General features: G+C 35.1%; 5 protein-coding genes and 2 pseudogenes across 7 annotated transcripts in view; 3 read left to right on the top strand and 4 right to left on the bottom strand.

Annotated features, from left to right (window-relative positions):
* Nucleotides 1–127, top strand: part of LOC120165789 — a 919-nt gene extending 792 nt beyond the window's left edge. The window contains exon 1 of the mRNA XM_039175232.1: nt 1–127. This exon is cut by the window's left edge and continues 792 nt beyond it. Coding sequence (XP_039031163.1) covers nt 1–127 — 127 coding nt within the window.
* Nucleotides 128–265: 138 nt separating this feature from the next.
* On the bottom strand, nt 266–938 carry LOC120165783 (stress-response A/B barrel domain-containing protein At5g22580-like). Its single transcript, XM_039175229.1, has 2 exons — nt 653–938; nt 266–570 (listed from the first exon to the last, which is right to left on the bottom strand). Exons 1-2 carry the CDS (start codon nt 769–771, stop codon nt 372–374), a joined length of 318 nt encoding a protein of 105 aa, XP_039031160.1. The 5' UTR covers nt 772–938; the 3' UTR covers nt 266–371.
* Nucleotides 939–36,304: 35,366 nt separating this feature from the next.
* LOC120165836 (protein HIRA-like) lies at nt 36,305–41,319 on the bottom strand. The gene is made up of 10 exons (XM_039175275.1): nt 40,876–41,319; nt 40,400–40,675; nt 39,906–40,157; nt 39,427–39,824; nt 38,343–39,348; nt 37,986–38,190; nt 37,607–37,847; nt 37,261–37,383; nt 36,949–37,054; nt 36,305–36,835 (listed from the first exon to the last, which is right to left on the bottom strand). Exons 1-10 carry the CDS (start codon nt 40,981–40,983, stop codon nt 36,470–36,472), a joined length of 3,081 nt encoding a protein of 1,026 aa, XP_039031206.1. The 5' UTR covers nt 40,984–41,319; the 3' UTR covers nt 36,305–36,469.
* A 1,386-nt stretch (nt 41,320–42,705) lies between these two features.
* Nucleotides 42,706–49,958, top strand: LOC120165825. 2 transcript variants are annotated; one of them, XM_039175264.1, is made up of 16 exons: nt 42,706–42,767; nt 43,145–43,460; nt 43,891–44,131; nt 44,469–44,740; nt 45,074–45,160; nt 45,391–46,146; nt 46,237–46,331; nt 46,771–46,833; nt 46,946–47,034; nt 47,129–47,203; nt 47,376–47,978; nt 48,066–48,137; nt 48,357–48,427; nt 48,511–48,568; nt 48,660–48,927; nt 49,163–49,958. In XM_039175264.1, exons 2-16 carry the CDS (start codon nt 43,183–43,185, stop codon nt 49,810–49,812), a joined length of 3,678 nt encoding a protein of 1,225 aa, XP_039031195.1. In that variant the 5' UTR covers nt 42,706–42,767; nt 43,145–43,182; the 3' UTR covers nt 49,813–49,958. The 2 variants fall into 2 exon arrangements, with proteins under 2 accessions (XP_039031195.1, XP_039031194.1); XM_039175263.1 differs by having other exon boundaries at nt 45,074–45,241.
* A 241-nt stretch (nt 49,959–50,199) lies between these two features.
* LOC120165788 lies at nt 50,200–52,224 on the top strand (annotated as a pseudogene).
* Nucleotides 52,225–52,515: 291 nt separating this feature from the next.
* On the bottom strand, nt 52,516–54,166 carry LOC120165828 (probable calcium-binding protein CML48). 2 transcript variants are annotated; one of them, XM_039175266.1, is made up of 6 exons: nt 54,025–54,166; nt 53,724–53,985; nt 53,410–53,456; nt 53,043–53,215; nt 52,915–52,933; nt 52,516–52,740 (listed from the first exon to the last, which is right to left on the bottom strand). In XM_039175266.1, exons 1-6 carry the CDS (start codon nt 54,112–54,114, stop codon nt 52,630–52,632), a joined length of 702 nt encoding a protein of 233 aa, XP_039031197.1. In that variant the 5' UTR covers nt 54,115–54,166; the 3' UTR covers nt 52,516–52,629. The 2 variants fall into 2 exon arrangements, with proteins under 2 accessions (XP_039031197.1, XP_039031196.1); XM_039175265.1 differs by having other exon boundaries at nt 53,724–54,166.
* A 1,566-nt stretch (nt 54,167–55,732) lies between these two features.
* LOC120165787 lies at nt 55,733–58,349 on the bottom strand (annotated as a pseudogene).
* Nucleotides 58,350–72,089: the final 13,740 nt, after the last annotated feature.

Here is a 72,089-nt window from a genome sequence, read left to right as displayed (position 1 = left end):
TGTGGTGTTCATGTTTAGGACAAGAAGCGGACTTGACAGCCGGCTTTGGTTGGAGGAGAAGCTGTTGCTGAATGAACATGACCGAGTTGAATTCTCTTTGTTGATTTATGCCTGTAAGAACACATAAACAAACTATTCACTTGTGTCCTTGTCTGATTATTTGTCTTAATTAGTCAACTTTCTTGTACAATCTTCCCTTTCCCAACTTATTTCTTCGATCATATGAGAAAATAAAATAACTTCATCTGCACTTATCTTGCAGATTGTTCAGAAATTAACAGCAATTACAAACCATAACACATAGATGCACAAGTACAAGAGATAAGGACATAACAAACAACAGAAGCCAGTCTATGCATTGTCGAAAATCATCAAGCCGAAGCCTTTGCAAAAACACAAGGGAAATCAAGCAGCACAATCTTGTCAATGGCACCAGAAAACGTTGCAGAGAATTCAACATGACTTGGATGCCCGACAAACGCTGTATAATCCTCTTTGCTGTGGAAACTCATCAAGAAGGCATGTGTAAACCCTTGTCTAAGCATCTCTTCACTCTCAATGTCTTGTCCCCCGCAAGAAGAAAACAGGCTCATGAAAAATCGATGTTTCCCTCAGACAATACCTTAAAAAGAAAAGAAAAGAAAAAGCGTACCATTCGAACGATTTGACGGCGTCGATCTCCGAAACCAGCTTCTCCATTCCATTGAGTATGTCATCGACCGGACAATCGGCCTTAAACTTAACGATAAGAAGATGCTTGAACCCTGCCATTGTTGTATCTCTTGTAGAGTTTTGACGTTTAGGACATCACAGATTTATACAGACCACAATTATTTGTGTGTCAACTTCCACAGTTTACAATCCATCCAGTGTGACAAAACACCACTACCCCTAATCCCACCATCTGTATCCATGGTACGAACGTAAGATTATAATGTCGGATGTATTTCGATCTTGTCATGTTTATCGAAATTATGGATTTAGCGAAGCAGTCTGCACCTCAATATATGGAGATGTACAGTCTCGCATATGGTGGGGGTGAGACTTTACAGTCAGCCATTGTTTTCTTTTGCCATTGTCCTTTTGCCTTTTTGCTTTTGGATATTGTCCTAATCGGTTTTTGTTCAGGCACGAATTTTCTTGACGAAAAAAGTAATGTAAATAAATGAATGGTTTTTCATGAAAAGCTTGGAGTCGTCATTGATATTTTTGGGTTAGGTAGATCAAATACCTAAAAATCATCTTTTAAAAGAGTTTTTAAGAAAACAACATTTAAAAGATAAACTGGTCTGAGTTTAACCAAAAATTCATTCATTTTAATAATAAAAAGGGATTCGTGGTCGGTTACGTTTGGGAAAGAATTAGCATACCACAACGTCCAAAATTGGTACATATTGATTATAAATTGTCTTTAGTAGTGAAAATTTAAGAATTCAAATATGAATTTAATTTACGATCCTATTATTTCATATTCAATCGGATAATCTTAAGGAAAAACATATATAAAATGATTTTTATAAATTTTTATAAATAGGATATTTATTTATTTAAAAATATTTAGAAAATGACATCTAGTTACTTTAAGACTGCCTCTTTCTTTAATATTAAAAAATAAATAAATATTAATAAGAATATAATAATTTTCTTCAAAAAATAATTTAAATAAAAATGAAGCGGGATATAATATTTTATTTATTTTTAAATATAAGAAAATAACATCCAATTATTTTAGGAAAATCCATTTCTTTGATATTAAAAAAAATATTAATAAAAAAATAATTTGAATAAAACTAAAACAAATATATATATTTATGTGACTAAAATAAAATAATAAAAAATAATAGTTAAATTAATAACTTAAACATATTGAAATTAAAAAGATAATAATAAAATTTAAGATGTAGTTTAAACAGTGACTAAAATAGAGAAAATTAAAACTATAGGAGTAAAAAAAAAGAAAACTTATGGTAAAAAATTAAAATCAGTGATTAAATTATAAGATTCGAAATTAAAGGCAAAATTTGTATTATTATAAAATATAGATGCTAACAGTATAATTTATCCTTAATTAAATAATTCGAGATTAAAATAAACATTTATAAAATTATAAGAAATAAATAAATATTTACCCTAAATATTTAAACATATATAGTGACTAAATTATAATAACACAAAATTTAAAAGACCAAAATAAAAGGATTAGAAATTACTTTCAATGACCAAAATGGAAGTTTACAAACTTCGATGGACTGCGGATAACATTTAACCTTTTCCTAAATTGCACAGACACCCCTCCCCCAAAACAACATCGTATGGGGGAGAATATATAAACCCCAAATTCAACCCCTTAAAGGCCATCTTTCCCCATTTTTATTTTTCACTCTCTCTCTTAAAGACAGAGAGATTAAAATCTCTCTGCCCTCTCTCTGAAAGTCTACGGTCGACTGCCTTACGTCGGTGACGATCGTCGCCGCCAGCCAATGCCCACGGTGGCCGGATTTTACAAAAATACCCAAATCAAAGCCCCGATTTTTCTATACCCGAATCTAAGGTTGTTTTAACCTAAAACCTTACCAATCGTCGTAGATCTAGGTTTTTACCTTCGGTTTGTGGTGGTTCCACGTCAGTTTGGAGGCTCCGATGAATGTGGTATGTTTCTTCCCTTTTTTTACTTTTGATTATTTTCCGTTCTGGTGTTGGTTGCTTGTTGTTGATGGGTTGCTCTTCGTGGCTATTGGTTGATGTCTATCTTCGTGTCCTCTGTTTTGCAGGGTTTGACGAGGCTTTTATAGCCCACCACGACACTAGCCTCGGACCGGTCACAAATGGCGACCCTAGGTGAGTCACCAAAGCTGTGGTGACTCACCATAAGGAAATAATGTGTGCTGCATCGTGGCACTTCTGGAGCCTTCAGCGAGGCATCATGGCAACGGTAGAGCGGCGGCAGCAGCTGGTTGGGTCACCTGGCAGTGGGAGCGTCGGTAGTGGCTGCTGTTCATCTTCAATCCCAACAGCGGTGGCGACTGGAGATAGGGTTAGAAACCCTAGCTATATTTTAGTGTTTCCTTTGGGCTGGTTCAGGTTTGGACCTTTGGTTATGGGCCCTTATTATAATTGGATTACGTTTTAGGGCCTATAATAAATTAATAATATTAATATTAATATTAATAATAATATAATAATGATAATAACAATAACAATAATAATAATAATGATAACAAATAGACCAAAAGACTAGTGTCTACAGCTGCCCCTCTTTGCTTATTCTTGTGTTAACAAGAATAGAGCAAAGATGAAAAAAGACAATAAGTTTTTTTGTCCATTTGTCTTTTCTTGATTAGGATGGTAATATTGAACAAGTTCTTCTCATTATGAACTTCTTCCACTGGGAATGACAATTCATCTCATTCTGTGATGTAATCTAGCAAAATGTTGAATAAGTTCTTCTCATTATGAACTTTTTCTTCCTCTTCAGATGAGTTCTTCTCATTATGAACTTCCTCTGGAAATGTTGATCCTCAAAAGAGGTATCGTTGATTCAACTTCATATGTGATGAATTAAGCTAAGGTTGAACAAGTTCTTCTCATCATGAACTTCTTCTTTCTCTTCAGATGAGTTATTCTCATTATGAACTTCCTCTGAAAATGTTGATCCTCAAGTGAGGTTCTTATTTCATTCAACTCCATAGGTGATGAATCAAGCTAAGGTCGAACAAGTTCTTCTCATTATGAACTTCTTCTTCCTCTTCAGATGAGTTCTTCTCATTATGAACTCCTTCTGGAAATGTTGATGCTGATCTATCTCCTTCTGTGATAGAGTCGAGCAAAAGGTTGAACAAGTTCTTCTCATTATGAACTTCTTCTTCCTCTTCAGATGAGTTCTTCTTATTATGAACTCCTTCTGGAAATGTTGATGTTGATCTATCTCCTTCTGCGATAGAGTCGAGCAAAAGGTTGAACAAGTTCTTCTTATTATGAACTTTTTCTTCCTCTTCAGATGAATTCTTCTCATTATGAACTCCTTCTGGAAATGTAGGTCTTATGGATGACCTGAAATTTTTGAAAACATTATGCACTGAAGGTCTTACAGATGATCCAAAGGCTTTGAAAACATCATGCACTGAAGGTCTTACAGATGACCCGAAGGATTTGAAAACATCCTGCACTGTAGGTCTTATGGATGACCTGAAGGTTTTGAAAACATCATGCACTGAAGGTCATACAAATGACCCGAAGACTTTGAAAACATCATGCACTGAAGGTCTTACAGATGACCCGAAGGCTTTGAAAATATACTGCACTGAAGGTCTTACAGATGACCCGAAGGCTTTGAAAACATCTTGCACTGTAGGTATTATGGATGACCCGAAGGTTTTGAAAACATCCTGCACTGTAGGTCTTACAGATGTGGGAAATAGTTTACTAAGTAAGAAATTTTGGAAATCATTTTCTTAATATTCAACAATTTCATTTTTAGAAAATATTAAATGAGAAACTTTGGAAATCGTTTTCTCATTTTTCAAAATAACTTGTTGATTGGGTAACATGCCCCATTTCAAAATAATGTTTCTTCTGTGAATTGCGTCCATATATTCTTTAGATGTTTGCGTGATTTCTATATTTGAGGTTTGAATTCTACCTTCTTCTTGTAAGGTATTTTTCATCATTAATCTTCTTTTTTCATACGAAGATCTGTAAAAACTTTATATTTGAATGCAATCAAATGTATCAATGTAATGTATTTTCTATTATGCAAATGATGATCTTATGAATGTATAAATGTTGATGCAATCTTCATGTGGCTTCAAAGTGGTGAACTCAGTCTTAATTCACTTAGTCATTTCAGGGTTTTCTTTAGATATCAGTGTAGCAACTTATGATATATTTCTGAAGAACCATTTGATCAACTTGTATCTTTGTGTCTTCTTTGTTTCATTAAAATCTCAGAAGAAATGTTTCATTTAAGGAACTCTGGCTATAATCATAATCATGACCTTGTTGTCATATTTTGTCTTTGATAACATCAACTTTCTTCGTCTGGACTTATATAGAAATCCAGTAAAGCTGTCATCTTTGAAAAGAGATTCTGTCATCTTTGAAAAGAGAATTTATCATATTTGAAGAGAGAATCTATCATCTTTGAAGAGATGATCTATCATCTTTAAAGAGAGGATATATAATCTTTGAAGAATGAATCTATCATCTTTGAAGAATGAATTTATCATCTTTGAAGAATGTAGATGTAGATATGCCAAAATCAGCAGAGATAAATTAGGAGAGTAGTATTTGTTCTCATTTGACTCTTGAAACACATCATAAGGAGGATTTATCCTAATTCCTTTCATGTCTCCACATCTAATTGGATCTCGAACAAAGTCATTCAGACCATATCATGTCCAGATGCTTAACAACAACCTGTTGTTCAACCTTACTTGGCTCTACTAGTTTCTTGTTGTTAAAATTTCAGCTTCCCTTCTGTGGAAAGAAATATTCATATTTTTCACTTTTAACCTTGGGGTTGAAGAAGACAAACTTCATCTTGGATCCATACATGGAAATACCATATGATTGCAACATTGGTTCAGCACCATAATCATTGGTTCATAAAACATTTGACAACACATTCATCATTTCCTGTGGTTTCTGCCTAGATGTTCGTAAAACATTTGACAACACATTCATTCTTTCCTGTGGCTTCTGCCTAGATGTTCGTAAAACATTTGACAACATATTCATCATTTCCTCTGCCCAAATTTTCGTAAAACATTTGACAACACATTCATCCTTTCTTGTGGCTTCTGCCCAGATTTCTCATCAGTGAAGCTCTTTCATAGTGTTCATATCTTTTATATGATGTTACAAAGACACTAGAGAACAAAAGTCAGTGGGAATACAAATGAGATGCTAGTGTGTTTCATGACCAAAACGTTGGTCAAATTCACAAAATAGGCTAGTGCTGAATTGAATAAGAAATACCAACTTATCTTGATAACTTCAGTAACAACGGGTAAGGGTAATATACGTAAGCCGAGCCTCTTTCTTCAATGTCATAAATAAGTGAAAATTGTTGTGAAAAATAGCTTTGTAACCCTAACAGCATGATTAAAATTAACCGCTAGGAACCTCAAAAAAATATGTCCAATCATTACTGACACACAAAAGACCAAATTTAAAGTTGAGATCTTGAGGGACTGAACCCTACATCGAATGGTCTGTATGGGGACCATCTTTATCCATGCAACCGTGATGTAGCTTAACAAAGAACACACTGTCATGTGGCATAAGGTTAAGAAGGTTGGGTATTTGAAACCATACTTACTGAGTAAATATTTGTTCAATACCAGGACCCTAATGTAACTGCCTGATGAACAAAGCAATTATGTATAGTCAGCTCCACTGTCACTGTTTCACCATTTTCATTCTTCATTCATTTCTGTCTTATTGGAAATATTTGCTCAAATCAATGATCTTTCCACAAGATGATATGGGCCTTCAGCATGCTCCAGTATTTTCTGATATGAACGTTCAAAATTGTGTCAATATTCATATTTCTGATTGGAAGGGACTTTCAGCATGCCCCAACATTTTCTTCTTGCTAATATGAGCTTTCAAAAATGCCCAAATATTCATACTAATGTGGGAATTCAAAATGCCCACATGGATCATTTCTGTCTAAAATGGGCCTTCAAAATGCCCCAACATTTTTGCTTCTGGTTCACTCTCAACGTCTGTTTGACTTAAATATTAAGATCCCTACGAGGTCTAATTTTGACAATGCACTGTTATGGGTATTTGTGTCTTTATTCGTGCCCCAAATCTGTTTATCTTGAATACTGTCATTCTGGTGTCACTAAACAACAATGTTGTCAAGTAATTTGAATAATTCTCTTCATGTTGTCACAAACTTAAGAAGTAATCAATCATTTTGACAGAAATGTCTGAGATATGTGCCTCTTCTGAATGAGGTGCCCATTTTTTGGATCTGGAGGGATCTAGTGGGACAGAGTGGTATAAATCGCTTGGTAATCCATTCCAGGTCGACACAATGGCTTATCATCTTTCGATTTTAAGAGACATGCTTCCCAAGGGTATCAATGTTTTGTCTCTTTTCTCTGGGATCAATGGTGCAGAGGTTACCCTCTACTGGCTCAGCATACATTTGAAGGCAGATGTGAAAGAACTGAATAATGATCGGTTGGAGTAATTGATGAGTAGATTTGGTGGATTCAACCTTGTTGTCGGTGGTATCCCGTATAACAACCTTACCGGAAGAAATAAACATCACTGGAATGGACTCGAGGATTTTTATTGGTGCCTTTTATTGTAATGGCTGCTACAGTGACTGCCTCTTCTGATGCTTCAAGATACACATCGCTAAATCCCACTCTTCTTGAACCATGGAAAGGTTTAGTCGATGGTAAAACTGGTTATCTCTATTTTTGGAATCATGTAATCAATGTTACTCAATATGAAAGGCCTATAAGTGTAGAATATGTTCCAATGTCTTATTTTGTGCCTATAAGTTCACAAATTCAAGTTCAACAATCTTCTGAAGGACATAATGGACATAATCTTGACAAAGAAAATGATCAGCATGGAAAAGGCATCAATGATGTATCAAGACTTGAGCCAGTATCACGGTATAACCAAAGTGCAGGTGGTGGACTTGTTCATTCCCATAATACACCTAATGAGACATATGGCTCTGTGATTGGAGGATCTATAAAGGGACATGGATTGGTGGCTGAGGGAAGTAATTTGTCTGGTGATGCTTATCGCCATCGATATGAGATAAGTGTCCCTTTTAAATAGGATAATCTTTCTTGATGAATTGCTAATAATGTCATAGGAGATCTTTACAAGTACAATTCTCCCGACTTTCTGGCTTTTTGGACCACTTTCTTTTAAGAATGCTTCATCATTCTGGACTTGCTTATTCTTTTTCTACAATAGAGGTAGAATAGGCAACAACTTGCTTTAAGGACCTTCCTTATTTGAGATTGTCCTGTTTGAAAATATTTTTTCTCCTTTCTTTATCAAAGAATGAAACAATTTTGTAAAGTATTGTTTCTTATAGGTTCACAATAGAATCAAATCATAAAAATATTTAATGAATATCAAATAAATCAACTACTCTTTTAAATCAAAAAATTCATAGTCCTATGGAAAATGTCAAAATTATTGAATGATTTAAAGTGTAGGTTGATTATGGTAAAGTGAGGTTTTTTAGGTTGGTCCAGCATATATGTTTCTTTGAGCTTTCTCTGACTTGAAGAAATTGTTGCTATACTCATCTCATAGAGATATTTCTTGATTCCAGAATCTCAAGAACATCTTTAGGATGTGCGGTGCTTAATCAAAAGCTTAAGATCATCTCTTATGTCGTTTGTTGCACCATTCGATATTCGAGCCACCTTTTCAGGTTTTCAACTCGAATCCTCCTTTGGTTTCAAGAAATTTTACATCTTGAACCCCCCTTTTATCATTTTTCATATCATGCATTAAAGATTTTAAAAACCAATTTTTGCAAATAAAAATCAATCCTGAGAGGCGAAATGAAATCTGAAGATAGTCTCTTTCACATAGAAATCCATGTATGATTAGAATGGACTTTTCAGGTACGTAACGTAGGCCAGGGCTCATGATTATGAAAAAAAGGATAAAAAGCTCGAACAAGTGTTTAAGGGTAATTGAACCAATGATCAATTCATTCTGATGCCTTTAATATTGCCTTGCTTGACCTGGATTTGCTTTACTATTTGTCATTCTTCTTTTGGATCCTTCTAGACTGTCAATTTTTGGGTTCATTTCCATTTTCTTGTATCTTCAGTATTTCTTGCACTTTCTTGTTGTATATGAATCTTTGAACTAATTGCACTTGATCAACCATGTAACTTGAGGTTCAGTGAGTCACCCATATTGATTCAATTTTTTTTCTTTTTCTTTTATTTCTTTCTTTTTTCTTTTTTTCTAATGAATGAGTATATGACTTCAATTGCTTTGATAACCTCCTTTTCCTCTTGTATTTCAAAAATTCTTTCATCTTGTCTGGATTTAATCTTCAAGCACTTTGTATTTGACCTACATTGTAGTTCAAAACTCTCTTTATTTCATGAAGATTTGCCTTTGTAATAAAACTAGATTGACAATCTTTATTCCTGTGAGCAGATATCCTTCACCTTGCCCCCAATGTGGAGGGTGATCCTTGGTTAGGGTGGAATCAGAAGAAAAATCATTCATGCTCAAATGGGGACAACAAAGGATATATATATATATATTTGAAAGGATAAATGAAACAAAACCATTCATCATCTCATACACATAAGTTTTTGTAAAAAGAGGTATCCCCAGGGGGATGAATATTTAGGATTAACTTTATTTACATGAAAACAATGTAATTAATGCACGATATAATTATTTAAATCAATCCCCTTATTTTTTTCTTCTTGCTTCGAACATGCCCTAATTACTCAAAATTCTCTTTGACATGTTGATCTATGATGCCTCATATTGTCTCTTCTTGCAGGAAGATTCACGGATAATTGAAAGTTTGGTTATTTTGAGGTCTTTGTTTTTACCAGTATGATGGTTTTGTATCTGGAAGGACAAAATGTGTGACTTTTGAAGTCGTGTATATGGTGGAATGTCATAAATTGATCAACTCTACCTGAGAAGGTAAACATCTGGATTTGGTGTCTCAAAAATAGGTAGAGATATTACTTCAGAGTCTCAGATAATTGTAGTCAGGATTTGGTTTTTGTAAGGATCAAGTAATTGGCGGTGGATGGGATATGGAAGGTATAATTTTACTACTTGCCAAAGATCTATAACTCTTGAAAAATTAAAAGAATATTTAATTTACTTGATACTCAAAAACCTCAAGATTAAAATTTGATTCCTTGCTCATAACCATAAAAGCAACAAAAATTTATTTATCACAACAAGGTGGAAAAAGGAACAAAAACATGTTCAAACAAGATGTTGAAAGTAGAAAGTACTACCAACTTCCGCTTGTTTACTTATCTTGCTTTATCATTCCTCGAATGTTGGGTGTGTACTTGGACCAGAGTCTTTGTCCTCATTTGCCCCCATCTTTTGATCATTTCTCTTATCTGGGCTCGTTTGGATGATTCCTCAGACGCACCAGTTTCTACTTCTTTCTTAGCAGTTTTTTGTTCAGATCTCATCTCCTCGTTTATTAGTTGGAAGTTGGGATCAAAACAATTCTCATTGGTAACAATAGTTTTGTCCTGGTTCTGAACACATATTGCAGCTGTAATGGGCGTAATATTCATCATGTTCTCTAAACTGCCCAAAGCCCTATCCATCCTCAGGAGTTCTGATATGGGTGTTTGAGATGTTTTCATGGTGGCATTTTCCCGGTTTATTTTTAAACCTATAGGCAAATCTTGAATTACATCCATGGGAGCCTTTTTGCTTTGATTACTTTTCCCATTTTCTTGCATCTGATATTCTTTATAGGATTTGATTACATTAGTCTCTGTCGAGGCAATGATTTCTGAGCATTGAACCTTAACCCCTTCTTCTACCTTGCACTTTTGAATTGCTTTCTCTAAAGGATCTTGGAAATTTCCCTCAAGGTTACCAGGAACCTTAGCTAAACAATTTGGAGTTTCAGTCTCGTTTATCCAAGGAACCTCCTTATAGGTCCACTTTTCATTTGGAGGCCACTGTGGCTGGACATACCGTAGAGTAATTAATTCTGTTGAGAGCATTTTTGAATGCATTTTTCACTCGAAAAGTAGAAGGGATAGAATTGAAAACCCTGCATATTCTTTTTCTTCTTGATCAACATTTGACTCTTTTCTATGCCCCTCTTCTTTGGGTAAAGCTTATTTGTCACAAGGGAAATTTTTTCTTTCATTGATTCTTCATTCATCATTAATTCACCAATGCCCCCTGGGACCAAATCTTGAAGCTGTCTTGAATTACCATGCTCCCTAATAGGTTATTGATCATCAGACAATATCACTTTGAACTCATCATTATCATTCAAAACTTCATTACCAACCTTTACAGCGGGATCCTTTAAAGGTTTCTCTCCATGGATCACAACATTCACCAGGTCCATTAACATGGTCATTTGTTCTTTTGAATCATCCTAGAACTTTTTTGCATGATCAGTCATTTCTTATTGAATCTTGATAAATTGCTCTTGCAGTTTCTCGATTCTACAAACCCTTGCTAAAATCTCGTTCATGGCTCTTATCATTCTTTAGAAAGACCAAGTTAACTCTAATTTGATTTCGAAAATTCTGTCATTGAATCCTCCACGAATTATTCTCATATTTTCATGATTAAATGCATGTAAAATAGTTTGAAACAAAATGTAATTGTGCAAAGATGTAAATACAAAAATGAAAATGTAAATAAAAACGTAAAAATGTAAAGATGTGAATGTAAATTGTGCAATGCAAAAGTAAACATAAAAGTACAAATGCAAAATGAAAATGCAAAGATGTCAATGTAAATGCAAATGTAAAAATGTGGATGTAAAATGATAAAGCGAAGATGCAAATGCATGTATGAAAAAGGTGTTATTCAATAGTGATCATCTTAAAACAACCTTCATTGAACACAAAAGCTTCGGTTTATCAAATAAAACTTTACATATAGGGATAGATTTCACTTCAACTTTATATATAGGGGATAACCTTCACTCCTAACTTCTCTAAAGCCAAGTTAGTTTCCCTTCTTGCTCAAAAGTTGAATTCTCAATCTTCTTGAATTCCTTGTAAAGTCGGCTAAGTCTATCAGCTTATGAGACATATTGCTTGTTTGGACAACAACTTCTTTCATGACATTGTCTTTTTCCTTCATTTTCTATGTCAACTCTCGGAGTTGTAAGCAATGTTGCTCATTCTCCATTGTAAGGCAATCTTTATGGTTACAGAGTTCTTTGACAAGATCTTCATGTATGTTGCTACTCTTTTTCAGTTTGGTGACCCCTGTTATTCACTCTTCTGGGGTCTTTCCTATACCAGCATTTTGAAAGGCTTGACTGATCTTTTGGAAATCCTTACACATAGTGCTCATCTTTGTAATTAATTTCTTGTTTTCATCATTCCAAAAATGTGTTTGAGGTTCATAAAAACTTCATTCATTCTGAATGCTTCTATTGATACTCTTACCATAAAATGCTTTTGGTACCAATCTAACAGGATCTTTGTGGAATACTTTTGGTATCAATCTAACAGGATCTTTGTGTGCATAGCTCTTCTCGATCCTCAGAGTTCCTTCAAGATGCCATTCCTTGGCTACGTCATATTTTGCTTGATCATAAAACTTTTTGTCCATTTATGACAACTTTCCAATTTGATGAACACTTTTTCGAATCAACACCTTTTTGATTATGCCATGATCATGTATGCAAACAAAAAAATCAATATAAACAAATTAGAGCAAAATAAAATGTATCTACAAAATAGATAATAATAAGAAAAAATAAAATGGTTAGTATCAACTAATGGAAAGAAAAGATTCTATCTATCATGGTATAAATCCTAACCTCATGCTTTCTAGTTCCATGTTTTGTTTGGAAAAATAAACCTAACCGCATGATTACTAGTTCGCATGCATAGAAAAAATAAATAAATAAAAATCAAAAGTTAGAACTTATTTCTCCTTTGTGTACACCTACGGATAGAGTGTCAGTAATGTCTATGATCAGGTGAATTTCTAGGGTTTATATGCAGGGTTTCAGTTCTAAGAGTAAAGGTAGTCAAATTGTCCTTGTTGGTTCCCCTTGGGCTGCCAAACTCTCAATCCTAGTCCATTACAGACTTAAGGGAATTAAGTTCAATTCGAGGGGACACATTTCCCTAATGTCTGACACGGAGAATAAATGCTCACGAAGACGTCGCTTTCACTCCTACTTAAAAGGGAAAAACTCAATTATAAAGCTTATGTTATGCAATGCAAGTGTTGTGTGTGAGGAGAAATTTTCACACAAAAATTAATATCTAAAAATAAAATTAAATATTAATATACAAGAGTATAAAATAAATTGAAAGAAATCAAAAGAAACATAAATTAAATAGAATTTAATTCTTAATTAATTATAGAGACAATATATAATCAATTTCGGTTTTACCAGTGTCTCCAGCGGAGTCGTCAAGCTGTCGTAACCGGTTTTTGCCCGGGCACGAATTTCCTTGGCGAAAAAAGTAATGTGAATAAATGAATGGTTTTTTATGAAAAGTTTGGAGTCACCATTGACTTTTTTGGGTTAGGTATGTCAAATACCTAAAAATTAACTTTTAAAAGAGTTTTTAAGAAAACAACATTTAAAAGATAAACTGGTTTGCGTTTAACCAAAAATTCATTCTTTTTAGTAATAAAAAGGGATTCGTGGTCGGTTACGTTTGGGGAATGATTAGCACCCCCACAACGCCCAAAATTAGTACCTATTGATTATAAATTATCTCTAGTAGTGAAAATTTAAAATTTAAGAATTTGAATATGAATTTAATTTACAATCTTATTTTTTCATATTCAATCGGATAATCTTAAGGAAAAACATATATAAAATGATTTTTATAAATAGGGTATTTATTTATTTAAAAATATTTAGAAAATGACATCTAGTTACTTTAAGACTGTCCCTTTCTTTAATATTAAAAAATAAATAAATAATAATAAGAATATAATAATTTTCCTAAAAAAGTAATTTAAATAAAAATGAAGCGGGATATAATATTTTATTTATTTTTAAATATCGAAAAAGAACATCCAGTATTTTAGGACATCCAATTTCTTTGATATTAAAAAATAAAAAAATAATAATAATAAAAAAATAATAATTTGAATAAAACTATAACAAATATATATATTTATGTGACTAAAATAAAATAATAAAAAATAATAGTTAAATTAATAACTTAAACATATTGAAATTAAAAAAGGTAATAATAAAATTTAAGATGCAATTTAAACAGTGACTAAAATAGAGAAAATTAAAACTATAGGAGTAAAAAAAAGAAAACTTATGGTAAAAAATTAAAATCAGTGAATAAATTATAAGATATCGAAATTAAAGGCAATAATTCGTAATATTATAAAATATAGATACTACCAGTATATTTTATCCTTAATTAAATAATTCAGAATTAAAATAAAAATTTATAAAATTATAAGAAATAAATAAATATTTACCCTAAATATTAAAACATATATAGTGACTAAATTATAATAACACAAAATTTAAAAGACCAAATTAAAAGGATTAGAAATAGCTTTCAATGACCAAAATGGAACTTTACAAACTTCGATGGACTGCAGACGACATTTAACCTTTTCCTAAATTACACAGACACCCCTCCCCCAAAACGATGCCGTATGGGGAAGGTATATAAACCCCAAATCCGGCCCCCTAAGGGCCTTCTCTTCCCATTTTTATTTTTCACTCTCTCTTAAAGAGAGAGATTAAAATCTCTCTGCCCTCTCTCTGAAAGTCTCTGGCCGACCGCCTTATGCCGGTGACGATTGTCGTCGTCAGCCACCGCCCACGGTGGCCAGAATTTACAAAAATACCCAAACCAAAGCCTCGATTTTTCTACACCCGAATCTAAGGTTGTTTTAACCTAAAACCTTACCGATCGTCGTAGATCTAGGTTTTTACCTTCGGTTGGTAGTGGTTCCACGGCGGTTTGGAGGCTCCGATGAATGTGGTATGTTTCTTACCTTCTTTTCTTATTGATTATTTTTCGTTCTGGTGTTAGTTGCTTGCTGTTGGTGGGTTTCTCTTCGTAGCTATTGGTTGTTGTCTATCTTCGTGTCCTCTGTTTTGCAGGGTTTGGCGAGGCTTTTATAGCCCACCACGACACTGGCCTCAGACCGGTCACAAATGGTGACCCTAAGTGAGTCATCAAAGCGGTGGTAACTCACCATAGGGAAATAATGTGTGTTGCGTCGTGGCACTTCTGGAGACTTCAGCGAGGCGTCGAGGTAACGGTGGAGCGTCAGCAGCAGTTGGTTGGGTCACTTGGCAGTGGGAGGATCGGTAGTGGCTACTTTTCATCTTCAATCCCAACAGCGACGGCGGTTGGAGATAGGGTTAGAAACCCTAACTATATTTTAGGGTTTCTTTTGGGCTGGTTTAGGTTTGGACCTTTAGTTCTGGGCCCTGGTTGTAATTGGATTAAGTTTTAGGGCCTGTAATAAATTAATAATAATAATAATAATAATAATAATAATAATTAATAATAATACTAACTAATATAATAATGATAATAACAATAATAATAATAAAAAAAACAAATGGACCAAAAAACTAGTGTCTAATAGTTCCATTTTTCTCTTCAACTGTTTAGCTTGAGAGTTTGAGATTAGTGAAGCAAAGCTTGAATGGAAATATAAGACTCCGTTAATTTCCTCTACAATTGTGTTGAAAACATTTTGATGTTTCGATATAACAAATTAAGTTAAATGAATTTTAAGATTTTACAAAAGATTTTCTAAGTATATTCGATGTAATTATTCGAATATCAAATTATTACTCTAAGTGTTTCAAAGTTCATTTTAATCCTTACTAAAGTGTAGAATTGTGTTTTATACTTAAACTATTTTAAAACAATTTTACAAAGTATTTCGAGCCTTAATCGAGCCAAAAATATTTTCTTTTTAAAGGGTTTCAAGAAAAATCAGATTGTCCAGGGGGTACAGATTCACCCCCAGGGGGTATAGATTTCCCCTAGGGGAACAGATTCCCCCCCAGGGGGTACCGATTCCCCCCAGGGGGTACCGATTCCCCCTGTCTAACGGTCAAAAACAGATTGCACTTAGGGAATCGATTCCCCATAAGGGGGCACCGATTCCCCCACGCTCCAAGCTATTTTATTAATTATTTCTCATCCCCAAACGGATCCAAAACATCCCCAACGACTATATACGACTTCAAATACATTCCAAGCTATAAATACAAGCTAAAGACACTTGAAGAAGTAATAGAACAATTATCCAAGCAATCAAACACAAGAGAAGAGTTTTTCATTCTTATTTTATCTTTCTCTTGTATATATTTTGTTCTTGTGAGCTCAATCTTGTAAACACCTACCTTAGAGAGGTTTTCTTGTTTACATTTCTTATCCTTTCGTAAAGGGGAAATGTTCTAGCTAATCCCGTGTAAAAGCTAGGGAAAGGTTCTAGTTTGGCCCGGAAAAACTAGAGAGTTTGTAAGGTTACTCTTTATCCTCAAAAGAAAGAACAAATTAGTGAATTTGTTGGAAAATCCTTGGTGAGGAGCTAAGGTAGTGGACGTAGACTATGGTTGAGAAAATCGAACCACTATAAATCGCTGTGCAATTCTCTATCTTTCAATCTCCTTACTCCCTAAACACAAAACCGTTCCGACCCCTCTTTACAAACCGTTTCGATTGTCGATTTGAGCTTCCAAAAATCCCAACAATTGGAATCAGAGCCTAACTCGTTAAGAAGGTTTAACCACCATGAGACGATCCTCGAAAAAGCTCTACCAATTCCCAACACAACCGAGCAGATGGCTTCCATCTCCGACTCGTTCCACATGGAAGACTCCCTACCAACGGACAAGCCTCCATACTTCAATGGAGACAACTATCATCATTGGAAGAAATTAATGAAGGTATTCATCCAATCCAATGATCTTGATGCATGGGAGATAATCGAGAACGGCTACTCTTCTCCAAAGAAGAAGGAGAAGAATCGGAGTGACAAAGAACGGAATAAAGCTCAACTTAATGCCAAGACCATGCACATGGTGTTGTGTGCATTTGGTCCTGAAATCTAAAGGAGTTTCTTCATGTTCAAGTGCCAAGGAGCTTTGGAATAAGCTCGATGAAATCCATGGAAACAAGAAAGAAGAACCAACAAAGGTGGTGTCTCTAATGGCTCTTGAAGAGCCCGATGTATCTTCTAACTCAAATGAATTTAATTCATTTACTTTTGATGAGTTACAAGATGCTTATAATAGGTTGTATTTGGGATTTGAGACCATGAATTCCAAATATACGAAATTAATTTCAAAACTCAAAATTGAAAATAAATCGATTTTGAAAGCTAAAGTTGATTTTGAAAATCAAAATGAAATTTTAAAAAATGATTTAGAACTTTCAAAAATCAAAATAAATGATTTAGAAAAGAAAAATTTCGATTTAGAAGTTAAGCTTGAAAGCTTAACAAAAGAAAAAGAATTAATTTCTAAAAACAATCTATTATGTTTAAAAACGGCAAAATGCTCACATTGCCATTATCATGGTCATTTGGAACATACTTGTCCTTTGAAAAAAGGAAAAAGTTTTAAAATTAGGCAAGTATGGGTTCCGAAAGGAACAAGGGGCATTGAAACTAATGTCCAAGGATCCAAAGTAATTTGGATACCAAAATCTACTTAAATGTCTCTTGTAGGTGTGTGGAAGCAATTGTGATGAAAATGATGATATTCAAGATTCTCTCGCCACACATGAAAAGGAATGGGTAACCTCTAAGCTTAATGTTTTTAATTTTAGTTATTTGGTTGCTCATTTGATTTTAATCATGCATGAGTTTTGTTTTTAAATAATTATACATTATTGTTTTAATCTCATGTATGTTAAAAATGTTTTATGATGAACATTTTAAAGTTTTAATGATTTTTTTTTAAATTTTTAGTTCATCATAAGGAATTTTGGTCAAAATTGGTTTTAATGCAAATGATATCTCTCTAACAATTGATATCAACTTTTCAAATGTTTTGATTTTATAAATTTTAAAATTTTTGACCTAAAATTAAATGTTTATGCATGTGGTTTAAATGAAAATGATATCTCTCTAACAATTGATATCAAAATTTTCAAATGCATAACATTTTTGGAAAACTTTATGTATATGCACTTAATTTCAATAATTGATATTGCATAAAGTATTTTAGACTTGGATGTATTGAATTTCTTGTGCTACTAACATGTTTGTTATTCTTTGTTGAAATTCAATTTTGTTTAAGTGTAAAGATCCTAAAAGCACAATTTTATTTGGAATGCATTTATTGAGGGGAGCTTTGATTTTTTAAATGATTTTTAAAATGTCAAATTTACTACTTACTCTCCAAAGTTATTTTGAACTTTAAAGATTAGAGTCTTTTTGATTTAACAAAAAGGGGGAGAAGTGTTATGGTGTTAAAGGGGAGAAGTGTTAAAGTAAGGGGGAGTAATTTCAAACTTTATTTCAAAATCTTAAAATTACTCAAATGTTTTGTTATATCAAAAAGGGGGAGATTGTTGAAAATATATTGATGTTTCGATATAACAAATTAAGTTAAATGAATTTTAAGATTTTACAAAAGATTTTCTAAGTATATTCGATATAATTATTCGAATATCAAAATATTACTCCAAGTGTTTCAAAGTTCATTTTAATCCTTACTAAAGTGTAGAATTGTGTTTTATACTTAAACTATTTTAAAACAATTTTACAAAGTATTTCGAGCCTTAATCGAGCCAAAAATATTTTCCTTTTAAAGGGTTTCAAGAAAAATCAGATTGTCCAGGGGGTACAGATTCCCCCCCAGGGGGAACAGATTCCCCCCAGGGGGTACCGATTCCCCCCACGCTCCAAGCTATTTTATTAATTGTTTCTCATCCCCAAAAGGCTCCAAAACATCCCCAACGACTATATACAACTTCAAAAACATTCCAAGCTATAAATACAAGCTAAGGACACTTGAAGAAGTAATAGAACAATTATCCAAGCAATCAAACACAAGAGAAGAGTTTTTCATTCTTATTTCATCTTTCTCTTGTATATATTTTGTTCTTGTGAGCTCAATCTTGTAAACACCTACCTTAGAGAGGTTTTCTTGTTTACATTTCTTATCCTTTCGTAAAGGGGAAAGGTTCTAGCTAATCCCATGTAAAAGCTAGGGAAAGGTTTTAGTTTAGCCCGGAAAAACTAGGGAGTTTGTAAGGTTACTCTTTATCCTCAAAAGAAAGAACAAATTAGTGAATTTGTTGGAAAACCCTTGGTGAGGAGCTAAGGTAGTGGACGTAGACTTTGGTTGAGAAAGTCGAACCACTATAAATCGTTGTGCAATTCTCTATCTTTTAATCTCCTTACTCCCTAAACACAAAACCGTTCCGACCCCTCTTTGCAAACCATTTCGGTTGTCGATTTGAGCTTCCAAAAATCCCAACAAATTGCAATTTTTGTCACATAGCATTTTGTAATTATTTGATTAGTCAATTCCCAAAGATTTGTTTAGATTTTTGTTCAAGTAGTGCAAAAATTAAATGACAAGTTTATGGTCTAATCTTTATAACTTTAAACTTTATTATCATCCAACTAATTATATCATTTTTCGTATAGTTAGTTGATACCTAAATCGACATTGTTTGTAGCACGAATCAAATAGTTTATGTGATAAAATAATTGTTGTTATTCTTAAGGATTCGGTTCTAGCACCATAGATGTCAAGGGTGTGAGCATTCAATGTTGAAATGTTAAAAGTTATCTTCGAACAGATATTGTCTTATACTTACACCAGATTATAAAAAAAGTCGACATTGTTTGTATAGTTAATTGATATCTAAATCGATATTATTTTGTTGGAGGAAAATATGAAATAATCTTAAAAGGTGAATATTAATGTCTAGTTATTAAATTTTAAATAATATCTTATTAAAATTTTAATAAATGTTAATTGTACTTCAAATTAATTTTAGGATATAATTTTATAAATATTATTTATAATTTATTATAAAAATAAAAGATTATTTATAATATATATATATATGAGTCTAATTTTATAAATATGAGGGTTAAAATACCCGAGGGATACCATTAATATTCATCGTAATAGATATTAGGATAAAGTACATAAATGGTCTCTCGATTATAGGATACTACTTTGTTAAGTCTATTGACTATTAAAAGTTATAAAATAGTCCTCTAACTATAAAGTGTTATTTTATTGTGTCCCTCGACTATTAAAAATTACAAAATTGTCACTCAACTATTCGTTATATTCAAAACTCATCTTTTTCATTAAAAAAATTGACATTATTCTAAGTTAAACGTTAACTTGTTGATCATGATATGATAAAATTTGATCTTTAGAATCTCAAACGACTATCGTAGCTCAATTATCATATTAGCTTCCAGCTTAGACAACCGTCAATTTTTTAACGAAAAATGACTAGTTTGGAACATAATGAATATGCAATTATCATTTTGTAACTTTTAATAGTCGAGGGACTTAACAAAGCAACATTCTATACCCAAAGGACCATTTTGTAACTTATGATAGTCAAGAGACTTATTAAAACAATACTCTATAGTTGGAGATCATTTTTGTAGTTTACCCTAGATTTTAATGTGATGTATATTTGTATTATATAACTACTGAAAATCTAATTATTACTCCATAGTACATTTTGGAGCACTAGCTCTGAGGTATTGTGGGTTAGAGACAAATGGTGAAGACAAAGGATGGTGCAAAAGCTACAGTTATGTACTTGTGTTTCTTTAGCCAACATGCTTACCTCTTTCTGTGTTTCTCTTTCGTCAACTTTCAGGAACAATTTACCAGTGTAATTTTATTAATTTATAATTTTATAGTTTTTAAATAAGATTAAATCATAATTCTTTTTTTGGGGCTTATACACAGTTTAGAAAGAAAAAAAAACAAGTGGCACGTAAAGTTCTTTATTTCTGATTATTTAGAGGACTGATGCCACGACCGAGATGAACGACCACGGTGTGGTGAAATAAGTGTGCTTGAACCCTGCCCATCGAACGTGCCAATCGCTCTGGTAATACTCGTTAACGTCCTCAAAAAAAGTTTCGATATGCAGCTCTTCTCTATATCGACCGCAACATATTTGCGTACATTGTTAAAGAAACAGGTGATTTCCTCGTCGTTCCGAAATAGTTTTCGATGATTTCGTGATTGCAGAGTAACCCGGCTTCCTCCGGCATGTTGATTAAGCATCCCGTGAAAGTCACTGCATACGTCGTTTGTGGTTCAAGATGTAGTTGTAACTTGTAACATTGCTCGAACGTGACACAATTGAGGAAGACCGGGGCCGTGAAATTGTCGATGGTAAGATACAGGAGTTGAAGCATATTGTTGGTGGATTTTTTTAAGATAATTTGAATTGATTATAAGATAATATTTTTTTTATAATATTTTTTAATCATTTATAAAGTACACATTCTCCCGTCGTAGTTATTCGAACTCAGATCTTAATAGAAAATAACACTCCTTTTAATGAATATAACCATTCAATTTGAAAAATAGTGACCCCGAACAAAGCATAACTTCGTCCCTGATAAGAACGATCGTCTCAACAAGACCGTCTTTGTCTATCTCGATCATTTTCGAGTAGCACTCCCGTATCATGTACTCCATTTGGTCCACAGCTCGGAAAAGCCCAATACAAAGGGGATACAAATGGGTGGAGATAGATTAATATCCAACATCAGTTTTTGTTCAGTTCCAAAGCCCATAAACTCCAGGCTGATGCAAATTAACAAGGCTAATTATGAGCCTATATAAAAAAATACGATCGAATCAACTTTTATTTACAAAATCATGATTAAATTTTTGTTGGTTTTTTTCAACATTTAAGTATGATCCATGACTAAAACATGGTCTCACTACCAACAACTAGTTGGTCTAGTCGAATGAGGCAGTAGATTCTTTAAATAAGGTCAGTGGTTCAAATTTTGATGTTATGAATGAAGCAAATGGGTTGGAAGGATCGCCCTTATAATAAATCTTTATAAAACCTAATCTAAATTAATTGATCAATAGATAAATATTGCCGGTTAAAGATTGTTTAAATTTAGATGTTTACAAAGATTTAGATACTTAAAAGATCGTTTAAATTGAGGGGGTTAAATCTCTAATTATAACATAATAAAGGGGTTAAAACCATAATAGACGGATGGGATTGGTTTTGGGGTTTAAGATGGGAAATCAGGCTTCCATTGGGATGTATTCAACGGCAAGATAATTTTCTATTATGGTTGTTGTTTTATGATTTAGATTGAGATTGAAGCCCACGGTTCTTTATTCAACCGCAAGTGTCAAGATTAAATTATGAGGAGGACAAGCAGTTTAACTTCAAAATAAATAGGGTGTTTAAAATTGAATATACCATAAAATTTAAAGGAGTTACCATTTAATTTAACTGATTTTAAAATCAAAGGATCTTAAAGAGTAATCAACCCAAAAAAATAGAAATCAAAATTTTACTTTAAAACCCAAATATTTCTAAAATATAATTAAATTACTAAATTTTAAGAGGGAAAATTATATAATTATAATGATTTCAAAGATATTAATGACCTAAAACTAATTAAACCATTCAAGTTGGGGTCTAATATGTCAATTTGTTATCATATATTTTATTTGGCCAGAAGGTGATTTCCTCCACTTCATATGCTTTTTCTAATGAAGGAATTTTTTACGAGAAAGTTTATGATCATATTATTCCTTTATTTTGTCCTTGTAGATCCGAACATTCTCATAAGCATTTCTTCAAATCTTTTTCAGCTTAGAAAGCTTAAAATTATCTCTTTCACCCAAAAAGGCTTTCTTCAAATGTCCCAGAAGTGATTTTATTTTTAATTTTGATGCTTGCAAAATGGAAGGTTAAAATTTAGCTTTTGTAGGAGTTAAACGCAAATCTAAATCAACAAATAAAATATTTTCCAACTCCATTGATTCGTTATCTTTCACCTCCAATTCTCTGCATAAATCATCATAAAAGTTAGATTCTATAAATTCATCAACGGCAGGTTTAATTACGTCTACAAAATTTAAACATTCAACTCTATCGGGATATCGCATGGCCTTATATGCGTCAAACTCTAAGATCTCACCATCAAACTCCATTGTTAATATACTACTTCTTACATCGATCTTTGTATGTGCGATGCTTAGGAAGGGTCGACCTAAAAGTACCAAGAAACAAGTATTCATCCTATCATTTTTCATGTCGATGACATAGAAATCGACAGGAAAAATGAGAACATGGGCCTTCACTAAGACATTTTCAAGCACTCCCTCTGATTAGATAACAAAACGATCAACCAACTAGATAGTTACTCTTGTTTTCTTCAAAAGCTCGTTAGTAATCATTTTATAAACAGAAAATCGTATAATGTTAATTGAAGCTCCTAAGTCAAAATTTTACGCTTAATTAAAACATTTCCTATTTTACAAGGTATAGTGAACATACCTTGATCTTTTATCTTTGGTGGAAGCTTTCGCTGAAATATTGCGGAGACATGTTCTCCCATATTTACTTTCTCTTGACCAATCAGTCTCCGCTTGGTGGTGCAAAGCTCCTTTAAGAATAGGCATACCTTAGTACTTGTCGGATTATTTCAAGGAGAGGTATGTAGACTTGTACTTTTTGGAACACCTCTAGGATTTCTTTTTCTTCGGCTCTTTTGTCACACCTCATCAATCTTGATTGGAAGGGTGGTGCGTGTAACATCCCAATCATCGAGTCAGTGACCAAAATGTAAGAATTTTAAACTCAGTGGTTGAATTAGAATAGTTTGAAATATTCAAGGATTTATTATGGATTTTTATGTAGGTTTTGATAGCAAATTTGGATTAGTAGAAAGGGTATGATGATCTTTTCATTTTAAAAGATATTTTATCTCCTTTATTAAGAGATAAGCACATGGATTGGGGAGATAATATGGACATCCATTTCTTGTCATCTTCCTCTGCCCGTGAGCTCCACTTCAAAGGTAAGATTATGAAATTTGTTGATTCCTTTAATTTTTGGGGTTGGTGTTGAAAGCTTGGGTGTTATACAAGATTAATGAAAGCTTTTATAGGATTAAAACAACAAGAGGAGTGAATTAGAAATGAATTTGTAAAATGGGTTTTGAGATGAATTATTGATATGGTGTTGTTTTTTAGTCTTATTGATAAATTTGACTTGACAAAGATCTAACTAAATAGTTAGGAGTATTATAAATAATTAAGAACTTGGTTGAAATCATGGTATGATTTTGAGATGTAAGAGTTTTAGTGAGATTTTGTATGTTTAAGAGTAGTAAATGAAGACAAGTTGGTTTAGATGAATGAAGTTGAGTTTAAAGATAAAAAGTGAGGTAAAAGTAGAAGAGTAGTTAAGTTTTTGGTTAAATTTTGAAATGGAAATGGTAATTCTGGGCATTAAGTATCGGTACTGGAAGAACATTACCAATACTTCAAGGAAAAAGAGTTGAATTTGAAGACTAGTATTGATACTGGTTGAGGAAGGTATCGATACTGATTTGAGAGTATCGATACCATTTCCAAGATAAATTTCCAGAATTTCAAAATGGTATCGGTACTAGGGGGTATCGATACCATAGAATGGAAGTATCAATATGGTAATGGGAGTACCGATACTACTAAGGATGAAATGAGAAATTAAGTGTTTCTTTCAGCTTAGCTTATTATGATTGGATATAAGTGATTCAAATTCCGATATTTATTTTCGATTGTTTTGTGTAGACGTTGAACAAAATCAACTTCCGGTCAACTCGACATTATAAGTTTCAATCAAAAGTGTTAAGGATTTCGTTTAGGACTTCAGTGAAGCAAAGGTGAGTACAACTTCTTGGTTTCGTATTAGAATTAAGGAAGGCTTGCGATAAGCTAACCTCAGTGTTTTCGATTGAAAACCTTTCAATTTCTTTTATGTTATATTTTTACAATATTTTATTCCATTTTTATTATTTAACCTATGTTTTATGATTATGTGTATATGATTATGGAAATATGACTTATGAATATGTGTATCCGAAAATACTCGATGTGAAAGTGTGTATATGAATAAGAGATACTTTGAATAATGAATGACAAATAATTATGTGGTTAATAGCCCAAGGTATATGTATGAGGATTAGAGGTATAGTAGGTATGCCAAGAGTTGAGGGTTCTATGTGGTCCTTCAAGACAAAATTATGTGGTTCTTCAGGACAAACCAATGTGGTCATTCAGGACAAATTTATGTGGTCTTTCGTGACAATTATGTGGCACTTCAGTGCAAATTACGAGCTATGGTGACAACATTAGTGCACAACCTCAATGTACTCAAATACCTAGAGTTCTGATTAGTATACGTTGGGCATTTGGAAACAAAGTTACATAAAACAAATAATATAAAAAAGTATGCTTTCTGGTTATAAGAAAACAATTTGAAATTCTTTATGAGATGTTTCTATAAAATAAATAAAGATTTTGTTTATAAAGTTTATTACTCTTTAGTATTTGCCTCACTAAGTCATCGACTTAGCGTGTGATTGTTTCACACGTAGGTTTGAAGAAATCAGAAGAGTGAAGCTAGTTGTGGATATCATACTCCCTTGAAGATTAGATCAAGACAAATTGAATGTAGGTTTCTGAAATTTTGTAAATTGTTGGCATGTATTATACTTTTAATTTGAAATGCTCTGATCTATGTTTTGTAAACTAATACTTTTGTACTTATGTAAATTATTAAAGTTTTTATGTAAGTATGAATGTGTATTTTATTATCTTATTTTAAATTAAGGTTTTCCACCTTTTTATTATGAGTAAAAAATTAATTTGTCCTTATTTGTTAATTATCTATGATTTGAAAAGTCAATGTAACACCTCAGATTCGTATCTGGGTCAGGTACGGGTTAGGGGTGTTACATTTAATGGTATCAAAACAATTGTTTAATCGATTTTAAATTCAAAATAAAGTCATTTTTTTAAAAGTTTACATACCAACTTTTAGTTAAGTCTTTCTGATCTGATAAGGTAACTAGTATGCTATCCTACTAATATATATTAGTGATTTGATCTTATTTGATGTCGGATTTTGAGTGCTCCTGAAGTGAAGAGGGAGATAGAAATGAATGAAGTAGCAACTCACATGTCCGGAGTAGGCAAGGTGAGGAATAGACACATCAGTGAGTGTCTGTACAAGATCATGGAACCTTCTTTTAGACGTTGTATGCAATTTTAACTTGTTTCCAACCGTTGGCTCCCTCAGCTCCTAAGATGAATGTTGCTAAGGAGCTGAGAAGTCTAGGAGTGCCCGGATTTAGAAAAGAAACTGAGGAAGGTCTAGTTTCTTCCGGTCTGTGGCTCAATGACCTTAAGATAACGCTGGAGAATCTACATTGTTCTACGATGGAGAAGCTGGATGGGGTAGTTTCGTTACTTTGAGGCCAAGACATAATTTGGTGGTCCAATGTGACAATGAGAGTTACAAGGGACCAGGTGACATGGTCATTTTTCTTAGAAGAGTTTAAGAACAAATACATTGGATATCAGTTTATTCGTCAGATGAAGAAAGAATTCATGAGCTTAAAGCAAGAGAATCGCACTGTATATGAGTTTGAATGTGAATTCAACAAGCTGGGTAGATTTGCAGCTGATTTGGTCCCTATGGAGAAAGACTCATGTGATTGGTTTGTGGAAGGTTTACGGCCTTGATTAAAAGAGTTGTTGTTGGCACTTAATCTCTCTTGCTTTAAGTGCGGAGAGGCATGACATTTTGTTCGAGACTGCCCATTGATGAAGGGAGAGCATGCCCAAACAGAAAGATCGACTGCTACACTGATGAGAGATATAGGACGAGGTAGAAGAATAAATCAGTCCGAGATGACCCCTCAACCTGAAGTGCGCTTCACCACTCGAGTGTATAATCTAAAGACCAGTGAAGATTGTGATGATTCTGAAATCATTATAGGTAATTTTCAGATAGCTGGTAAATCTGTTTTAGTTCTGAGTGATCCAGGATCAAATTATTCTTATGTTAGTAGTAAACTGGTGAATGACTTGTGAATTCGGTTAGAACCTATTCGTGGTGAGGTGATTGTGACTAATCCATTAAAACGTAGTGCTTAGGTGAGACATATCTGTCAAGGGTGTCCTATATGGATTCAGGGAATTGAATTCCCTGTTAATCTAATGTAATTACCCTTTGACGAATTTGAGGTTTTCTTTGGTAGGATTGGATTTATCATTATCACGCCACTGTGGATTGTCGACTTAAGTGAGTTATATTAAAAAGTCTTAATGGATTGGAAGTTAGTGTGGTCAGCAAAAGAATCAATCCCTTAGTTAATGTGATATCAATGATGTCGGCTCGGAAGGTAATGCTACAAGGATGCCAAGTGTATATTGCCAATGTGATTGATGCTAGAGCTAAAGAAAGGAAGTTGGAAGATATTCCGACAGTTAGAGAATTTCAAGAAGTATTTCCGGAAGAATTACCTGGTTTACCTCCAGAGAGGGAGGTTGAATTTCAGATTGAAGTGATGTCAGGTTCAGCACCGATTTCAATGGCTCTTTATAGGATGGCTCCAAAAGAATTGAAAGAGTCAAAGATTCAGTTACAAGAGCTTTTATATAAAGGATTTAGTAGACCCAGTGTGTCACCTTGGGGTGCTCTAGTATTGTTTGTAAAGAAGAAAGATATATCGATGCGCCTTTATATTGATTATCGACAACTCAACAAGGTGACCATAAAGAACAAGTATCCTCTTCCAAGGATCAACGATTTATTTGACCAACTCAAGGGAGCTACAGTGTTTTCTGAAATTGATTTACGCTCAGGGTATCATCAGTTGAAGATACAAGAAAAAGATGTTTCAAAATGGCGTTTAGGACTCGGTGTGGTCATTACGAATATATAGTAATGTCATTCGGGTTAATTAATGCACCTGCAGTATTTATGGACCTTATGAACAGAGTTTTCTAATCGTATATTGATCAGTTCATGGTTGTTTTTATTTATGACATTTTAGTTTATTCGAAATCAATGAAGGAAAATGATGTCCATATTCGTGTGATTCTTCAAACGTTACAATATAAGAAGCTTTATGTGAAGTTCTCTAAGTGCGAGTTTTGGCTAAATAAAGTGGCATTCTTTGGACACGTGATTTCTGCAGAGGGAATTCGAGTAGATCCTTATAAGGTTAAAGCTGTGTTAGAGTGGGAAATTCCAAAGAATGTGTCAGAAGTTTGGAGTTTCTTGGGTCTCACAGGTTATTATCGAAGATTTCTCAAGAACTTTTCGATGATATCTCTGCCTTTAACCAAATTGTTAAGAAAGGATTTGTCTTTTGATTGGACTCCAGATTGTCAAAAGAGTTTTGAAGCATTAAAGAAAGTTTTGACAGAAGCTTCAGTGTTAGTGCAACCGAAATTGAACAAGAATTTCATGATTTTTAGCGACGCTTCCCATAATGGTTTAGCATGTGTTTTAATGCAAGATTGAAAGGTAGTTGCTTATGCTTCAAGAAAAATTAATCCACATGAGAAGAACTATCTAACGCATGACCTTGAGTTAGCAGCGGTGGTCTTTGCATTGAAAATTTTACGATACTATTTATATGGTGAACGTTGCTACATTTTCACCACCCACAAAAGTTTAAAGTATTTGTTTACTCAAAAGGAGCTAAATTTGAGGCAAATAAGATGGATGGAATTACTCAAGGACTACGATGCGATTATAGATTATTATCCCGGGAAAGCCAATGTTGTAGTTGATGCTCTTAGTCAGAAGACTTTTGCTGCTTTACGTAGGATAGATACCCGAATCGTGTTAAAGGACAATGGTGCATTGATGGCTGAATTAACATTAAAACTGGTTTTGTAAGAGCGGATTCAGGAGTTGCAAAAGAAGGATGAAAAGTGTTTAGCTTGGTTTGGACAATTAGAAAAGGGTGAACTCAAGTACTTTGAAAAGTTGAATGGGTGTTTATACTTCAAAAATCGAGTTTGTGTTCCCAATGATTACATATTGAAAAGAGATATATTGTATAAAGCACATTGTAGTCCCTTAACTATACACCCAGGAGAAAACAAGATGTATCAAGATTTGAAAGAGCGTTTTTGGTGGCCATACATAAAAAGAGACATTACGGAGTTTGTATCAAAGTGTCTTAATTGTCAACAGGTAAAAGTTGAGCATCAAGTGCCTTCGGGATTATTGCAACCAATCTCAATCCCTTAGTGGAAATTGGAAATAATTATGATGGATTACGTAACAGGTTTGCCCTTATCGCCAAGTAAAAATGATTCAATTTGGGTAATTGTGGATCGCCTCACAAAGACTGCGTATTTTATTCCTGTGCGAACGTATTACTCAATGGAAAACCATGATGAATTGTACATCAAGGAGATAGTGTAACTACATGGTGTACCAATTTCAATAGTTTCTGATAGAGATCCCATATTTACTTCGAGATTTTGGAAGTCTTTGTAAGGAGCTTTGGGAACCCGATTGAATTTTAGCACTGCTTTTCATCCTCAAAATGATGGTCAATCAATGCGAACGATTTAGATTCTAGAAGATATGTTGAGAGTTTGCATGATAGATGTTACTGGATTGTGGGAAAAGTATTTGTCGCTTGCAAAATTTGCATATAATAACAATTACCAACGAAGCATCAAGATGGCACCATATGAAGCATTGTATTGAAGGAAGTGTAGGACACCACTTAATTGGTATGAATTAAAAGATCGGAAGGTTCATGGCCCAGACTTGATTAAAGAAGTTGAAGAAAAGGTTCAGGTGATCCAGAACAACTTTAAAGTGGCATCAGATAGACAAAAGTCTTACGCGGATTTGAAGATGAGAGAAATTGAATTTCAAATAGGTGATAAGGTTTTCCTAAAAGTATCACCTTAGAAGAAAGTACTTCGTTTTGGACGTAAAGGAAAACTCAATCCTAGGTTCATTGGACCATGTGAAGTTCTGAAAAGAGTTGGACCAGTGGTATATCAGTTAGCGTTGCCACTAGAGATGGAAAAGATCCACAATATTTTTCATGTATCTATGCTTCGGAGATATCGATCAGATCCTGCACACATCATAACTACATATGAGATAGAAGTTCAATCTGACCTGTCATACGAGGAATAACTGATACAGATTCTAGCATATGAAATCAAGAAGTTAAGGAATAAGACGATTTCGCTAGTTAAGGTTCTTTGAAGAAACCATAAAGTAGAAGAATCTACGTAGGAGCGTGAAGAATATATGAAGAAGCCATATCCCCACCTCTTTGTGAATTGAAAATTCGAGGAAGAATTTTCTTAAGGGGGATATTTGTAACATCCCAATCATCGGGCCAGTAACCAAAATGTAAGAATTTTAAACTCAGTGGTTGAATTAAAATAGTTTGAAAAATTAAAGGATTTATTGTGGATTTTTATGTAGGGTTTGATAGAAAATTTGGATTAGTAGAAAGGGTATTATGGTCTTTTCATTTTAAAGGATATTTTATCTCATTTATTAAGAGATAAACACATGGATTGGGGAGATAATCTGGACATCTATTTATTGTCTTCTTCCTCTGCCCGTGAGCTCCACTTCAAAGGTAAGATTCTGAAATTTGTTGATTTCTTCAAGTTTTAGGGTTGGTGTTAAAAGCTTGGGTGTTATATAAGCTTAAGGAAAGCTTGTATAGGATTAAAACAACAAGAGGAGTGAATTAAAAATGAATTTATAAAATGGGTTTTCAGATGAATTAATGATATGGTAGAGTTTTTGGAGTCTTATTGATAAATTTAACTTATCAATAATCTAACTAAAGAGTTAGGAGTATTAGAAATGATTAAGAACTTGGTTGAAATCATAGTATGATTTTGAGATGTAAGAGTTTTAGTGAGATTTTGTATGTTTAAGAGTAGTAAATTAAGACAAGTTGATTTGGATGAATGAAGTTGAGTTTAAAGATAAAGAATGAGGTAAAAGTAGGAGATTAGTTAAGTTTTTGGTTAAATTTTGAAATGGAAATGGCAATTATGGGCATGGAGTATCGGTACTGGAAGAACATAATCGATACTTCAAGGAAAAATAAGTTGAATTCGAAGAGTAGTATCGGTACTAGTTGAGGAATGAATCGATACTGATTTGGGAGTATCGATACCAAGGTATAGTATCGATATCATTTCCAAGATAAATTTCCAGAATGTCAAAATGGTATCGATACCATAGAAGGGAAGTATCGGTACGCTAATGGGAGTACTAATATTACTAAGCATTAAATGAGAAATTAAGTGTTTCTTTCAGCTTATGTTATTATTATTGGATATAAGTGATTCGAATTCCGATATTTATTTTCGATTGTTTTGTGTAGACGTTGAAAAAAATCAACTTCCGGTCAACTCGACATTATAAGTTTCGATCAAAAGTGTTAAGGATTTCGTTTAAAACTTCAGTGAGGAAAAGATAAGAACAACTTCTTGGTTTCGTATTAGAATTGAGGAAGGCTTACGATAAGTCAACCTCAGTGTTTTCAATCGAAAACCTTTCAATTTCTTTTATGTTATATTTTTACAATATTCCATTCCATTTATATTATTTAAGCTATGTTTTAAGATTATGTGTATATGATTATGGAAATGTGACTTATGAACATGTGTATCCGAAAATACTAGATGTCAAAGTGCCTATGTGAATAAGAGATAATTCGAATAATGAATGACAAATAATTATGTGGTTAATAGCCCAAGGTATATGTATGAGGATTAGAGATATAGTTGGCATGCCAAGAGTCGAAGGTTCTATGTGGTCCTTCGGGACAAAATTATGTGGTCTTTCAGGACAAACCTATGTGGTCCCTTGGGACTTTTATGTGGCACTTCAGTGCAAATTACAAGATGTGATGATAGTATTAGTGCATAACCTCAATGTACTCAACTACCTAGAGTTCTTAGTAGTATACGTTGGGCATTTGGAAACAAAGTTACATAAAATGAATAAAAGTACACTTTCTGGTTATAGAAAAACAATTTGAAATTCTTTATGAGATGTTTCTATAAAACAAATAAAGATTTTGTTTATAAAGTTTAGTACTCTTTAGTATTTGCCTCACTAAGTCATCGAATTAGCGTGTGATTGTTTCACATGTAGGTTTGCAGAAATTAGAAGAATGAAGCTAGTCGTGGATATTATACTCCTTTGAAGATCAGATCAAGACAAATTGAATGTAGGTTTCTGAAATTTTGTAAACTGTTGGCATGCATTATACTTTTAATTTAAAATGCTCTGATCTATGTTTTGTAAACTAATAGTTTTGTACTTATGTAAATTATTAAAACTTTTATATAAGTATGAATGTGTATTTTATTATCTTATTTTAAATTAAGGGTTTCCACCTTTTTATTATGAGTAAAAATTAAATTTGTCCTTATTTGTTAATAATCTATGATTTGAAAAGTCAATGTAACTCCCTCGAATTTGTATCCAGTTCAGGTACGGGTTAGGGGTGTTATAGTGCGATTTCATGAGAAGAATGAGGAGGAGGTGGCGATAATGATTTACCTTGGATGTAGGATGGTGGCGTTTTCTTCCATTTTTATGGAACGTGTGGCATTCTCCTTTGGGACTTTATGTGTGATAACGGCTCCACTTCGGAGTGTGATAACACTAAATTCTCTCTCGTATTTGACTTCGTTTGAGAAGGTAGTCTTCCATGTGACTCTAGTCTCCCCACGGTTTAAGTCAATTGGCTCATTTACTTATCTAACTCTTGAAGATGTGTTTCAGTCCGTCTTTGAAATTTTTCCTGTGAAGTAACTAATTTCTCCTGGAAAATTTTCAGTTTCTCCATTATCGCCTCCAATTATGTCTTTTGCGATTATTTTTGTGGATGTGGCTTCAGTTGATATGTCGGCTTTTGGTTCTGTGCACAACTTAAGTTTGAATGGTCTCGCCATACCGGATTGTATGTATTTTCATACGGGTTGTATGGTCTCTAGGGAGGTCCTGGTAAGCTCCCTATGGAGTTAACTTTTGTGTTACATCCCTCTTGTAACACCGGAAAGCAGTCCATCAGATGATCTGACATCATGCATATCCTACAAGCTCTTGTTACTCTAGATTTTCCTACAACAAGCGAATCAACTACTTCGATTAATTTATCTATTTTATTTTCAATGGAAAATGTACTTATCTCATGAACACATCGATTAGGTTCACTTGAAAATTGTTGAGAGTTGGTTTCCATGGTTGAAATCAACTCTCTCGCTGTTGATGGAGTCATATTGACTAATGCTCCTCCACTAGCGACATCTACCATTTTCATCTCTAAAGGAAACGTTCCTTCGTAAAAGTATTGAAGTGGTGTTTGCTCGATTAATTCATGTTGCGAACAACTTGCACAAAACTTCTTAAATTGCTCCTAGTAGTCATAAATACTTTCTTTGTTCTTTTTTTTTTTGGATTGAAAGAATGCTCATTCATAACTAGATCGCTTTGGTTGCTAGGAAGTACCTATCAAGAAAATTTTGACTCATGTGAGCCCATGAATTAACTAAATTTGGAGGTAAATAAAATAATCATTCCTTAGCCAAATCAGCTAAGAAAAATGGGAAAGCTCTGAGTTTTATTTGGTCTTTGGAAACTTTCTATGGTTTCATGCTAGAGAAAACCATATGGAATTCTATCAAGTGTTTGTGCGAATTTTCATTGGAAATACCACAGAAGGTGGGAAGAAGATGAATAAGTCATGTATTCAATTGCAACAGAGTTTTTCCTTAAGGAAGTGTTATACGAAACGACGTTTGAGTGGTAGAAGTTACAGCTAGCTCCTGAATCATTTCCTCTGCTTCTTTTGCAATCGGGATTTGATCTTCGTTATTTATCGGTATATGCGTCAATTTCAAAATTTATCTCTAGATCTGGATCTGTTTCTGAATGCTGCTCTTGTTCTTATTGTATTTTCCTTTTCCCTCGAAGCATTTGTGTGTTGATTCTTCGAGCTCGTGCTTCGATCTCTGGGTCAAACTCTATTAATTCTCTCAGGTTCTTCTTGGTCATAAAAACAAAAGAAAGAAATAAAGCAGTAACTTGACGTTAGCCCCCTGCAAAGGCACTAATTTGGCACGTGTCATTTTCACGTCAAAATAAGAGTCGATCCCTCAAGGACTAAGAAAAACTTCCTGATTTATGTTTGTTTAATCTATGAGCCAATAAGTGAGTTGAATAATATTTAAGGTGGGGATTTATGGATGAAAAAGAATAAAATAAAATAAAAGTAAGAAAATAAAAGATTAAAAAGAAATATATTCAATATGGTATAAGTCAGCCTTAGGCTTTTACTTTGACCCAGTTTTCTCGGATCATCGAAAAATGTTTTTACTTCGGGATTCATGTCGGTTACTTGTCTACAAGAGCCAATATTTGTTACTATGCTTTGTATATCGAATACCCAAGTGCAACCTTTGATATCGATTTTGGAAAATTGACCTAATCAACAACAATGTTGTAGATAAAAAACGTTTAAGTTCGTAAAAGACTGACTCGGATTATGTTGTTTCAATAATAACTGATTCTTATCTCATTTTCCTCTTAGCAAACAATCTTGCTAAATGTGTTCCCAGGAAGTTAAATGTACTTTCAATAAGTCGATCTTTCCTCCCACACATTTAATCATAACAACATCCTGAGCAACGTCAATCTTTGGTTTTTAAATCATTTTGATTTTGAAAATAAGCTCAAAAAATTGAGAGATATCTGAAGTTGTTTAAGTGCTTTTCAATTCTCACGTTGGAATTGAGTCATTGCTTTAGCCCTTGGCTTGAAAGAAAATTATTTAAGCATGACATAAGTCATACTTAGAATTTAAAAGAAAACTTTAAAGAAAAATAAAGAAAAAGTGAAAGAAAAAGTAAAAGAAAAATAATTTTATAAAACTAAATAAGAACAAAAGGATTCGAGAGATGAAAGATGATCTTTCAGACTTACCTCGATGGGTCTATAGTCTCTGAAAAACCCTAAAATTACATTAAAAAATCCTAAAAGATAATTCTTGAAAATAAATCCTAAATATAAAGATAAATATCGAATTTAAATTCAAATTTGTGGCTGAGTCTTCTGCTTCCACGAAAATGTTGACTAAACCTTCTAAAAGATGATAACTAGATTCCACGTCAGCGCTTTCATGCCCAGTTTCATGGCCACTATGTCGTCCATGATTATGGAAAAATAAAAATGGTACAAAACTTCATTTTTTAAACAAATTTTCCAGAAGTCATTGTTCTGCACAGAAATCATGTAAAAAACCCAAATCAGCAATAATAACGAACAATCAAGAAGTATTTGAACACAAAATATAGCACAAAATAAACACTAGTCATTATATTATAAATTTAAGAGGTTCAAAATTACAAAATTTTAAATGTATAAAATTAAATAATTAATATAAGAATAAAAAAATATATAAATTATATGATTTTAAAAAAAATAAAATTAAGGTACAATCGCCTCAACACCTCTCGACTCATTCTCGATTATATTTTAAAAAACATGGTAAAATACACATATGGTCTTCCAACTATATGATGATGTTTTTTTAGTCTCCAACTATTAAAAGTTACAAAATAATTCTCCAACTATTGAGCATTGCTTTGTTGAGTCCATCGACTATTAAAAATTATAAAATGATCACCCGACTATTCATTTATTCTAAACTTTTTCTTTTCCGTTAAAAGTTTTACGACCATCTGAGTTATACGTTAACATGTTGGCTGAGGTATGATAGTAGTTTGAGTTTCTAGGATCAGATTTTATCATATCTCAATCAACATCCAGCACAGACTGTCATTTATTTTTTAACAAAAAATGACGAGTTTAAAACATATGAATAGTTGGGTGACCATTTTGTAACTTGTAATAGTCGAGTAACTCAACAAAGCAACACCTTATAGTCGGAAGTCATTTTGTAACTTTTAATAGTTGAAATACTCAACAAAGTAACAGTCTATAATCGAGAGATCATTTATGTACTTTATCCTTAAAATTTATTGCGTGAACAGAATTCAAATTTTGTAAATAAAAAATTTTAAAATTTGATTTGATTCTATTTAAGATAAAAAGAAAGATGATATGAAAGACTATGCAATGGGCGAAATTCAGATATTTTCTGTTAAAGTTTCGTCTATACTACGTATATAGATAGTGCCAATAGTTAAATACAATGTTTGCGCATGCTATCTTCGTAAATAGGCCAAAAGGTTTTAACTTGTAGATAGAACCAAAAGGTTTTAACTTGTAGATAGGACCAAAAGGTTTTAACTTAGAGTGGTACGATATTAAGAACGATGATGATTAAAGAATTGTTATCTTTTAAAATCTCAAATTCAAACACACACCTACATCTATAGAGGTGTAAGAGTGTTTATTAACCCATTTCAAAAGGTGTAAGAAGGTTTATTATCAAATTTCGAACAGATACTGCATTGAGGATTGTATTAATATCAAACTCAATTGTACAAAAGATCAACGATTTCTATCCAAAAACAGCTCTCAACTAAACTAGTGAAAGTCTACAATTAAATGCACGGAGAAGATTGAAAAGTAAAAACAGAAGATACATCGTCGGACGGTCCAGTTTCAAGCAACAAGCAAAGGGATATATATTAGATCAGTGCAGTACCCTATTCTAAGCTGAGCAACCATTAGTTAGTATTGCTTTAATGAAGGTTTCAGCTTCATTAACCGGCAGCCTCTTCACTTATCGGAGCTCGATTTACTTGATCAGTCGATTCGGTGCCCGAGTTTACTTGATTCGACATTGATGGAATACTACCCATTTGGTCAATACCAGGGGAAGGATTCTCCTTGTCATCTGTCGCTCGCGCCGGAGTATCCGTTTGACCGGGTACAGATGGGTTGGAGTCCATACGATCAATTTCCGGTCGAGATGTAGTTGGTGAAGGGTTTTCTTGGCTCACATTGTTCTCGACACTTACGTATTCCGAGAGGAGATCCATGAACTCGTTAAGTAATCGCTGGACTTTTCTATTAGACGCCATAGCAGGAAGAATGTCTTCTCTTAAAAGTTTGTGCTTTTCCATTCCCTGCAAAGATCCAGATAGGGTCCGGGAACGGATATATGATTGGACTCGTATGATAAAAAGCTGCACAAAAATCAATGTAGAGTACTTATAAGAGGTCAGGGCAAAAGACTTACGAGTACATAAGCATCCCAAGCAGGATTATTGGCATCTGAAGCCATTCCAGTCGGTGGCCCGAGAAAACTTTCACAGACCTCTCGTAATCGAGACTCGTCTGCTTCTCTACAAACAAGACAGTTGTCGAGGACTTATTTTTATGATAATGTCCCGATAACCAAGAGAAGAAATATATAACAATGCACTGAATACAAGCTTCACATCACAAGTTGTAACGAAAAGGGCTTTTTTGCAATACCGAGGAAGCGTCATTTTTTTCTGCTATAAACACTCATAAATGCTCTTGGTAGGGGATAGGGGGAAATGCCTACCTTGCTAGAAAGCGTACATAGGAAAGAAGGCTTTGGCGATATTCGTTGGGAGATTTCAGAGACAAAGAAGATGTCAACTGAGCTTCTAAATGAGCTCGCGTCTGCACTCCATCATCGGTTACCCTGTTGAGACAAATAATCAATTGTGAAATTCTAGGACCAACAAAGTTAAAAGTTCTTAAAATAATTGAAAACCAGGAATTCTTTGGAATTCTCTCTTTAGCAGGTATTACGATGAATATAATTGAAATTCATGCCAACAGCAGATATTAGATGTCAAACAAATACTCGATATCAAATCTGATATAACTTCATGATTTTAGGGGAAAACAGTGTGGCGACAAACCTGCTCCAGCCTGGCTTTCTGGCCAAATATTTCCTGACATCCACTTGCAGCGAGGCCAGCTCACCAGTCTGAGTTGAACCCAAATTCCAAGAACTAGCGAAATTAGAAGTAGGGAAGCAGTCATCAGCAACCCTCAGCCAACACATGAGATTCGCGTCAAAGAGAAACGCATGCCGAGTCGCCAAAACAACGAGAGGAAAGCCAGATTTTGATAACTTGACTGATATAACTTTGATTGTGCCTGAAAAGAGTTAAAACTGTAATGAAATATGTTTAACATCCCATATGAACACGACATCACGAGTTGTCAACTGAGTACCACGAAACAACAAATCTTCTAAGAACATATGAAAGCTCGAAATATATGAAGTGCATGTACCTTTTGTGGACGACCTCTGGTCCAAAGTGATAAGAGACTCCAACGAATCACGGAGGAGACAGTTCCTATTGAAGAGATCCCATAAATACAAAGATCCTTTCCTTGTGACCAATAATAATTTCCAGTTCTCATCACAATCTACAAAAGTTGCTGCAGATCCAATCATCATGGTCGGTAAAGCACGTCTTCCACACTTTGTATAAACCTTTAAAAACATCAGAAATGGACTAAGGTAAATTTTGCCCAACAATTTATGAAATCTCATAATATTATTAATTGTCCATTGTCTGGAACACACATTAAGAGGATAAAGAAACAAAAATTCTGCCTGGCTAGAATAGAGTGCTTGTTCCTTACCTGTAGACACCCATCTTCACATCCAACAGCCCAGAAGTTTGCATTTCCAGCTAAAACAGAGACCTTTCCTGAGATACGGTCTGACCACAGAGTTTGAGCCCCTCTTGTGCACACGATTTCTGTTTCTTTCGTCATACATGCATTTCCCACACCAACAATGTCATTCACAGCATGTTCCCGGGGACAAGCTTCCAAACAAATCGGAGTCATATCATCCCCTTCTTTCTTGTCAAATACCCTAATCGAAAGAGATTTGGTAGAGCTAACTGTGGAACCTGAAGGCTTCATGATTCCAGGCTGTTCTACATTGATGCTATGATCTTGGCCAGCAGAAACTTTTTCAACAACCAGACTGTCAGTAACAGTAGCTCGAGCAGCGACTCCTGAGCACTCCTTTAAATCAAAACTTCTACCAATGGTCCCTCTGATAGTAGTTTCTCGTAAACTACTATCAGCATGAACTACACTGTTATTGTTTTTCCTCGGGTCAGAATACGCAACGGGGAAATCTAGTGCTTGAGCACTGCCAGAAATATTCTCTTGGTGAATGGGAACACCGACAACTTCAGGAATAATTCTCTTTCTACCATCAGCTCTTCTGTATTCTCTTTGTTTCACAGGACTAGAAACCCGGACAGGTGTCACCGTTTTATTTAACCCATCGCCAGAGGAAAGTCTACTCTTCTTTCCATCACTATTCTGAGGCTTGGAACTTTTGTTTGATACCCCTAACTCAAGAGAGGATTTTAAAGGCATCTGGTTCTGCTGAACATCCAAAGCTACTTTCTTACTAGTGGTTTGCTTCGCTGAAGCAGCTTCGAGTAATAATTGTGCAGGGCTTTCCGCCAAATTTGCCTGTCGACCTCTGACATCACCATAGCGACTTCTCTTTAGCTCGTCAAGCTCAGCATCACTTAGCTTGTGGCCAAGTTCTTTCACTTCAAAATGGAAAGTAGCCACCGTCCCATCCAATGAGCAGGCGAAGAGAGAATAGCCATCAGGGCTCCTGTTCAAGAAAATAGATAACTATTAAGAAATAAATATTTGAAAAAATTATATATTTCACTAAAATCAAAATCTTTACCAGGATAAATCCACAACACTTTGACCGAAGAAATGCTTGGCTACAAACAGTGGGCGAGGACTTGCAGTTGTCCAAACAGTTATAGTGCGGTCCTGACTTCCGATTGCAATTACATTGTATGGCTGTGATTCTTTCTCCCCAGTCTTACCAGCTCCATTTGCCCAGCCAACAGGAGTGCCTTTCACTTCATGTGAATTGGCAGAATTCCTTCTGAACATCGAGTGATTAAACTTCACTGCAATGATCGGTGCATTGTGGCCTAAGAAGTCAAACGTGGCAGCCCATTCCCCTCTCTCAAGAACAGGTGCAGAATGCCTTGGCTTTTGGTAACCATGAGTAGTAGTTATAAAATGGCCACATGGTGACCATCCGAGCCGCCTGAAAAACGTAGATCCCAACTGAAAAGAACATGTTTTCCATCAGAAAAGAAACAGAATGTCTAAGACCAAAGAAAATTCCATCAACACAGATAAACGTACTGATTTTGTCCAGTGGCCATCTGTTTTATGAGCAAGGCTCCAGTCACTTGTTCTCCATATAATAACCGTCTTGTCATCGGATTGACTCGCTATGAAAGATCCAATGGGATCCCAGGCAACTCCTTTAACAAGACTAGAATGACCCCTAAGCACAGCTGTGCAGATTCCGTTACTCATATTCCATATGTGGATAGTGTTGTCCAAACTCCCACTAGCCAACATCGAGTCATCCGGAGACCAATTAAGATCTACCTACTTCAAGCTCGGAATAAAAGAAGTGTCTCAGTTAGACAATATACAGTGCTTATCGGAAACTGCCACATTAAACTTAATGTTGATGCAACAACTGAGTTTCAAAGGTAAAATTATATGCTCATGCGCTTTCAAGAATGAAAAATCAAGCAATAGCACTGTAGCACAATAAAAACTAACTATAATAGAGTTGAACTCTTATCAATGGCTATATATCTCAACATGATAAACAATATCATTACCACATCTGCAGTGTGTCCCCTCAATGTCATTGCGACTTTCCAATTCTCAACATCCGGGGACTCTCCGCTGCCGAACTCAGTCGTCCCAGAGCCAGGCTTTCTCTCGTGAATCAAAATCACTTGATCATCAGACCCCGAAGCAACGAATCGACCATGCTTAGCCCACCTAACACAGTTGACGGACCCGAAATGGTCGCGCAAGGTTGCGAGAAGCCTCAATGTAGATTCATCCTTTCCCAAGTTCCTCCCAACAGACTCCATGTTCCATACTCGAACCTGAAATCAAGACAGATGCAAAAACAGAACACAACATATCAATTCACAACAGAAGAAGCTGTTTATCAGAAAAAACATATGATTTCTGGTCCTAAATCAATGTAAACACCATGTATAGTGAAATTTACAACTTAGGTCACCAGCAGCAGTAACAAGACTAACCCAAAAAAAATATCAAAAGAGTAAGAAATAAAAAAAACCTTGTGATCACCTCCACCAGTAGCAAACCTAAGGCCACCAGGCTGAATATCAATGGAGAATATCTGCATTCCCTCATGCCTAGCCCAGCTTGGTTTCTCAGTAATCATCTTTTCCTTTTCTTCTGCTACTTCACAACACTCTTAAAATTCCCACTCTCTTTTTCACAATGTTAGGTGAAAACTCAAACAAATGCCTGTAAAGTTCATAGCTTTTCAAAGAAAGAAAGAAAAAAAAAACACACAACTTAAAAATAAATAATTAAACCCTAAAGTTTCTTGAAACCCTAAACCCAATTATGCAATATGAAGAAAATCCCAGAAAAGAAAAGTGACATTTTCCGTCGTTTCCTTCCTGAAAAAAAAAACCCAGATGGGGAAAATGTGAAAATTTAGGGTTTTGAAGTGCTTAGAAGTAAAGAAGAAGCAAAGCTCGAAGTAAAACAAAGAAGGCAAAGAAAGAAAGAAAGAAATACCCACGAATACATGATAACAAACCAATAGATGTGAAAATTTAGGGTTTTGAAGTGCTTAGAAGTAAAGAAGAAGCAAAGCTCGAAGTAAAACAAAGAAGGCAAAGAAAGAAAGAAAGAAATACCCACGAATACATGATAACAAACCAATAGATCTTCTTTTTTTCTTTTTTTTAAAGGAACAAACCGATAGATCTTCAAATGAAGGAGAAAAGGATAAATTTTGGTCTCTTGAAGGTCAAATGAGATTTTAAAAGATATGTTCAGAAAATTTGAAAACAAAGAATAAAGAGTGCAAGATAGGGTTTTATTTGTTAAACTTTTAGTACATTATCGTCTTAACACACATCAAAAATTGCTAATATTCATCTAAAATATAAAAATTGCTAAATTTTAGATTATTGTGACATTACTAAGTTGGTCTTCGAATGACTTATCGTTTAGAACATCTACCTTCCACTTCACATCCATCTCCACGACAAACCTCGTTACCCCTAATGACTTTGCGGGAGTAAGTCTCTGCCTTAGACCACATAACTCGGTTGAAGGACTACTTGTATTTTTAATGCGCAGCATAAAGTCACTCACCCAGGCACCATCCTTATTACATATTAATCATCCTACTAATGTCAATCCAATGTTCGCTTTGAATGTTTTGTCTGTGTTTAGGATCTATGTCCTTTCCGGTGGTCTTGCGTCATCCAAATCGAATTTTTTATTATATCTCTATAAGTTTTCGCTAATCATTCTTATGTTCCTTGCCAATTTATACTCATAGTGATCACTTAGCTCGATTTTTCGTCCTTGCTTGTGAAGACTTTCGTTTCTATTCTTCCACAGGCTACAAATCATATAAATATTAAAAAAGTTACATATCATTCCTTTTTCTTCTTATATAATTAATTTTTCATAAAACAAGTTCACAATTAATCGTGATAATATCAATTTTCCAATTATCTAAATGTTTAATAATCTAATTTTTCAACTCCCTTTGATAGTCATCTGTAAAATTTATTTCAAGATATATTGTCTCATGTTTGTCTTCTCAAAAAATTATTTTAATCATTCAAATTTTTAAATAAACATCTCAAAGTCAGTTATATAAATGCACCACATCAGTTTTTTGTGGCTATAGAAATAGCTATGAAGAGTTGAATGTCCGATTTGTTACAAAACGACAATATTAATGATTTTTTTTTTAAATTTAGTGTTTAAAATAAAAAGTTACTCATACTTTAGTGATCATTTATTTAGTTTAAGCAAAAACGAACCGAAACGACGACGCAGCATTTCTGCGCCAAAAAGGATTTATTTTTTATATTTATATATATATATATATATACGTTTACAATAATCGCTTTCGCTTTCCTTTTTTATTTGGAATGCTGATTTTGATCTGCGCTTGACTTGTTTGATTCTCAGGTAATTGAATCCTTAAACTCTCTAATTTCATCTTATTTTTTCTTAATTTCAATTCAATTTTGGCCTTTCTTTATTACATCCACTCTCTCAAGTTTAGGGTTTTCATTCATATTCCCAGCACTCAAATTTTCAAAATTTTCCTATTTTGTTTCTTTGTATATTTATCTAAATGTTTTATTACTAGTTTCATAAGAAGATAAAGTGAGGGAGGAGAAGTGTAAGTGCTTAGTTTTTGAATTTTCGCCCTTTTAAAAAATTGGTAGAAATATTTTTTATTGAACTTTCAGGAATTATTTATGATTATAAATTTATTAGTTAGGGGAAGAGAAGTGAGTTACTTGGCTTTGCGAGTAATAGTCTTCTGTTCATGTGTGCAGGTTTGGCAGTTCTAAGTCAGTAGATTTACAGTGAAAAAATGTTAAGTTCTGGGAATAATTTAAGCCGAGGGAATGCAGGATTGTCATCAGATATGCCACCATTGCCTCAGTGTTTGCCTTTGGAGTCAATTTCATTAGGAAACCAGAAATATACTCGGTCTGGAGAATTAAGCAGGGTGTTGGGCGTTCCTCTTCGAAACAGTACATCAGATGATCATTCTTTTGGAGTTTCACACCCTAAACCTTGCCCTCCAGTGGCGACAGAGGAGCTTAAGAACTTTAAGGAAAGTGTTCAAGATACCACCAGGAAGGCCAGGTATAGTCTTTCTACATTATTCCACCCGCTTTATAATGCTAAAATTTGGAATGTTCTATATTTGATGGAATATGGTAACCTTTATGGTTTAGTAAAGTGATTTCTCAATGTAATTGTGGTGACAGAGGAACCTTTAAAGTTATTTAGGCAATGGTAGGAATTGCCCCTGGAAACATAACGGACAAATAGCAGTCAATGCCTGCAATGCTATTGTATAGTGGTATATGCAATATATTATCTTTGCATGCAATGTAGAAATATCCAGTCTTGGATAGAGAATATAAAGCTTTCCTGCAAGTCAAATGATTCTTGTCACAGTTTTCGTTCTGTACCTGTACTCCATGTGTATTTTATCTCAATTATGATGCCTGTTACTCGTAAGTCATGTGAACAGTTTTTAGTTATCGAATCTGCATTGTCTTTCTAACAGGGATAGAGTAAAAAGGTTGCGAGAGTCAATTTCTAAACTCGATAGGTATAAAGAAGCTTTAAGCTCAAAGAAGCGACAGCGGAGTGATATTTCGAGTGAGAGAACTAGTGGAGTAAATATTACAAATATGGGAAGCCAGATTCTTAGAAATGATCATGACTTAATGACTCAAAGATTGGAGGATAGGCCAAAGAGTATGGGGCTCAACAAGCGTGTTCGCACATCAGTGGCTGATTTAAGGGTTTGTATTTCACTTGTATTGCTGGGATATCAGTTTAGATTTTTATTTGCATTATTTGAAGAGAAAATATGAGGATTTCCATGTGATTTGCTTAGAAAGATAAGTTTATCACTGTTCAGTTATGTATCGAATGTTGTTTCTGACGACTTTGGTCATTTTGTTTAATGATAATTGGATGTGCTATTTTATGCATAAATAAAAGGAAGAAAACAAAATGGGCCTGAAACTTAAAACGTAGCTTTTCTACACCCGTCTTTTTTATCTTATTGTTTAGCTTATGCTTCATCAATTTTATTTACTTTCTCGTTTTGTCTCCTTTTTTGCTTTCATGATACAGGCTGATAATAGAACTGCTGTGAATCCAAGGCAGCAGGGGACAATAGAAAAAGATGGTGATGTGCTTTCAGCTGTTAATGGTGGTTCTGCTCGAATGGAAGAAAAGATCCGCAGATTGCCAAGTGAAGGATGGGAGACAAAGATGAAAAGGAAACGATCTGTTGCAGCTGTGGGAAATAGAGTTGCTGGTGGTGATCGAGATATAAAACCAGTAATGCAAGCAAAGCTGAGTTCTGAATCAAAGTTACGATCATGTGATATACAGGGTTTCAGGTAATTGTCTAGGATTGAACTTGTATCCTAGTTGATGATTTAAGAAAGAAAGCCGCCTCATTTTGCTGGGCAGTGGGTATATTAGTTTTCAACTCAAATTGTATAACTGCATTTTTTGGTATTGCATTCTTGATATGATATTACTGTTAACTAATATATAGGAAGCTTTCTTCTCTTGTATTTTAAGGTCTTGTTGCTGCACTAGATTGTTTCTTCACGATTAGGCTTTTTGTTTATAAATTATGTGATTGTGTCTTTTTTCAGCTTTTTTTCGAACCTTTTTCTCAAAAAGCTTTTTCTTACTGTTGTGTTATTCATTTTTTATGCTTACAGATCAAAATCTTCCCTAGGAGTTGGTGGAATTAGAAAGTCTGACGCTTCTTTTGAAGCGGCTGGTTCAGATGCCAGTACAGTGCTAAGGTATGAATCAGAGAGTACCTCAATTCCTCGAGATCGTGCGGCTATGTTGGAGCAGAGGGTTGTAATAAAAGCAAATAATAAGTATGTGCTTCACTGGTTTAGTTTTAGCAGTCTGGTGTATATGCAGAAATCATACATAGTAAATTTACATTTAATTTTTCATGTATGATATTATTTTTAGTGGTTTCTTCTCCTTGACTATTGATTCTTTTAATGGCTTTACTCATCAGGGAAACTCTCCAGGATGACAATCAGGCAATTGGCCCAAGTACAATGCTAAAAGCGAAAGTTTCTAGGGAACCACGAACTGGTTCCATCATGGTGTTAGACTCATCTTCAAAAGTTCACCTCTCATCTGGAGCTTTGCAGGGATGGGAACAACCAAATCTAAATAAGATCCAATCGTTAGGTGTTGGGAGCAATAAAAAACGTTTGATGTCTACAGGTTCATCTTCACAGGCCATGTCTCAGTGGGGTGGTCAGAGACCACATAAAAACTCACGTACAAGGAGAACAAATTTAGTGTCACCCTCTAATGCTGAAGTTCAGATTTCAAATCAAGGCTTAACAACTCCTGATTTCGGTGCTAGGGCATCTATTGGAACTGGTGGATCACTGCTTGGCTGCAGTGTAGATAATGCTACTCCCAGAATTAAGAGGGAACCTGATAATGTTTCTTCTCCATTTGGGTTTTCTGAGAGTGAAGAATCAGGAGCTGGAGATAACAAATCAAAAGAGAAAGGAATTGATTGTAGTGAGGTTACTTTACCTACATATCAAAAAGCTGAGTCTTTCTTATTGCCCACAAGGAAGAACAGAATGTCTACTAATGAAATTGGAGATAGAGTCCGAAGACAAGGAAGGAGCGGAGTTAATGTGCCATCCTTGACAAAACCAGGCATTCCTCCGATGAGGGAGAAGTTGGAGAATATTACGACAACCAAGCCAATACAAAGTGCGAGATCTGCTTCTGATAAAAATAGAAGGTTCTTAAATATTTCCAGCTAGCTTTTGGTATTAGGTTGTTTATTTGTCTTGAGGAGATCTGATGAATGAATTATTTTTCTTTGGTTCAGTAAGACAGGGCGTCCACCTTCCAAAAAGCTGAAAGATCGCAAGGCCACAACTCGTGTTGGGTTGATACAGAATAATGTGTCTTCAGATTGCATAGGTATGTACTAGATCCACGAGATTTTCAAGTTTCATATTCATATATGTTGAAAATTTAGAGTATTAAGTCTGTTGTATTACTATGATTGCTCTAAGAATATCACTTCAATCATTTTTGCATGTTATTCCCGATCTTAGTGCTGTTCTTGAATGATGTGATTTTTATCTACGTCTCTGTGACCAAACATTATCGTATCTATTTGTGTTAGTTTAGCTGTCAACAGGTAATATTTGTTTGCTTGTACGGGTTTAATGTTTCTTTTAATGGAGAGTCTCTTTTTGTTTTTGTAATTGTCAAATTTGGAATGAGTTTTAGATTCACACTTTCTGTGTGCATATATACCTCTAAATTTTTGTGAACTAAAGATGTTGGTGTAAGATCCATGAAAGCTCCTGTTATATTTTTCCTAATGACAATGTGTTTGGGATGGCATGTTCAGGTGAATCTGATGATGATCATGATGAACTATTTGCAGCTGCCACTTCTGCTCGATTTGCCACTAGTATGTATCTCTCTCCAGTTATTGCCCCATTCCCATCCAAAACAGAAAAATGCCTTTTGAGAACTGAGCTTTTGTTGTGGCATATAGTCTTACCTGTTACTTGGTTTGATAGGTCTTGCTTGTTCTGGTCCTTTTTGGAAGAAAATGGGATCTATTTTTAATTCTGTCAGCTGTGAAGACGCATCATTCCTTGGACAACAGGTACCGTAGGGTTACTAACAGACTTTTGACACATTCACACTTTGGGATTTTGTTAATCACATTTTCCTTATCTATTGTTTTGATGTTGGAACAGCTAAATTTGGCAGAAGAGCTTGATGAGACTCATGAGAGTTTGTCTCAGATGTTTGGAGATGGATATACCGTTTTGGTAGGCTCCATCATCTTATGTATTTCTTCCTAAACCAGATCTTTGGATTGGCTTTAATCACCTGCCAAGTTCAACGACTTTATAAGAGATCTAAAAACTGTCAAAGGGGTATCTGGAAATTAAGCTAAAACTTTGTTGACAAATATTCATACAAACTCCTTTCATATCTCAGGGTGGTGTGACACCAAAAGATGCACCTAGTTCTGTTGAAGAAATTGCCAAAACTAACACCGCAACTGGAGGATTGGATCTAAAACAGTTTGAAAAGGTTACTCCTTTATGCCAAAGAGTTCTTTCTGCTTTGATAGAAGAAGATGAAAGTGAAGAAATTTACAACCACGTTGAAGCTAAGAATATGTCTCTTCACTATGCAAGTGATGATTCTCATTGTGGTTCTTGTAACCATATGGATGTTGAACCTAAAGATAGGGACAGGATAGAGTCCGAAGTTGAGTCGAATGCAGATTTTCAGTGTCAGAAGAACTCTCTGTTAGACAGACTCTCTTATGATGCAAGCGTAGCATCCACCACAATTAGGAACTCCAGCATGTCTAATTCATTACATAGTAGTGAAAGGTGGTTGGGAGATGATGAATTTTCACATTCAGATATGGGGCCTGTGAGTGAAATATGTTCAACTGACTTGGGTCAGGTTCAACCCAAGGAAATGAGTATTTCTGTCGTTTCTTCTTTGGATGGCCAGTACCAGTTTATGCCTATGGAGGACAAGCTTTTGCTGGAGCTACAGAGTATTGGTCTTTATCCAGAGATTTTGGTGAGTTCATTTTCACACTTCTGTCGATTTGACGTCAAATGTCTTTGTACTTCACTCTTATATGATTTTCCTTTTCATTTTTTGCAGCCTGATTTGACAGAGGGAGAAGAAGCAATAAATCAAAATGTTGTTGAACTTAATGAACATCTTTATCAACAGGTTTCTGTTCGTAACTTGTTTCAAATGCATCTGCAACTTGGATTGTTTGAGCTTATTTTTAAATTAGCCTTGTTTTATATATATATATATTTTTTCATATTTTTGCTAAAAAGAAATTTCATTGTTTGATGTAAATAACATACTTAAAACCTGTTAGCTGCCTTTTGCTTTTAAATTGCATTTCGGCAGATTTGAACACTTTGTTTTACTGATTTGTAGATCAAGAAAAAGAAGAAAAAGTTGGGGAAGATTGATAAAGCCATTCAGAACGGGAGAGAAGTAGACAGAAGGTGAGATAGACGGTTGTCTTCTAGTGTTGTTAGTAGCCTTATGAAACGGTGCTTCAACTAGAATATTATGGTTTAATCTGCAGGAACATCGAGCATGCGGCAATGGACCAACTGATACAAATAGCTAACAAGAAACGTTTGGTAATTCTCAGATTCCAGGTGCAATTACTGTTTCTACTTAATAACTAAAGCCATTTAGGCTTAATTCGTTTACTACAAACGATTTATGCAGGCTTGTCGTGGGGGCAATTCATCAAAAAGTGCAGTTAGTAAGGTTTCGAAACAAGTTGCGTTGGCTTTTATCAAGCGAACACTTAGTAGATGTCGAAAATTTGAAGGGAAGGGCAACAGTTGCTTTAGTGAACCTGCATTGCAAGATGTCATGTTTTCTGTACAGCCAAGCAGCAACGAAGCAAAATCTGTTGAATGTATTGGCTCTGGAACTGCTAGTAATACTTGCAATGAAACATCCAACCATCAAGCAGAAGCCAGGGGCTCAGGTACATGCAAAACTAAATTTAATGTTTCTTTGACTCAAGTATGTCGTGTTCTTCATTCTGTACCAAAACTCATGTTCGAATGTGTCGGATACTCAAGAAAATAGTGAAGGCACTAAGAAACATAACGCTATAATATGCCATTCAAGCTTTTATGAATTTTGGAATGTATTTAGTCATTGAGAGCATTATTTTTGGAAGGGTAGGAAAATTTATGTTAATCTCTCTTCTGCCTCAGGTGCTGTTTGTAGTACTTTTGAGAGGTATGATTCTCGAGACGCTCCTCCGGCTGTTCACTCGTCGGAGTATGCCGTGTCCAAGTACGGATCTATGTTGAACAAAGGGAGAAGGAAGGAAGTATTGATTGATGATGTTGTTGGAAGTACTTCTAGGGTAATGCCCGCTCTTGACGGCAGCACCAGAGGACTAAGAGGAAATAAAAGTGAAAGAGAGAGGGAGCAAAGCAGAGATAATTTAAGAAATACGAGTTCAATATCTGGGGCTGGTCGTGCATCACTGGATGGTGCCAAGGGTGACCGGAGAACAAAATCAAAGCCCAAGCAAAAGGATAGTTCGGGGAATGGATTCCATGGCAGGCTTTCCGATCCTTCACTACCTCCTTTGGCTAGCACTAGCAAGATGGTCGAAAGAGGAGCGAGTAACGTTCGTCCGGATTCATCTAAAGAAGCTGACGAGCCTGTTGATTTCGCGAATTTGCAACTAACCGAGCTGGATCCGATGGAAGAATTGGGTGTTTCGAATGAGATAGGTGGTCCCCAAGATCTGAGTTCATGGCTAAACTTTGATGAGGTTGGTCTGCAAGACCATGATTCAATAGGTTTAGAAATACCAATGGATGACCTCTCAGGCTTGAAATTTGCATTTTGATAGTCTTTCTACCCTTGCCGTTACTAATTAGCAGCCCGTTTGATACAATTTGATCAAGCAAGGATAATTATGATTCATTCATACTAATATATGATGTGCATGTAATTCAACAATTTTGTTTTTTTTTAATCCGGTTATATTCTTCTCCTTTTTTGGTTTTTTCCCTCCCCTAGAGATACACATGCAAGGATAAATACATATACACGTATATATATATATATATATGTTAACCACATTACAGACTGGCCATTGTTTTTTTTTAATCCGGTTATATTCTCCTTTTTTGGTTTTTTCCCTCCCCTAGAGATACACATGCAAGGATAAATACATATACACGTATATATATATATATATATGTTAACCACATTACAGACTGGCCATTGTTAATCGGGTTCAGGAGGAAAGAAGATTGCGAGGGTTACCTCCGCTTGTATTGTTCAAGCTTCGACCCCGAACCGGTTCACGAGTGTCATCGTCAACGCCCCGACATCTCTTGGATGATCGATACACCTTAGTGCAGTCGAGGAAGATGGTGTTGGGTTCAGTGGGTCAATAGGATGGCTCCTTCCTCGACAAAAAAACAAATCGTGGATGGTTACGTGCTGACCTGCGTTCCATTCCCGACCTCGGACCGTGAGATTCACACTCATAGGCTCATATTTTCCAATTTTTTTCTCTATGGTTTGAATAGAAAGCTTATCCAAATTTGCTAGCAACAAAGGTAAATGTTCATAGGGACAACTTGTTGGAGAATCTATGCTCTTCACATTCTAAGATTATCATTATGTTTTATCAAGATGAATCTAATATACTCGTACCGGACATATATCCATATTTGATATATTTATCCAAATCCGATCCGATCTGTATAAGTTTCAAACATAACTTAAAAGAACCTATGTATCACTGCACATGCAAGCATGGGTGAAATACTAACTCTTCATTTAGGCTTTGTTGATAAATTGACTTTTGTACCATACTCCATTTTGCAGATCGACTTTTGAAGTATTTTGGCCAAAGTAACTGGAAAAATTTAGGATAAATTATATTTCAGGTCATTCAATTATTAAGTCGGTTACAACAAATCATATTTTTCCTAAAATTTATAATTTAGTACTCAATTGTTGCTTGATCCGATGGACTCACTTGGTTTGACATCATTGTAAAAAAACTAAATTGATTAACCTTTTAATTATAAAAGGTTAAATTTATTAAATTATTTCAAATTTTAAGGACAAACTATTATTGAACCAAGCCACATCGAACTTTCATTTCAAATTTAACGGTGGAGTGACATATTTACGCAATGTCTTTAGTTCTTATTCTGGCTAACAACGTTAGGTTTTTAAACTGAATTGAGAAAAAGAAAAGTTTAGAGAACTATTCACAGAAAAATACTTTAAGGGTTAATATAAAATATGATATAGTTCAGGGGCCAACTTGTATTAAAAACTTTCCCTTATATTTGCTCTTTGAAGAATGTCAAAACCCTAAACCCCTAAAACACACACACAGTAGAATCAAGTTTCTCCCTCTTACAAGTGCTGAGTCGATTACCATCACTTTTATGTTCCCTCTGCTTCTTTGATCTTTTACAAGCTTCTCAGTAGAACTGTGAGCTTTTTATTTATTTATTGAGGATTGGAAATTGTAGTGGTTAACGTATGTTATATTTTATAACACGTACGTCCTACGTACACACAAGTGTTTGAACCCAAGACCTTAATCATTGAGAGCCGGTTGATGGTTCGCATAATTATATAATTATAGATTATAATGAATCTCGAACGTTGAATGTTTTCTGAAATACTATGAAAAGGTTCCAAGTGTTTTTAAAATTTGAAAACTAACCATTGTTATGTACAAGTGATCTGAATAACAGAATAGGTGTTTTTGAGTGTGTAATTGTATACGTCAACCACTTGACAAACTGACCAATTGTTATTCAGATTTAGAGATAAAGATGACAACTACGAAGGTTACCTCTCCTTATTTTGTTCGAACTTCGATCCCCGAATCGATTCTCGTGTGCCATCGTCACGGTCCGTTGGTCCCGACATCTCTTGAATTTGCTAAGAACATCTCTAGACCTTTTGGCCTGAAATGTTCCTCCAAGTACATAACACCAATGGCAGCGTACAAGATTAAGCTTGTAGGACTAGATGGTGAGATGAGTGAGTTTGAGGCCTCTCATGATGAAAACATTTTAGATGCAGCTGAATATGCGGTAGTCGCGCTGCCTCATGATTGCGGAGCCGGAACTGTGTCGGGAAGATAGTGTCTGGTTCGATAGATAAACCGGACGCCACATTCCTCGACGAAAAACAAATTACGAACGGTTATTTTTTGGCTTGCGTTTTATACCCGACTTCGGACTGTGAGATTCATACCTATAATTACATCGACATTTGACTTGATTATTCGAATTTGATTAATATAAGTTTCAAACTGAATTTTAAAGAAGATGATTATGGATGAATAGTTTGGATCTTTACTTTCACAACCAACCTTGAGATGAAGTTTTTTAATATTGAGTCAATGGACGTACTATTTTTTCTCTTATACTGGTATATATTAGTGTTAGTATAACCTAGAGTTTATCGTTATTTCAGTTTTTTTTATACAAATATACCTTAATCATATAGTTTTTTATACAAATATATCTATAAAAAATATAAATTTTAAAATTATTTATTAACGCTTACGTTTTACAGAAAATTTACCAAAAGTTACAATGAAAGATGGAATTTGATCAAGCCAAACTCATAAAAAACCAAGGTGATAATAATTTCATATCTAGGCTGAAATACAAAGGCATCAATCATATGAAACAAGAAATGGAATTACCATGCACAGGAATGAATCGTACGAAAAGGTCGCCGAGCCTGTATATCTTTTATCCTTTTCCTTGAACTTGTCGGTCAGACCCTGAAATTACAACAAGCTCTTCAATCGAACAATGGCAAATCAATGTAAACATGTGCATGCAGATTTTACACGGAATGCATGTTCGTGTCGACAGATTCAACTGATTGAATCGGTCGAACCAATAAGCATTTTTCCAGATGAATGGACATAGCTAAAAAGAGAACAATATTTCACCTTAACAATCATCCCACATCTGCAAATCAAACAGATGATGAGAAAACATCGGTCAGATTACATTTCAAATCTTTGAAGGGGGGAAGGGGAAAAATTAAAACAAAAAATGAAAAGAAAAGAAGCCTTACTCGACAAAGCTGTCAAAATCGAGTTCGGCCTTTCCACTTCCGTTTTCGTACTTGGAAATTAGAAGTTGAAAAACAGGAGGTGGAACTGCATATCCAAGGCTGTACAGAGCATCCCTTAGTTCCATCAAATCAATTCTCCCACTTCTATCTTTATCAAATCTCTCGAATATTGCCTACAAACTCCGAATCCATTGAACGTTAATCAATTGATTAAAGATGTCACACAAATACCATGTTGATCGAACACAAGAATGTTGGTTACAAGTATTACATTTCATACATATGTTCGGAAATATGGCAAACAGAAGGGTTAGATATGAACATCTAAAGTGAAATGAAAAATCAAAGGAAACGTTTAATCATTTACCCGCCAATAACCAAGGCAGCTCCAGAGTGCAGCAAATTCCACAGGCCCTGGAATTGAAAGTTTTAGCAACAATCATATATATATATATGCTTAACCCAACTCAAAATACTTGTTTAAGATGATACTTGCATCCCTATTCAAATTTGAATCTAATAGCTTAGCATTTAAGCACAGGAAAAACACCACGGAAGTTCAATAAACAGAGCCATTAAGTCTGGGGTTCAAGTTTCATTTATGCAGATAATATCTTCAACCTCACGTTGGGATTATATCAATAATAAAGCAGAAAAAGGGGGAAAAGGAATGAATTTTACCAATCCTGTGGGAATCATAAGGATTCTTGAACAAGAACATGAGCAACCTTATAGTCCTAAGATTAAACCTCTGGTAACCCGAGGATAGCGCCTGCTGCAATTCGTGTTCATCGATGAATCCACTTCCATCCTTATCCACCATTTGAAACGCCCTCACGACATCTGAACGTGTTCCTGCCGGAAACCCACCGCTCTGCACATAACTTGACGACGGCCGAGGTGGCGCCGGCTCCGGAGGAGGGTGTCCGTAGTAGCTCTGGTATTGGTTCTGCTGCTGCGGAGGTGGAGGCGGAGGCGGAGGCTGGTGCTGTTGGTGGACGTAGGACTCTAGAGGCAACTCCGGTGCCGACGGCGCCGTGGAATGAGATGAATTGTACCTTGAAAAACCCATTGATTTCAATATTCGAAACACAATTATCTCTTTTCCTGGATTTTCCCCCTCTGTTGGTATCTGATAAAATGATAAACTGAAACCCCGATTTCGATATCTTTGTTATTTATAAGATAAATTATTATTTTAATACTTAAATTATTAATTTTGATCTATTTTACTGTCTCAACTTTTAATTTTTTAAAATCATATTTAATATTAAATTTTGAAAAAATTAAAAGTTTAGGTATTAAAATAAATCAAAATTGATATTCTAGGTACTAAACGTGTTAAGTTTTTAGTGGAGGGTATAAAAATGAAATGAAAACTAAATGTTAGGTATGATTTTGAAAAAATTAAAAGGTTAAGTATTAAAACGGATCAAACTAATAATTTAGATACTAGATGTGTAATTTATCCTTATTTATAAACAACGACGGATCTAGAATTTTTTTTAGGATAAACGCAAATATGTTAATAATATAATTTTTTATATATAGATGATATGCATAAAATGTCAATGGACAGACATATATTAATAGAAAAAAAACTTCAAATTTTAAAGAAGGAAATTTGAATTCTAGGAAATGTCAGTGTGGACACTGTTTATAAGGGATAAATTAACGTTTATTCCCTAAACTTTATATTTTCCTTAACTTAGTCTTTAAACTTTGTTTTGGTCCACATTTGCCTCATAAATTTTACATTTGTTTCATTTTAATCTTCTTAATAATGTGACATTTCGAGATTATATAATGTGGCACATCATCAGAATTCCAAAAGACTGAAAATATGCAACACAAAAAATCCAAATTCAAGAACCAATAAAAATAAATAAAAACTATAGAGCCAAATTTCAAAAGTTATCAAATTCAAAGACTAAAAGTTATTTTATCTTTATTTATAATAATAATCCAAAACAAATATCCATAATGATTGTGTAGTGCAATTTTTTTTTATAGAAGTATGTATACTTGCTGATATTTACTTTTATTTTTAACATTTTAAAAATATCAAAATTAAAAATTTATTAATATTTTAGATGAATTTATAATGAACACATGTCAGTATAAAATAGGATACAATTTACAAATGATTATTGAATTACGGTAAAATGATCTTTTTAGTCATCTTTCAAAAGTTATAAAATAAACATTAAACTTAAGATTTTGTTAAATCCTAATTTGGTTCAATGACATTATTGCCATGCTATTTTTATGTTCATTACATTTTGATCCTCACATGTTTTGAATATGTCATGAAGGGCTCTAAAAGTTTCACTTCATCCTTTCAAATGCCCTTTATGGACTCTCGAACCAAACCGGTCCAATCGAATCGACCTTATAACATGAACCGAAAATACGGAAATCACATGTAAACATAAAGATATGAATATCAAACGGGTCATACAGATTCAACATTTAACTTGAATAACATTTGGTGCACAAACATTTTACTTTAAAAAAGAAGCCCAATCACACACCTTAAGAACTAAAAAGAAGCCACAATTTGTGGAAATGGCAAGGGAGTTTGATTAAAAATAAACTCTCCATCCCACCACTTATAATCCATTCTAACACGAGCAAATCAATACGGCCGATATCGCCGCCCACTATCGCTTCCACCGTGTTTTCCCCTGCTACTCGAACTGCCGCCACTCTTGCTGCTGCCACCTCGACTGTGTCTCTGATGTACAGGCGGGCTTTGAGGTTGTTGCGCTCCAGGTTGTTACCTGCATTGATAGATGATCAAGGCTTTTAATCCTTGGGTGTATATTATTGATATGGCCTGTGGGGGTTGATAGGAACTGAAATATCCGGCTTTGCATGGAAAGAGCAAGGATACAAATTTCAAAAAGTTTGAAGTATTGCAAAGGGAATAAAGTTATTGATCTTACAGCACGTATCCAGTCCGGCCATCGGGTAGAAGCATCGGCGTCATTGACATGCCGCTAGGTGTTGCTCCCATTCCGTAGACTAGGGGCTGTAGGAGAATATATATATATCAGATAAAATCTAGAGAAAAAGAAAAACATGAACCAAGTAAATCAAAGGATGATAACTGATAAAAGGTATTGAGGATAAGCTTTTGCCTTGTTCCCTCAAGCAGCCATCGGCACTCGAAAAAGGGAAGAAAATGTAGTAAGGATTTTTTAACATTAAATCGGAAACAAGATAGAGAGACAGACATCCCGAACTTTGAGTTTAATCTTGTAGAGGAACTTTTAGTCATAAATTATACAAGTGTCAAAGGTGCTCATGGGAATATCTCGGATATGCGGAATGGGTAAAATGCAGAGATAGAATGAAAATGAAAACGTAACAAATATGCATGGAGAAATATATCACCTGAGGAAGGCCTGCAACACCGTATCCTGGACCTAAAGCACCATAGGCACCCCCAACGAGACCATACCCGACCTGAGGTGGATAACTAGGAAGAAAACCCGAAGCCTACGAACTTGACCCCCCAGATGTCTTTTGATCTACTTGTGGCTTTGCAAGAGAACATTCCACAACTTGGCCTGAGAAAACGGAACAATAACATTCGGAAATACATCCACTAAACAAAAACGTAAAATGGATAAGAACTCAATAATCACCATCTAATTCATATCTTTCTGTGTTCTTGAGTGCTTCCATGGCACAAGATCTCTCTGCAAAGTGGACAAAACCAATTCTATTTCTCTCTTGTCCGGGTTTTGCAGGAGGCAGAACCACTTCAGTGATTTTTCCATGATGCTCAAATAGCTTCTTTAACTGATCTTGTGTCACATCCTTTGGCAAATTCTTTACGTAAACTGCCTTTACCTGCATAGGATGGGTTACCTTAGATTAACAAATCGAAATTACAATAAGGAAGACACATGCATTTGTGTCAGCTTAAACACAAAAGAAAATGGAACATATCATCCAACGAGACATGCATGAAACATAAACTACCAAAAGAAACCTGCTGGAAGTCGGGAAGTGAAAGAGAGAAACTAAACCATACCTGAGAAGCAGCAGAAGAATCGGCATTCTTAGGATCAGCCCAACTCACAGTAAGAGCATTAGCACCGAGCCTGAATTCCGGGTTCATCATCTTTTGCCTTGAATACTCAGCACATGCATTGTTATAGTACTCAACAAAGGCAAAGCCCCTGTTATTACTTGTGTTCTTCATATCCTGCTAGCACAAAAGCAAATACACCGAGGCATTACCACTGAACGGCCCCAGAGATCAAAAGTGCCAATAATATGAACTACTAGAAACAACAAAACAAATACACAAGGCCAATAAACTAACCTTCACTAATTCCAAACCAGTAACTCCGGGCCCAAACCTTTGACACAACCTTCCTCAGGTCTTCCTCCCCCCAGCTTCTCGGAATATTACCAACAAACAATCGATGCTTTGATTGGGAAGTAGAACACCTAACTTTTTTACCCTGAGAGAGAGAGGGACTGAAAAGTTACTCGGCAACCAAAGAAATATGATTGAGAAGACCAAACATAAGAACAAATAACGTTGTTGTCAGAAACAAAGAGAAAACAGAGATGGGTACACAGATAATCTGTAAGTTGCTTTCAGGTTATGAGATGCAACATTTTTTAGTTTGGATAATATTAATATATGAGTCTGTCACCTTAAATTCGGTGTTATTTAGCCCATCAATGGCTTTATTGGTCAATTCTACGCTTCTAAAAGTCACAAAAGCAAAGCCCTTGTTTTCACTAGAATCTTTGCCTTTCATAATCCGAACCTACCATCATAAAGTATGATGCATTAGTATTAATCTCAAAAAGGGAAAATAGTTTCTCACATTTAGAAAAAAAGTGTACCTCGGTAACCTCTCCAACAGATTCACAAAAGCCTTTCAAATCCTCCTGAGAAACATTATGAGGAATGCCTCCAATATATACTTCAGTACCATGAGGAGGACGAGCAAGAACCTCAGCATGTGTCCTCTTTTCATCCTCGTCGAGTTCTCCATCGGCATTTTCAACATCCTGATCTTCTTCTTCTTCTTCAATTTCTTCTTCCACCTCTTCTTCCTCTACCTCTACTTCTTCATACTCCACCTCTTCTTCAATGATTTCCTTGGGATCGTTAACTTCTTCAAGATCAATCCTCTCAGCAGACTCAACAGGCTGTTCAACCTCATCCAGTCGTTCAGAATCCACTGATTCAGCAGCCGTACTTGCCTTTGGCCTCGGCATCTTATGTATCTATTTAAACAAGCTTGCAAGGCAATTCTGAAGATGGCACAGAGGCCAGAAGAATTCAAGGGGAGAAGTACACACATATCGAAAGGAGGAAACAAAAATGATGGCCACAAGGATTTTCAGATATGTATCTCAATTGAAACCCGTGTCATGAGATAAAGACTCAAAAGGGGGTTGCAAGGTTAAAGACTTTCACCAAAGGAATAATTAAGCATTAGATTTTTAAAGAGAAAGGAAAAAGATATGTCTGAATTATAATTAAGAGGTTTATGAAGTGGTGCAAGTTGTCAAGGGACGAACTTGCTCAAAATCAGAACAAGAGTCGCATGACTGCTGTCGAAAAAAGAGAGAAAATATTGATATGATTAAGCTTAAGCCAGCTTCATTCAAAACGTAATGCAAAGCGACAAAACAAAATTATAACATAAAATCAAGCATGATTAGTTCAGATATACATAAGAGGAAAGAAATGAGATTACTATGGAAAACGAAAATCAAGCAACTAACCTAATCAAAATATAATACCAGCCCCGAACTAAATAAGCACCGAAATTCTTACAGATATCATAGTTTGTTCGGAAGAAAATAAAATTCATTATCAATAAAACAAGTTATATGATAGTCCACAGTTTCTATACTATTATTCAGCCTTCAGAGTTCATGCAAAGCACGGAGAAGGTAAACAAACAATCATATTCCATATATTTTCACATTTTGAGTGTTGACTTAATCTTCGAAACCTATTCATAGCTCGATCATAACAGAGTGTAACCATTCAACAAACTCAAGAAACGAACATATTTTTCTATATTCCTTCTCAATATTATCTAAAACTTTTGAGGACAATAGAAGAAAGAGAAAATAACCTCAGTGACCAAAAATGCCTTACAATATACGAATTTAACCAACTTTTTTTGGATTTGCCAAAATGACCAACAAATTCGCAACGCGAATTCCAATTTCGCAACCCAGTTTCCAATTTCGCAACGCGAATATGTAAATCGCATTGCGATTTTCTAAATTCGCATTGCGATATTCTAAATTCGCAACAAGATAGTCAAATTCGCAACGCGATAGTCAAATTCGCAACGCGAAAGTCAAATGTTTTTACGTGAAACACAATATTAATTTCGCAACACAAATGTAAACAGTATTATCGAAAATCATCTCTAACCTAAAACCCTAAAGCACAACTCAGTCTCATCTCCATCTCTCACTCTTTACGGCGACATCCGTCCCCATCTCCGACGAAATCCGTCCCCATTTCCGACGAAATCCGTCTATCTCCATCTCTCATATCAACCCTCACAACCATTCACGGTAAGAAATGGAAAATCAACCACCAAGGGTTAGTTTTTTAATCTCTTATTTTTATTTTGAAATTTTTGTATTATTATTAGATTAACCATTTTACTAAGATTGCTAAATTCATTCGGTTGCTGCCAATACTGCTAAACTGTTTAGTCTTTAACCCTGTGAAGTTAGTGTTTGTCTTTGTTTTGTCTTTTTGTTGAAGAAACCCTAAATCGCAACACCAAATTCGCAACACGAAAATGAAAATCGCAACGTGAAACTAAAATCGCGTTGCAATTTTCATTTTCGCGTTGCGATTTTCATTTTCGCGTTGCGAATTTAAGTTTCAAAAACTTCTTTTATTCGCCAAATTGAAACTTGAATGAATTGTATTACTTCAACTAAAAAACAAAGACAAATACTAACTTCACAGTATTGCTAATTTAAGTTTCAAGAACAAACTACTACTCTTTATGTTGTCCTTGAACCTGCACTAAACCTATATGTTATCCTTTTAAATGTTTATATAAGTGCTTACTTTTGGAATGTTATCTGATGTATTTTGTGAACTATGATGGAATAATGACTTAGGTGAATACCGTGCTAGTTTGAAACATATTTGGCTTTGTTTCACTGTTTAATATCATGTCTGTTTGTAATGTATAATTTGTAGTTTTTGGTATATCTAACTTGGTATGTTTATTGTTTTTGTAGAAATTTTTTTCGGCTCAATTGACCTTAAGGAATAAATTAAGTATAGCCACTACAATTGCGTCGGCGCTTACACCTCTACAAAGAAAATTGTTTGAGGATACTTGCTTCGGGCCATGGCTGAAAGTACAACATCCTGGTGGAGATGCTATGTTGACACATTTGTTTATTCAGACCATGACTAACGATCTACCCAGGGGGTACAACGTGGTGATGAAGAGATATGGTTTCATTTTCCTTCGGCACCGGCGTATACTTGTTTTGGGCGGGAGGAGTTTTGCTTAATCACCGGTTTACGATTCGGACACGATGATGTAGGTCGGTACACTAGTCATATCGCCCGCCCATCATGGTTATATCGGGTTTTTCTTGAGCTGGCAAAGTCGAAGCCGAGTATACATGTCGACGACTTGAAGAGATCATTTGATAAATATGGTTTTACTCGGATGGATGACCTTGATGTTGTCCGAGTATGCCATTTACTACTTTTGCATGCCGGCTTTTTAGGCAAAGAGGGCAGACAACAAATCTCCGAGGATCTAATATTATTGGTAGATGACCTAAATGCATGAAACCTGTTTCCGTGGGGTTCATATATATGGAAAGCTACCTGGAAGAAGTTGTCGTCTGCCTTCGAGGACCGAAAAAGTTTGCGGGGCGATGGTTCTAAATACACTTTGAAAGGCTTTACTTGGGCTTTTAAGGTAAGAATTTCTATATAATGTTTCCAAAATTATAATTAATTATTTAACAATTACTAATGTTTGTGTATTATATTGTTTGTAGATTTGGATATTTGAGGCTTTCCCCAGCATGCAGACATATGCGATAAAAAGATCAAATGATATTCCTAGGGCTATTACCTGGAAGAGGAAACGCATGTTGGATTGGGAAGACTTACTCCCATATACGACGATTAATGATGTAAGTTAACACACAAATACTACCAAATATAAACAAGTTATTACTAGTACACATTTAACTTTGTTTGAGCTTTTATATTTTTAGGAGGCCAACTACCCATTACAGAGGCTGACACCCTCAGATGCTGAGCTAGCCACTGATTGGTGGCAAGCTAGTAAGCGGTTTTTTGATGGGACGGATGATGAGCACCCCCCACTTCGAGAGCCATCACCCCATCGGGCCGATTCTATAGCTCGACACCCCGGAGCCATCACCTGGTCGAGCCTCTTCTCCACCTCCACCATCACATATTCCATCATATCATAGAGCCTCTTCTCCACCATCACCTCATGATAGGCGACCGGCAAAGAGGCTCTGTCTATCTCCATCTCCCTGTTCTCCACCTCCACGGGATGAGTTAGGGGAATTACGTGATGAGGTCGGTGCTTTGCGTCATAAGATCGGTACTTTGCGTGAAGATAATGGTGCATGGTGTGATGAGGTTCGATCTTTACGTGGTGAGGTGGATTTTTTAAGTGATGACAATGGTGCGCTACGCGGTGAGGTATCTACCTTACGTGATGAGTGATAACTATCGTTTCGGATGTCAAATAATTCCTTATTCTCAATCAATAAATAAAGGAAATACGTAGTATAGAGAAATAAGGGTCAAATCCTCAGGGACTTAGAAAATCACAATTTAATGTTTGAATGGTTCTAACCAGGCGAAAATAGTAAAAAAGGGGGTTTGTAATATGAGATTAAAATGGTAAAAATAAATAAAAAACAATTTAAATAAAAATAAGAGTATGAAGATTGTGAATAAATACGGTAAAAGTAGCCTCAAGCTTCGCTTTGATTCAATTTCCTTTAGATCATCGAATAAGATTTTCTCTTTGGGATTCACGTCGGTTACTTTGTCTACAAGGGCTATCCTTGTGACTCTATCTTGTATACCGAATACCCAAGGCAATCTTTGATTCCGGCTTTGGTAGTTGATTCTAACAACATCTATTGTCGTAGATCAAATACCGTTTAAGTTCGTGGCGACCGACTCGGATTGTTGTTTCTATAACCGTCAATTCCGATCTCAATTCTCTCTTGGCGAAGCTATCTCGCCAAGTGTGTTCCCAGGAAGTCGAATTGCTTTCTATAAGCCGAATCTTCCTCCCACACGTTTAATCGCAACAACTTCTTGACCAAAGTCAATCTTCGATTTTTGAAAACTATTTTGATTTTGAAAAAATAAGCGCAGAGATTGAGAGAGAGATTCTGAAGATATTAAGGGACCGTTTCAATTCTCCCGTTGGAATTGAATCATCGCGACAGCTCTCGGCTTATGAAAAGTTTAGCTAAGCATGACAAAAGTCATACTTAGCATAAAAAATAAAACTTGAAAATAAAGAAAAATAAAAAGAACTTGAAAAGGAAAAGAGAAAACTTTTATAAAAACTAGAGAGAAAAGAAGAATGTATTCTGAATGATGATTTTAGGCTTACCCCAAGTGGGTATTTATAGCCTCTCAAAGCCTAAAGGATAAGAAAAGAAAATAATACAAAAGATAATTGTTTTTAAATTTAAATTCAAACTTAAACTAGTCTCCTAATGCAACTCTACTCGTCAATCTTCCAGAAGGCGTGCAGACGAAGTCTCCTAGAAACCGCCGCTGACTGGACCTTCTAGAAACTGCTATGTCAGACCGCGTCATGCCCAGAGTCGTGCCCATGTCTCCAACCGTGACTAAATAATAAAAAAAATGCAGAATTCGCCCGTTTTATCACCAATTCTGGAAAGTAAGGACCTGCACGAAAATAGACATAACACAACCAAATCAGCAGCAATAACTTCACAAAATCAAAGAAATAACGAACAAATATTAACGATTCTGAACACTCATCAAATTCCCCCTCACTTATCTCATGCTTGTCCTCAAGTATGATTAACCAAATCAGTCAAAAACTTCATTAAACGTTCTTTGTCAAGTTTCATATTCAAGGAAGCAAGGTAGAGACCACAATAACTATTGAAGTCAAGAAATCAATCAACTGAACATCACCAATTGAAACAAGTCAAGTGCAATTGTAATATCTATTCATTCATAAATCTCAATGCTCATAACTCAATACCTTACCGGGATTCACTCAGATCACTCAATGTGTTTGGGGTAAAGAAACACTCAATGTCAGAATCGACACGATATTACCATAAGCCTGCAAGCAAATCAAATCTCCACTACTAATAAGAACAAGATGCATAAATCAAAGGGTCTTTTATTGGTTGTAACGTGGCTTAGGTAAAGGTGGCGAAAAGGCTAAATATATGGCTAAAATTCAAGGCAAGGAACTAACAAATAATAATCTCAACTCCATCAAAACATTAAGCACAACAAGATAAAAAAAACGACATATCAAACAACAATTTTCTCGTCGAAATGCATTTTTTCTTTTTCACACTTTTGTTGTTTTGTTTTCCATTTCTTTCTTTCATATCTTTTTTTTTTCTTTCGAACAGTTTTTTTTTCGAACTGCTATTTTTTTTTCAACATTTTTTGTGATGAAGAATACAATGGTAAAATATTCACTTGCCCTGAAAAAGGTAGAAAAGAGGGATAAAATAAAAAGGCTCGGGTTTATGAATATGGTGGAAACAAAGAAATGGAAATAGGCTCAAAAGTGGTTAACTAAGGGAAAATATGCATGGGTAGGCTATTTAGTGGGGGAAACGGAATGGTTAATCCTAAGGTGCCCAAATCATTTTTAAGCATCATGTTCATGTATAATCTCGACAGTATTTAACATGCAGGTTCTAGAATACCAATGCCAAATTCAACACACTCAATCAAACAAAATGAGAGCGAAAATGATATGCTCGTAAAGGCTCAAATCTCACCAAATTGTTTCATGCATTGAGCTAATCACATTTCAACCAACAAAGTCATGGAATATCACAAAAATACCAACTTATCACAATTCATGCTATTCGTTATCAAGAATATCCTAACCTAAACAATTATGTGTTCCCAAGCAAGCATAGCATTCCAAAAAATTTCAACAAGACAAAGATAATTAATGAAATTTCCGACCAATTCAACCAACACATACTAGATTCAAAGCATAAAGATAAGCGAAATGAAATTCAATCCTACACTCTACTCCCCCTCACTTAAAGCGTTTTGCCTCAAAACGAAAAAAAAAAATTAAAGTGCAAGAGAAGGAACAGAGTACTCCCCGTATTTACTGTCGACCGGTCTCCTTAGAAGTGTGCTAACGTGCACCGTTACATGCTCCTAGGGGTAGAATTTGGCATTGTTCGGACGATAATCTCTCAATTCTTCGTTGTTTAAGTTTGAAATTCTTGCAAAATTAAATAAAATATGCTTAATCGGAAAAAAATAAAAGAAAAAATAAAAATAAAAATATAACGGAATTGAAAATAATGGGTTGCCTCCCATGAAGCGCTTTATTTAACGTCATTAGCTTGACGACCTGGTTCAGACTACAGGTTTCGTGACAAATACTTCCGCTTCATTCGCTTTCTCCAACTAAGAAATTCCTTATGAGAAATTTGAAAATTCTCACAAAGATTTCTTCGGATATTTCCCAATTTTAAAAACTTGTCCAGAAGAATGGCCGTCAAAACATCTTTTTTACCAAAAATTGATTTCTTCAAACAGCTCCTTGATGATTTCGACGTAATTTTTGATGACTGCAAAAAGGAATGTAAATCTTTAGTTTTTAAAGGAGTTGAGATCAAATTTGAATCAATAACTGAAATATTTTTCAACTCCCTTATGTCGTCTTTTTTATCATCAGATTCCTTGCATAAATCATCAACAAAGTTAGATTCATCATCAACAGGTTCAAAAATGCCAACAAAATTAATACTATGAATGTTATCCGGATATCCATTGCTTTATAGACATCAAATTTTAAGATCTCACCATCGAACTCCATAGTAAGAATACCGCTTTGAACATCAATCTTTGCATTTGCCGTGCTCAGAAAAGGACGACCGAGGAGGATTTCAGAACCAATGTTGCTACGATCATTTTCCATATCAATCACATAAAAATCAGCAGGGAAAATTAAGTTTTCTACCTCCACTAGAACATTTTCTATGAGTCATTCAGGATAAATTATTGATTTGTCGGCTAGCTGAAGTGTAACTCTCGTCTCCTTCAAAGGCTTGGTGGAAATTAAATTATAGACGGAGAGAGGCATTACATTGATAGAGGCACCTAGATCGCACATAGCTAGCTTGATTTTAACCTCACCAATTTTTACAAGGTATTGAAAACATACCTTGGTCTTTATACTTCGGTGGAAGCGGTCGTTGGAAAACTGCTGAGACGTTCGCGCCTAAATCCACTTTCTCGACCCCGATAAGCTTCCTTTTAGTCATACAGAGATCCTTCAGAAACCGACAATACCTTGGAACTTTTCGGATAACTTCGAGGAGAGGTATGTTAACTTCTACCTTCCGAAGTACGTCTAATATTTCCTTTTCCTCAACTTTTTTATCCTTTTTAACTAACCTTGATGGAAAAGGCGGTGGCACATCGTAGGGAGATGGCTTCGGATCGTCCGTTTGTTCTTCATCGTTCTCTTTCTGGGATTCTGCGTCAACTGCTTCTTCTTTACTTTGGGAGTTCGAATCTTCTTCTTTCTTCCGGGATCTTGCGCTTACCTCCTTAGGGTCTGGTTGTTCAACAATTGTACCGCTTTGGAGGGTGATGGCGCTAACATTCTCTATTGGATTCGATTCAGTTTGTGATGGTAGCCTCCTTTGTGACTCTAATCTCCCCACGGTTTGAGCCAGTTGGCTCAATTGCTTGTCCATCTCTTAGAAGTGGGTTTCAGTTCGAGTCTGGAATTTCTCCTGGGATAGTGCTAACCTCTCGACAATCAATTCTAATGATGACTTCTGCGGGTTGTTGCGGTGGTGGAGGTCTCGCTTGATAGCCTTGATTCGGTCTCAGGTTCTGCGCATAACTGAAGTTCGGATGGTCCCTCCATCCTGGGTTGTATGTATTACCATAAGGATTATAAGCTCTTTAGGGAGGTCCCGAGAAGTTTCCGACTACGTTGACTTGAGCTGTTGCATCGTCTTGAATCAGTGGACAACCGTCTGTTAGATGATCAGGCAATGCACATATTCCACATACTCGGTTTTGTCCTGTCTTTCCTGCAACAAGAGAGTTTACGACTTCATTTAACTTATCTATTTTACTTTCCAAGGAAGATGAACTTATCTCATGAACCCTTCGAGAAGGTTCATTATTTGCGTGGAACTATTGGGAATTTGCAGCCATCGTCGATATTAAGTCTCTAGCCTCGGTAGGAGTCATATTCACCAAGGCTCCACCGCTAGCAGCATCGATCATCTTCATTTCCAGGGGCGATAATCCTTAATAGAAGTATTGAATGAGTGTTTGTTCGGTTAGCCCATGTTGTGGGAAACTAGAACACAACTTCTTAAACCGCTCCCAGTAGTCGTAGAGCGACTCTCCATCAAGTTGCTTGATTCCAAGTATTCTCCTTCGTAGTTCACTTACTTTTGCCGTAGGGAAAAACCTGTGAAGAAAAAGACGAGTCATATTAGCCCATGTAGTAACAGAATTAGGAGGAAGATAAAATAACCACTCCTTAGCCGAGTCGGCTAAGGAAAAAGGGAAAGCTCTAAGTTTTATTTGGTCCTCGGTTACTCCCTGTGGTGTCATGCTAGAGCAGACCATGTGAAATTATTTGAGATGTTTGTGTGGATCCTCGTTTGGCAATTCGCGGAATGTAGGGAGGAGATGAATAAGGCCAGTTTTCAACTGGTATGGAGTTTCGCCTTGGGGAAAATTAATGCACATAGGTCCTTGTACAGTGGGTGCCGCAGCTAACTCCCAAATAGTAGGTTCGACCATCGGATTGCAATAAAGGAAATACGTAGTATAGAGAAATAAGGGTCGAATCCTCAGGGACTTAGAAAATCACAATTTAATGTTTGAATGGTTCTAACCAGGCGAAAATAGTAAAAAAGGGGGTTTGTAATATGAGATTAAAATGGTAAAAAATAAATAAAAAACAATTAAATAAAAATAAGTATGAAGATTGTGAATAAATACGGTAAAAGTAGCCTCAAGCTTCGCTTTGATTCAATTTCCTTTAGATCATCGAATAAGATTTTCTCTTCGGGATTCACGTCGGTTACTTTGTCTACAAGGGCTATCCTTGTGACTCTATCTTGTATACCGAATACCCAAGGCAATTTGATTCCGGCTTTGGTAGTGATTCTAACAACATCTATTGTCGTAGATCAAATACCGTTTAAGTTCGTGGCGACCGACTCGGATTGTTGTTTATATACCGTCAATTCCGATCTCAATTCTCTCTTGGCGAAGCTATCTCGCCAAGTGTGTTCCCAGGAAGTCGAATTGCTTTCTATAAGCCGAATCTTCCTCTCCCACACGTTTAATCGCAACAACTTCTTGACCAAAGTCAATCTTCGATTTTGAAAACTATTTGATTTTGAAAAAATAAGCGCAGAGATTGAGAGAGAGATTCTGAAGATATTAAGGACCGTTTCAATTCTCCCCGTTGGAATTGAATCATCGCGACAGCTCTCGGCTTATGAAAAGTTTAGCTAAGCATGACAAGTCATACTTAGCATAAAAATAAAACTTGAAAATAAAGAAAAATAAAAGAACTTGAAAAGGAAAAGAGAAAACTTTTATAAAAACTAGAGAAAAAGAAGAATGTATTCTGAATGATGATTTTAGGCTTACCCCAAGTGGTATTTATAGCCTCTCAAAGCCTAAAGGATAAGCAAAGAAAATAATAAAATAATACAAAAGATAATTGTTTTTAAATTTAAATTCAAACTTAAACTAGTCTCCTAATGCAACTCTACTCGTCAATCTTCCAGAAGGCGTGCAGACGAAGTCTCCTAGAAACCGCCGCTGACTGGACCTTCTAGAAACTGCCATGTCAGACCGCGTCGTGCCCAGAGTCGTGCCCATGTCTCCAGCTGTGACCAAATAATAATAAAAATGCAGAATTCGCCCGTTTTATCACCAATTCTGGAAAGTAAGGACCTGCACGAAAATAGACATAACACAACCAAATCAGCAGCAATAACTTCACAAAATCGAAGAAATAACGAACATATATTAACGATTCTGAACACTCATCAATGAGGTTGCCGCTCTACGCGAGATTGTTTCATTGTTGCACAATGAGGTTAATACTCTACGCAATGAGGTAAATTTGTTTAATACTATACTAAAAATGCAAATAACTTTTTTTTCGGCATTATTTATTTATTTATTTATTTATATATTAATTTATTTTCAACAGCCCGTTAAGGTAGATGTTTTACGTAGGGTTTTTCTTGCACGACGGGGTTCACGCATCAGACGTCGTGCACGTGCCATTACGTCTCCGTTCACCCCACTAGTGCCAATACTCCGTAAGAATAAGCCCGATGCACCTATCATCATTCAAGAGGCGCCTCCTATTGTTCAAGAGGCCCCTATCATCATCGAAGAAGCCCCTCCCACCGTTCAAGAGGCCACTGTCATCGTTCAAGTGGTCCCGCCCGCCGTTTAAGAGCCCAATTCATTTGGCGTCATATGTCGACATATTGATAAACCACCTCCCGTGCCCGATATGATGGATGCGTGTTGGCTTTCGTATGAGTTATCGGCCAGTACCATTCCTCAGCAGGAGATGGAAACACTACCGAATACAATTACGGATAATACCATTTGGGCTAAGACCGCAGTTGATTTTTATCTACATGAGCGGAGCAAGGGGTGTTATTCTGACCTATGCCAAATTGACGATGATATTCATTTATTTCTTGATCGGTCTTAGTGGGGTATTTTATTAGGGGTTGAAGATAATGGCTACCTCGAAGGGGGGTAGGTATTATATTCTTCTTATATTGCATTTTGATTATTTTTTTAAAATTATTAATAAATTCACTAATATATTTATTTTTTTATAAAACAACATATTGATGCATGGGTGTCACGTCTTCTAATAATAAGGAAATTGAAGAAAAGAGGTATTTGATGGATTATTATGCCGACGTCTTTTCACGCAGCTCACTTGAAGGATCAAAGAGATGCTTCATATAAGTTGGCTAATGGAAAAGCTAAACTTTATCATGCGTGGTGGGAGGTCGATAAGGTTAGTATTTATTTTTTGAATATTTTAAAGGTTTTCATAAATTTTATTTGATGTGCGCAATTATTTATGATTGCAGGTGTTTATCCCTGTTTTGGAAAAGCGTCATTGGCTTCTCATCGAGCTTCAGCTCCCATCCTTGAAGACAGTGGTATATGACAGCATGTTGAATTACATATCATTGTCTGATTTGAGAGATATTATTACAAAGAGATGGAGCGATCATTTGGCTAAATTCTTGAATGCGATTGATTATTGGACAAAATATGGAAACAAGAAGCCAAAGAAGTTCAAAATTACAATGATCAGAGACGAGACTGTGCCACAACAAATACAAGGAGCCAGAGGGGATTGTGGTCCTCTCGTATGCTTGTACTTGGAATGTTTGACGATAGGAAGTATACATTATCTACCTCCCACAGATAGAGATAGAGCTGCAGTAGACTTGTGGTTTCGGCATTATATGGCCATATCGATATATTCGAGATGTTGCCTACCTGCATCCGCGTGCTGAAAGTTGTACATAAATAATTGGTAAGTTTGAGCAAGTGTTGTTAACATATATACTCTTTAATTGGTTTGAAAATATTTGGTTAAATACCTAGAATTCAGTAATTTGTTGTTTGTTGGTTGTAGAAAGTGTTGTTTGAGCAAATGTTTGGTTTCTGCAGGTTAATCCTGAAGTGAGCTGCGTGAAATGTATTTGTGTATAAACAACAGTCTGGGGTACACTTTTTTTCTTTGTTTAATTGAATTTTACATTGAAAGTTGATTTGTTACAATTGATGAAGAAATAATATTTATTTTTTTTAATTAATTGATTTGTAAAAGTTGATTTGTTTAATTTGATTTGTAAATAAGAATTATTTTTTTGCTTGTTTAATTGATTTGTAAAAGTTGATTTGTTGTTTCTAAAAAATTCAATCTGCATTGTGTTTGAAGGCAAAAAAGACCTGTTAAATATACAAATTCGTAACGCGATTTTTGGTTTGCGAATTTGACTTTCGCGTTGATCGCAACATACAACATCAAGGTATATACAACATCAAACACATTCCAAGCTATAAATACAAGCTAAGGACACTTGAAGAAGCAAGAGAACAATTATCCAAGCAATCAAACATGAGAAAATCTCAATATGATAACAACTGAACATATCATATCAATATTCAAACTCAAGTTACTAATGAATGTCTAACTGAAAATGTATGCATTCACACATAAAATACACATAATATAACGTTTACATTTAAAAATCACCTAAGTTAATAAGTCCCAAAAGGTGAAGCCGGTTGTGATTGGGATTTTGATTTTGATTGCGATTTTGATTTCCTTTTGCTTGGTACCATATGAGCTTTGGATTTTTATGAGGGTCCATTTTTTGGTAGAGAAAAAGATGATTGTGATGGCACTGGTGATCCACATGTCAACCTTGTATGACCACTCTCCTTGCACCGACTACATATCGATATCCTCTTCTCTTCACCCTTAGATGGTATACGATCATGATTTTTTGGTCGGCCAGGTAGCCTGCTGTCCATGACTGGTGGCAAAACTGTTTGTAAGTCATCTGGTATGTCCCACACAGAAGGATGTGGACATGGGTAGACAATCTCGGCATAAGTCTGTTCGATATAATTCTGTAGTGTAGCAATCCATAGCGTATGCGCTTGAATCATCTTGGTTTAGATGAAGAGCAACTTTTATAACATGGCCACACGGATAACCAGATGTTTGCCATTTCTTACAACTACACGTCTTTGTATTTAGATCGACAAGCCCATTTAAGTTATTATCTAATACTTCAAACAAAGTGTTTGAACATGGTTCAACTCTCCAGGACGTTGACTTCACAACTCGTTTCGTTATCTTTTTTTCAGTCCATGGTGTAACCCGACGTTCCAATGTTCCTGTAAATTTAAATAAATAATACTTAGTAAAATATATGATAAGTTACGAATTTAAAGAAATAATACATGCATGGTTTCTTTTCTTGTAGTACCACTGTTGAATAGAGGCTCGAAAAAACTCCATTAACATAGTAATGGGTAATTTCCGGGAATGACGACTTAGAGCGTTGATTGATTCTGCACTATTAGACGTCATGAAACCATATCTTGCTCCAAGTTGATGTACACTTGACCATCTTTCAAACCCGACATCTTCTAGTGTTTGAGCACATTGAGGAAAAACACGTCTTAAACAATTTATATGTTTATTAAAATCCACTTCCCGATAAGCTTTTATAGCCTTCTAGTTTGTCCATTTGTAATTTTTTATACCAGCAGACCTTGATTTTAGATTTCTATACAAATGAACACCACAAAGTCCATGAAAAGCATTTGGGAAACACCTTCTAATAGCGTTGTCAATTGAGTTTGCCCTATCGGATATGATTGTCAGATTGCTAATAGGACCTATGCAATCCCTAAGATGCCCCATAAACCATGTCCATGAATCAGAGGTTTCAGATTTGCCAACCCCGTAAGCTATTGGCAGTATCTCATTGTTAGCATCCATGGCTACTGCTAATAAGTTTACTCCAAGGTATCGACCTTTCAAATGTGCTCCATCAACTATAATAACTGGACGTATGCAAGTAATAAACGAACGAATCTACAAAATAATATACACTAGAAATATAATCATTTAAATGTGAAATGCATACAACTAACAAAAATGAGAACAATATTATAATTATTTA

Source organism: Hibiscus syriacus, unplaced genomic scaffold, assembly GCF_006381635.1.
Source record: "Hibiscus syriacus cultivar Baekdansim isolate YM2019G1 unplaced genomic scaffold, ASM638163v2 tig00111614_pilon, whole genome shotgun sequence".
Classification (NCBI taxonomy): Eukaryota; Viridiplantae; Streptophyta; class Magnoliopsida; order Malvales; family Malvaceae; genus Hibiscus; species Hibiscus syriacus.
Note: the sequence above shows the minus strand (reverse complement) of the source record. Positions and strands in the feature narration are given on the sequence as shown.

Bases quoted from the DNA above. Each gene is read 5' to 3' on its own strand.
- LOC120165783 (XM_039175229.1), bottom strand. From the start codon at position 771: ATGGCAGGGTTCAAGCATCTTCTTATCGTTAAGTTTAAGGCCGATTGT. The intron at 571-652 runs GTACGCTTTTTC...TTCTTCTTGCGG, and splicing joins GCCGTCAAATCGTTCGAATG to GGGACAAGACATTGAGAGTG.
- LOC120165836 (XM_039175275.1), bottom strand. From the start codon at position 40,983: ATGATTACTGAGAAACCAAGCTGGGCTAGGCATGAGGGAATGCAGATA. The intron at 40,158-40,399 runs GTAATGATATTG...AGCTTGAAGTAG, and splicing joins GGGGACACACTGCAGATGTG to GTAGATCTTAATTGGTCTCC. The intron at 37,848-37,985 runs GTACATGCACTT...AACTCTTTTCAG, and splicing joins CCAGAGGTCGTCCACAAAAG to GCACAATCAAAGTTATATCA.
- LOC120165825 (XM_039175263.1), top strand. From the start codon at position 43,183: ATGTTAAGTTCTGGGAATAATTTAAGCCGAGGGAATGCAGGATTGTCA. The intron at 44,741-45,073 runs GTAATTGTCTAG...TTATGCTTACAG, and splicing joins TGTGATATACAGGGTTTCAG to ATCAAAATCTTCCCTAGGAG. The intron at 45,242-45,390 runs GTATGTGCTTCA...TTTACTCATCAG, and splicing joins GTAATAAAAGCAAATAATAA to GGAAACTCTCCAGGATGACA.
- LOC120165828 (XM_039175265.1), bottom strand. From the start codon at position 54,114: ATGGGTTTTTCAAGGTACAATTCATCTCATTCCACGGCGCCGTCGGCA. The intron at 53,457-53,723 runs GTAAAATTCATT...TTTCAATTCCAG, and splicing joins TTATGATTCCCACAGGATTG to GGCCTGTGGAATTTGCTGCA. The intron at 53,216-53,409 runs GTAAATGATTAA...CGGAGTTTGTAG, and splicing joins GCTGCCTTGGTTATTGGCGG to GCAATATTCGAGAGATTTGA.